The following is a 72089-nucleotide window of genomic DNA, read 5'->3' on the forward strand; positions in this document are numbered from 1 at the left end:
TAAGATGGCTTACAAATGAATCCACTCCGTGACACATCTGTCACGGCGTGAATTTACTTCGTGACAGATGTGTCACGGAGTGAATCACTCCGTGACACATCTCTCACGGGCAATGGTTATTTAACTTAAAATAGAAACTCAAAATTGTGTTACCTCAACTGTCTGTGCTTGTGGTCATGGTGGTTGTTGTGGTGGTGCTTGTGGTTGTGGGGCATCTTTTTTGGATTTCTTTTCTGGCCGTTTGTCCACCACCGCTAGCGTCGTAGAAGGGGTGGCAACGCTTGAAGAAGTGTCGCCGAGTTCGTGAAATTCAACCTATACGTGGGACAAGTTAACAAATGAGTGTGATCAATATTAAGTATGAATTAACCTACAAATTTCTTACCTCATTGAAGTTGATTCCTCTCATGGAGGCATCATGAACAAGTCTGATAGACTTCCACCGACGCATTATTGGCCGAGCTATGGTGGAGACTCTCTGACAAACCCCCATGTTCGTCAGGAAAGGAAGACACTCGTACGCCCCTACCTGAAGCGGCTCGATGAATCCGGGGAGATGGAGCTTCCATTTTTTTACCTTGCTCCAATGGCTCGCCACCTTTCTCCGCAAACTTTCGGACTTCGCCAAGAAGCTAGTTCCACACCACGTTGCTCCATGGATGGCGACCGAATGTGTCCGTGTCCTCCACCGCCTTAATGAGCTTTAAGCACGGTGTCATGTTCTTCACGTCCTCCGCCAGGAGGACATTCAAGACGAAGTAAATTTTCAGGTAATTTACCAGAACTTCTGTCGGCCAATCCATGCTCGACTCCAAGAATTGGTTAACCAAGTTACGACTCAAATACTTCCCCGGGAAGAATTTTTTGAAGAGGCTGTCATCAGAAACAACCCCTTCGAACTTGAATTCCTCGTAGCCATCGACGACTTTGAGGAATGTAATCTCCTGGAAGTCTCTCTTCGTAAACTCCCGAACTTGGCCTCTAATCTCAATTAGAAGCCCGTCAGTTGTTTCTCCCTCGAAGCTCCCGGTCCTCAACACCAGGCGGCTTATAATTGCCGATGACCGGACTATTTTGGGTTGCCCCACAAACTGCCCAAAACGTGATTGTGCGAAGCCAGCTTGAGTTTCGGCGCTGCGGCCGAGTAAGAGAGCGAGGAAATTTTCCAATCCCACGTGGAAGTTAAAGGAAAAACCTTGAACGTTGGCCTCCGGTATACATCGTCTCCACTTCTACACATATGATTCAATGACATTATTAGTGAAACCATTACATAAAGTCAATTACATCTACTATGTGGCCCAAACTGGTTGAGTTCGTGACCGATGTGTCACGAACTCGCTCACTCCGTGACAGATGTGTCACGAAGTCACCCACTTCGTGACAGAAGTGTCACAAAATGGGTCAGTCCGTGACACATATGTCACGAAGTCAGCGAGCTCGTGATACATCGGTCACGAATTCAACCAGTTCGTTACCAATATATCACGAAGCAGGATCCAAATGGGTTTGTGAAACTCACATTTCGGAAAAAGAAAGTGGTAGGACTCTTCGAGGTCGCCGCAACGCCCGAGGACTCGGCCTTGTTTTTAGTCTATATCAAACAAAAAACAAACCAAGGCATCACTTTAAATTACTCTAAATAAGCCACTTACTTTTTGTTCTATACCTTTTTTTATCTTTGGTGGAGCGACCATGAACGCGTCGTCATCATCGGAAGTCTTGGACGGCGAAATAATTTTCCTTTTCGAAGCTGTCCTAGGACTTCATCAAACACTTTTTGAGGCCTCCTCTACCAACATGTCTTTCAACTTCGTCATTAAAGATTAAGTGACGATAAAACCTAAAACAAATCAAGTCACCAAATTTCAACAACTTCAAGACCAAATTTCAACTCAACAATTTCAAACAAAACATACAGTGCAAAAAACCAACAAACACAAAAACCCTACCGAGATTCAATCAAACACACACAAACATGCAAACAAACATAAAAACCTACCGAAATTCAATCAAACACACAGAAACATGCAAGAGAACACAAAAGCCCTACCCAAATTCAATCAAACATACACAAAACAATCACATACCAAAATGGGTAATAGATCTTGGTCGCCGAAATAGGTAAAGCCTTGACATAATAGCATACTCAACAACAACAGAATGGCCAATTTAGCGATAGGACAAGTTCTTAACTCTAAGAATAAACGGAGTGTGTTGAATAAATTTCAATCCCTATCAATTAATCCTTTCATTATTTTTCTCTTGATCTAAAATTTGCAAGTTCTGAATTAAATAAAAGATAGATAGGCATGCTTACATAACAAAAGATAGATGGGTATGTTTATATGACAAAAGATAGATGGATATAACCAAGCTTGTTTGGGCCAAGTGGTAACACCACTCTCTTTTCTGGGGGAGGATGCGGATCGAATCCCAACGGGCACAATGCCCACATTTAGTAATTTCTTAGGTGTGTTTGTATGGTTTTAGAAATAGATATTTATATTTGTCCAGTCTCCCTATTTGTAAATATCTTATCTTGTATCGTTGGCTACTTATAAAGCCCTCCTATATATATATATATATATATAAATACCCAAATTGAGGCCGCTAGGTATATTAAACTAACAAATTCAAATCTAGCATTAATTTTAGGATAAATTACATGAATTCTCCCTCTCTTTTGGGTTCGGTAACAAACTGTCACCTCAATTAAAAAAATCACAAAAAATCGCATGAATTCTTGTTATATTAAAGTATTACTCCTTCCGACAAAAATATTCCATTAAAGTCATATTTTTAGCATGTGACTCAGACGTGACTATTATTTAAAAGACAAATTAGTCATATTGTTGAGATAATTAAATAGGGATATTGACACGAAAAATACTAAATGAGTGTGACTTAACAGATATAGCGCAAAACTAAAAAAATTGACATAAGTAGTACTACAAGACATGGATATTGCAGCTTTAAACTTTTTATTATTATTAACGATCTCGCCGTGATTCTTCTTCAACGCGGACTCGGCAACCTTGGCTCCCCGGGAAGTTCTCTCATCATTACCTCGTAGTCTCTCACAGCCTCGGCCCACGTCTTTCAAGCTAAACCCATCAAGTAATACATTCATAAATACCTTAAGCATATTCATTTGAGTCATTTTACTAATTTTCAGAGCACAAACTACATATTTTCGTAACATTTCGTTAATTTAAAACACTGCAAAATCAATCGTTTGATTAATACCATTTCTTCTCTAATAACAAACTAGTAGACCTAAATGTCGAATCTGCACCCACAATCTAACAACTCATTCTTACTCGCTCCAAAACAAAATCTTTGAGGATTGCTCTCTCTTTTTTTTACCTTCCTAGTGACATCTCGACCTGGGCTCGGACATAGAGCACGTAAGCCTCCATGGCCATGCCCACGAACTCCGCTTGCGTTTCCGCTTTTGATTCCGCCGGAGCTCGACGGTGGCGATGATGTGGTGGCGGCGGGGAAATTGGCGTTGGTGGAGCCAAAGATTCTGCAGGCATAGATCAGTGGAGGTCCGTCAGAGATGGATCTCCAGTGGCCGGTGCGGGGGGCGCTTTTTGAGCGAGAAAAAAGAGAAAGAGAAAGAGAAAGAGAGGGAGAGAAAGAGAGAGAAAGGGTTCTGTGACCGAGTGAAGAAGATGAAGAGGGAAAGAAATCATTGGCTTTCTTCGTGTGGGTTGAGTTCGCGTGGAGGTTGAGTTTGCGTGGGTTGAGCAATAGAGAAGATGAACAGGTGTGCGAGGGAAGTTTTGAGAAAACAGAGGAAATTGGTTTGGTTTTTTCGTTTAAATGAATTTTGAGGGTGTAATAGTCTTTACCCAAATAAATAAAAAAAAATTCTTTATAAAATAAAAAAAATAAAGATAAAAGCTTAAAAAATGTCATTATTCAACTTCTTGTTTTTCTCTCTCCGTGTTCAATTTTGTTTATACTCAAACATTTGTCATTCGTTTGCTTATTCTAAAGCAACGTCACCAAATCTATTGAATCTGAGAATGGGTGAAGAAGGAAGAAGAAAAACAATCGAGAGAGAATCTTGATCGCTATGAATCAACGGAGAAAAAGGGAAAAAATCTTTATTGATTTGACAGAACAACTACAATTCAAACTATATAAACAAAAGAGATGAGATAAGAAACGACAACGTATTTTCTTATACTCATACGACAAGAAATAAAAGAAACGACATATACAAAATAAAAAGACTAAAACACTTTAAACCAAGCGTGAAGACCAAGCAAGGACTCAAAGCTCCAAAACACCCCCTCAAGATGGACTATAAATGTTTAGCAAGTTCATCTTGGACATGAGGCTTGACAATGCTGGGGAAGCCAGCGACTTAGTGAAAATGTCAGCAATTTGGTGCTGAGTCCTGATGGGCAACAACTTAATGTCGCCTTGTTGTAAGTGATCCCAGACAAAGTGAAGATCAATCTCAATGTGCTTTGTCCGTTCGTGATATATCGGATTCGAGGCTATATGAATAGCAGCCTGATTGTCACAATAAATCACCGGAGATAACTGCGGCTGAACTTGAAACTCCTTCAACAGCTGCTGCATCCAAATGACTTCACTCATAACTGCTGCAAGGAACCTGTATTTCGGCTTCAGATGAACTTCTTGAGACCGTCTTTTGCTTCTTGGACTTCCAAGCAACAAGAGCATCACCTACAAAAACACAATAACCAGTCACTGAACGTCTAGTGTCCAAGCATGTTGCCCATTCTTCATCTGAGAAGGCTCAAAGTTGGATAGAGGAAGTAGATGGATAGAAAAGGCCAATGCCCGGGTTAGACTTGATGTAACGTAGAAGGTGATGGAAAGATTGTAAATGCTCTGTCTTAGGTCCCCACACATCACAATGAATGAGATCAAAACAAGAGTTTGAAATATTATTTGCAAAATTAAACGGCAAGCGATGTTGCTTGGCAAGAGGGCAAATACAACACGGATGATTATCATTATCAGTTGATTGAATATCTAACCGGCTTTTGAGACAAGCAAGTCTCCTAGAGGATAAGTGGCCGAGTCGTTGATGCCATATATCTGCTGAAACTTTATTTGTGAGGCTGACTGAGTTGATGATGTTGTTCTTGGTGAGGATGTACATGTCATTGACACATCTACCCCTGCCAATCGTCCTCAAATGATTGGAATCCTGGATCATAAAAGATTCATCATCAAAGACAACTATTACTTTGGATTCTTTAGTTAAGGCCTTGACAGAAATAAGATTGAACTTGAAACAAGGAACATATAAGGTGTTATACAGAATAAGGTCATTGCTTAATCTGATATCGCCTATGAAGTTGATAGGAATCACAGTACGATTAAGGAGAGTAACATTAGAATTATGTAGAGTCTTAAAGGTTGTGAAAATAGTCTTATCAGCACAGATGTGTCTAGTAGCTCCAGAATCCATAATCCAAGACTCAGAAACAAAATTAGAAGTAAGAGTAGAGTTGACCGAACCATATAAACCTGTTTGGAATGAAGTCATGTTGACTTCACCAGAAGTGCCAGGTTTGCATTAAGAAGAGGTTGAGAGTTGGTTTGACAGGTGAGTGATCAGCTGGTGAATCTGATCAGCAGAGAGGTTTGAGGAAGAACTTGACGTTGAATTCTCAATGGCGCCTCCATGGTTCGAGACTTCAACAGTATTTTCTTGAGTCTTGTTCTTGAATTTGTAGCCTGGTGGATAGCCATGTATTTTATAGCATTTATCCACCGTGTGACCGAGCATCTTGCAATGAGTGCAGAGAGGACGTTCCTTTCCCTTGAGCTTCTTCTGATCATCACAAACCGCCATCGCCAGTGAGTTTGATTGATCATTGGAAGGAATCACATCCAATCCAATCGATCTTTGAGTCTCTTCTTGACTCAGCATAGCATAGGCTTTTGTGATGGGAGGAATTGGTTCCATTAGTAAGATCAGACCTCTAGCGTGAGTGTAGGTTTCGTTTAAACCCATGAGGAACTGCATCACATACTCAGACTGAGCAAACTCGATCATCTTGGCCTTTCCTCCACAGGTACAGGGACAACTGCATTCAGGCTTGAAGTCACACAGCTCCTTGTGCACAGCCTTCAACTTAGTGAAGTAAATCCCAATCGATTGCTGATCCTGAGCCGAATTCACGAATTCGCGTCGGAGTTGAAAGATTCGTGGCCCGTTGGACAGCTGAAAACGCTCCTTGAGGTCATTCCAGACACTTCTTGCTGATCCTCCAAAAAGAATGCTCGAGGAGATTTCTTTACAGACGGAATTCATGATCCATCCTATGATCGTACTGTTTTTCTATTCCAAAGGCGAAGAAGATCTGGTTCTTATGGTGAAGGCTTGGCGATTGTGCCGTCAATGAAGCCGAGTTTGTTCTTGGCTTCGAGAATGATCAGCATCGATCTGCTCCAAGACATGTAGTTATTCGAGCCGGTGAGGACATGCGAGACAAGACTTCCACCAGAAGAGTCAGAGTGATGAATATAGTACGGCGAAAAAGGATCTTCCATGGTTGACCTAGATCTGGGAATTCCAGATCCATGATTCTCCGTCGAAGTGGTTGATTGCTTCGTCGTCATCGATGCAGAGAATCACAATGCCAAGAATCGAGAAGGAGAGGATAAGATCATAAAAGAAAATTCTCAGAGATCACGGAATCGCTCTGATACCATATTGAATATGAGAATGGGTGAAGAAGGAAGAAGAAAAACAATCGAGAGAGAATCTTGATCGCTGTGAATCAACGGAGAAAAAGGGAAAAATTCTTTATTGATTTGACAGAACAACCACAATTCAAACTATATAAACAAAAGAGATGAGATAAGAAACGACAACGTATTTTCTTATACTCATACGACAGGAAAGAAAAGAAATGACATATACAAAATAAAAAGACTAAAACACTTCAAACCAAGCGTGAAGACCAAGCAACGACTCAAAGCTCCAAACAAATCCAATACGCACCACAACCTCATAATATACAACACAAATTAATGTAAGAGCACCCGATCATTATACATAAAAGTAATCCTTTATGCTCGACAAGTAATCATTGGCCTAGTGAGTGATAAACTCCGAAGGATCTTCCCTCTCCACCACCGCCACATTCTTCTCCTTCTCCAACGAGACCGTACTACACGAGCTTGTTTGGGTGGAGTTGGGAAGCGAGCTTCTTGTACGCTGGTTTAATATCGTCGACGCTGCAATCTAGCTAGAGAATGAGAACCTCATAGTGGCACCACCTCTCGGAGCCCATCATTGTTGCTCAGAATCACAATTACAAGAAATTTGCTATCTTCTAACTTGATTCTTCGAGAGTCGTCGTCGATTTTACAGCTTCGACGGGTGAAGGCGACTTGCTTCATGAACCTCTGTCTCTCTCTGCTCAGCCTTAGGGCTTCGCCTTTCTTGCCCTTTGAGTTTGAGCAACCCAAACTCAGATTCCAGTGTTGTAGCTTCTTCTGCGACTTCAAGCCGCCTCTGAGACCTCTCTCTGTCGTAATTAGGCTTTCTCTTCTCCAGCCGAGTCGAATGTCATTGTCAAGCCCTCAAATGTCGTTTTCAACTAAAGTTGGCCATGTGGAATCCGGAAAATGGGATCCCCTGGTCCCGTCCCATATTTTGCGGGAAATGGGACTCCCGGAACCGTAAAAAATGGTACCGGGAAATCCCGGAACCACTTTCCACGGTACCGGGAATTCCCGGTACCACATTTCGCGGTTCCGGGATTCCCATATTTCCCATTTTTTTTTAAATCTTGAATGAGTGTTGCAACGGCTAATACACTGTCATCATTCATCATAAATAGGCTATTAATAACATTGACTACATACATTTGATACATTACAGCATTCATACTGCTGATTCATTTGATATGGTATATACGGTGTTGCCATAACATCAGACATTTGGAGTGGTAAGGCAAAAGAAGATTATATTAGCATTGTAGTTCATAATGTTGATAATGATTGGAAATTGCATAAAAGAATTATTGGGTTTCGTAGGATCGATGTCCGGCATACAGGTAAGAACATGGCATCGATCGTGTCTTCTGTTTTGAATGAATGGAAGTTGAGTCATAGGATATTATCTATAAGTGTCGATAATGCTTCATCTAACAATGTCATGGTTGATGAGTTAAAGAAGGTGGTAAGTGGATTTCAAGAAGATTTACTTCATCAACGATGTGTGACTCACATAATAAACTTGATTGTGAAATCGGGAATGGAAGTCGTTGACAAGGCAATCTCAAACATCAGGTCATGTATATCTTACCTTAACTCATCTAATAGACGTACAGATGATTTCAAACATGATTGCAGGAATTCACATCTTCCGGAACGAGATTTTCAGTTGGATATTGATGTTCGATGGAATTCAACTTATCTAATGCTTACGAATATTCTAAACAAAAATTATCGTGTAGTTTTTACGAGTTGGTGTCACAGCAATTTGGGAGATGACTGCTTATCAACTGAAGACTGGAAAGTGGCTGAGATTTTTTGCACTTTTCTGGAAGTCTTTTACACTAACACTGTCATTTTGTCTGCTGTTTATACTCCTACTCCAAACTTATGTCTAAATCTTCTTTTAGCAATGTCACAACATCTTCAATCTCACAGATTTGATCCTCTTTTGAGTAGGGCCGTGGCGGAAATGGAAACTAAATTTCAGAGATATTGGGATAAGATTCCCGTACTCTATGGATTTGGTTCTATTTTAGACCCTAGAGTTAAACTAAAAGGTTTTCATGAATTTCTTGTAGGATTGCATGAAAGTACAGATATAGACTATCATTTGAATTGCTACTACAGGATTGAGTCCAAGTTTATTGAGATTTACAAGGTGTACGAATTCAAATGGTGTGAGACGGGAGGGGATCGAAGTGCACCACGAGCGAGACCTTCACCGCATAAGACTCAATGGTCGTGGCTTAAGAAAAGGCTGAATACCGGCATTTCTTCACCAGAGACGCTAGCCCATTTACCAATTGAGGTAGCCGAGTATTGCGGAAACACTAATTCCGATCCTGAAGAAGACTTGGATGTCTTGAAGTGGTGGAAAAAACATCAACATACCTATCCAATCCTATCTCGAATGGCTCGTAATGTTTTCTCTATCCCAGTCTCAACAGTCTCGTCAGAGTCCGCATTTAGTTCTGCTGGCCGAATTCTCGACGATCGAAGAATGTCATTATCATCTAAAATGGTTGAGATCTTGACGTCTGCAAAAGATTGGGATCTCGGTGAACGTCGAATGCAAGAGATGACAAAGAATTCAAATTATTTAAATGCTTATTACGGAATTGATCCCGACGAGGAAGAATAAACATCATGACGTATTTTTTTTATTGATTTTTTTAATTAGCTGTTTGCTTTTTTGTTTTTCATTTGAATGTTTTTAATTATCTACACCATTCATTTTGCATTTTTAATTAATAAAAGTAATAAAAGTATTATCTACAGTCTGAATGTTTTTTTTTTCATTTGAGGGCCTAAACATGACTTATATTTTAAGTAACTTACATTGCAAGTAAGAAAATACAACTTAAAAAAATACGGTACTAAACGGTGCTAAACGGGGATCCCGGTTCCGTCCCATTTCCCAGATGGTTCCGGGACAAAAGTCCCGGTACCATATTTTAAAATATGGGTTTTTCCCATTTCCCACATGGTACCAATAAAACGGGAAATGGGGTCCCGCGGGATCCCGTATGGCCAGCTTGATTTTCAACAAGACATTCGAGCCGATTAAGACTTTTGTGGTTCGGTTTTTTTTTATTCTGGATTTTTTGGGTTTTATTTTTGTTCATTTTGGTTTTTGAGGAATCTGATTGTTTCGTTGTGTAACCCATTTAAAAAAAAAAAAAAAAAAAAAAAAAAAAAAAAAAACCCTCTTTTTTATCGGCGGGAATCTGAAGAGCCAAAAAAGGCCTTTTCTTTTCTGAGTAGAAAGAATGAAGTTTTCTTTGTAAGCAATAGCTAGGTTGGTCTTGTAAAATTATAAGTTTACGAAGTATGGATGAGGAAAAAGAAAAATACATTCAAGCAATGATGGTTTTGAGCAAGGTTTAAAATATCGTCGATATCTCGCGAAATATCAGCGATATATCGTTTTTAAGGAGGTTCGGTAAAAATTTGTATATATATCGTATCGTTTTATATGTATCGACGATATCCCGTGAAAATATCGTCGATATCTCGTTTTTTAGATATCGAGTTTAAAATTTAAAAATCTCGCGAAAATATCGTCAAAATCTCTGCTCGCTCTTGGTCTCCGGTTTCTTCGCGTGTTGAGCAGTGAGGTCGAGATCGTACACGTCGTAGTTCAGGAGGTTCGCCATGGCAGCGACCATGGTGGATTTCCTGGTCCCGGGCGGCCCGTACTTCCAAGCTTTCCCAGCCCTCTCGTAGAACTCCCTGTTCCCGGCGAAACCCAGAAGATCCTCCACGATATCGTCACGGACCGCCGACTCTAACGCCATGTTCTCGAGCCTCGTCGGGTGCTTGAACGCCACGTGGCTCCACCTCGAGCTCGCTGTCCCGTCGCCTTGCTGGATCTTCGGGAAGAAGAAAGAGGAGGCACCAGAAAAAAAAAAAATTCTTTGTTTTGCATTTTTTTTTTTTGCACAGAGGCGCATCTGGACTCTGGAGAGATAGAGAGAGCCACCATTAGGTTAAACGAGTTAGTTTACCCGCGCGTTGCTGCGAGTTTAATTAAAAAAAAGTAAATCATGTTCTAAAATATTTAATGTTGATAATGCTAGTAAACTTTATGAAAAATTTAATGTATAATATATATATATATATATATATATATATTGCACATATATTTTTACATATTTATATAAGCACGTCGATAATTTTCAAATTTGTATAATTAATTGTAATTTTCTTCATACTGCAAATGATACTATGATGATCATGGTACTGAGCAAAAGTAGTTGAATGGTTAAGAAAAATTTATAAGTTAAAAACATAAAAACAATGAATTATATATATGTATATATATTAAAGTGTATAATATAAAAGGCATTATACCACACTTCTTTATATTTCATGTGCCATATAAAGTCAGACATAATATTGATATATAGATGTATTCATAATCTCTTTCCTTTATATGCAATTTTATCTCATGAAATAGTTCTTTTAGTTCATTAGTTCTATCTATCTTAATATAAACAAAATTGAATATGCTTACAGAAACATTGATGGAGTATATGTATTTTTTTTTTTATATACATGTATTGTTAAAGCCTCTCCTACATTTTGTATTGTATGTTTGGCTAAACAATTTATATGTGATGGTATAATACATAATAACTCTTATTTACAAATAAATTATATATATTTATTTATTAATATAGAGGATTCATTTAATTTTAATATTCAAAACTTGAATTTGTAACTCATTTATACTACACTTTATCATTAGCTTTCTAGGGAGAAGAGATAAATCATAAACTAAAAGTTAGTGGATTTTTTGTAGTTTGAACACTTGGAGAAAATAATATCATATTAACTAAAAATTGATTCTCGTATAAAATAAAATTTAGCTTATAATTAATAATTATTTGCTAATTATTTTTTATTAATTATAATTCTATCCGTCTGAAATTGAATAATTTCATAGCAGGAAGAGTATATAGAGAAAAAGTTTGAACTACATGTATATTGCTAAACCTCTCCTCGATTTTATTTTTCTTATCACTTATGTAAAAATTATAAATAGGGCACTGTAGCGAAATAGTCAAAATGAAACTATGAAATTTGTTTTTAGCCTATGTTTCACAATTTTTAGGGAAATAGCCAACAGACTTATGTGGCAATAATTAATGTCTGATTTACCCTTATTTACTAACAAATTCGTCATTTTCTCTCTCATATTTTTTCCCTACACTTTTTTTTACATAAAAACTTCAAAAAACCATATCTATCTCATATGAACTCGAAATTGAGTGATTCCAAATCCTACGGATTCGTGACGCCGAGATCTTCAAAAATAGATCCATTGTGTTTGATAAAAAAATCATATTTAATACCATAGATGTAGAAAAATCATGTTACTACCTTAAATATGGAAATAACTGGAAATTTTTGAAATTATCAAAAAAATAAATGGAAACGTAACTATCATGCATTAAACATAAGTTTTCATCAAACACAATGGGTCTATTTTTGAAGATCTCGACGCCACGAATTTGTAGGATCTGAAATCACTCAATTTCGAGTTCGTATGAGAAAGATACGAATTTTTGAAGTTTTGATGCAAACAAAATTATTTGAAAAAAAATAGGAGAGAGAAAATGACGAATTTGTTAATAAATAAGGGCAAATCAGACCTTAATTATTGCCACATAAGCCATTTGGCTATATCACTAAAAATTGTCAAACATAGGCTAGATCCAAAATCACATGTTTAAAGTGGCCTAGTTACTTACAAATCTCTTATAAATAACTTTTTAATATATTTTATTTATATTAGCAACACTTAATGAATTGTATGATACACAGGGCCAACTCAAATTATTATGTGCCCTTAAATAAAAGTTAAAAAATTATGGTTTTGAAACATATATTAAAAAAAAGTATAATAGCTTATTTTTAAAGAATTTGAGGTATTGTTTCTAAAAATTGAGGCTTTTTTTCACAAAATATTTGGGGCATTAAGTCATTGTCAAGTGGTTTAAGCCCCCTGATGATATACTCATTTGATGAAATTAAAAATTAATAACTCGCTAGTATTTTTAATATATTAAATTTTACCCTAACGGTATAAAAAATAAAGTAAAACTCAAGTTATGAAAAATAGTTAATTACAATTTTAAGAAATATATAAATAAATACTAAATATATAAATAGTTAAATAATGTATAAAATATTAATTTCACTATTAATTTTGAGTGCTCTTGGAAACATTTGTGGTTGTGTTGAAGTTTTTTTTTTTTTTTTTTTTTTTTTTTTTTTTTTTTTGCAAACTTCGTCTCGTGTGTGCTCAAAAAATTTAATTATGATCATATAAAAATTAAAATTCTTACTTTGAATTTAATTTAATTTTTTTTTAACTTAAGATATTATTTAAATTAAGGTGACAAAATTTATATTTTTAATTAATTTATTGCACTTTAATTTTAATGTTTTCTTGTTTAAAATATTAGGATTATAATTGTAGTGCAATTATAAAGATTATCAAATTGAATTTATCAAGATAATCAAAATGAATTTTATAGTAATTAATATATATATATATATGTATATATATTTGTTTGTGTGGGACTTTTATATCATTTGTTTTCTTTTATGCTGGAAGACTTTTATATCATTTGATGTGCGGTTGTGCCTGCCTAGAGAGAGAGAGAGAGAGAGAGAGAGAGAGAGAGAGAGAGAGCCCAAATAAATACCGAATAAAGAAAACTCAAATACAATAGTGGGACCCATATTTAAAAAAAGCTGATCAGTAAAATGACATAAATACACAATTTTTTAATTACATAGTGAGGATAAAATAGTAGTTCAACTATCACTCTGTTTTATTAGGCACACACCGAATAACATTGTGCATGTTACGTTGAAGAGCAAAACTTATTCATTGGAGACTTATTACACGGTGTCACTTATTAATTGGAGAAAAGCAACACTTGTCACTTATTAATTGGCAAAATAAATACTGTAGAAACTACAGTATTATCACACTCCCAATTAGTTATATAGGATAATGAAAAGGAAAATAATAAGCCCAGCGTATAAAAAAAGCCCCAAAAAATCATGTTGCTTAGCCCTTTATTTATTTATTTATTATTAGATTTTGAGCCATATGTTACTGCGTACTAATATCAACAAGCACGAAAATAAGTTTCTTTAACTTTAACATAATAAAATAATAATGAAAATAAGAGGATAAATTTAAAGGGGTGAAAATTAATTAATTAAAAATATACATGTATTTTTTTTAAAGGGTGAGAATATAATTAATTAAAAAGATGTAGTACTTAATTTGTACTTTTATAATTTGGAATTGATGATATATATATATATATATATATATATATATATATATATATATATATATATATATATATTGGGTTTTTTAAAATTAATTTTTTATAGGATTTTCGTCGATATATCCGTCAGTAATCGATATATCACCGATATAATCGGTAGTCGGTATTGAAATTGTTATAGAATATTCGTTGATATATCCGACGATACTCGATATATCCGTAAAATCAAAACCTCGGTACGGATATCGGTATCGATATTTTAAACATTGGTTTTGAGTGCATAAACCCTTTGTTCAACAAAGGTGTACTTCTTATTTTTTTATTTTTTTAGGTTCGACAAAATATCAACTTGATACAGTAAAATTACCATTATAACCTCAATTAATGGCTCACATTGAATAAAATGTGCACATTTATGGGATGATAACTGCCAAATATTGACGGAAGGGGCAAAAGCCGATGAAAACCAAAGTTCATGAAATTCATTTTTTCGAACTGAGGGTGCAGTTTGTCACCAAGTCCAAAGTTGAGAGGGAATTCTTGTGATTTATCCTTAATTTTATTTTGCTCTACATATTGTTTACCTCAAAAGACATCTCCAACTCAAAATATTGAACTAAAAAGAAACATGAAACTCAGGTCAGGAAAAAAAAAATACAACAGCAAGAAGAAACTAGCCTTCGGGGGCACTGAAAAACAGAAAACTCAGAGACAGAACATGACATGGAAAACATCATGCATCTTCTTGAGCAATTTGGAAGGATTGGCGACAGAAAGCCGAGAAGAATGAGTCTCTTCGGCTTCTTGCTTTTCCTTGTCCTTCTTGTTCTTCCTCCTCAGCTGGAAAAACTGTTTCATGACCTCGGCACACTCGGTGGCCAACACGCCGCGCCGGATGTTCATATTCGGGTGGAACGGATGTGGCGATGGGGCTGGCTTCTCCGATTTGCTTCCTTCTCCATCGCCACCATCAGGAAATAGCCTGCCCACAGTTTTCAGTTAACATTCAAAATAATAATAATAATAATAAGTCATTTGAAGTCAATCATTTCTAGTCCTTTATAAGACCTACTTTAAGCATTAAAAAACTTGATAATTTGAGGAAAAATCAAATTCATGTAATAAACTAACAAACGTTCAGGGTAGATTATTTTGCATGAGTTGCGGTTTGGTCTCGAGCCTAACTCGGATAGGTGTAAATGTCCACTAACTACAAATTTTGTACTAATTTTAGTTCTTAAAAATACAGTTTTCTTAATTTACGAAATTTACTATCAATTTAAGACCTACTTTAAGCATTAAAAAACTTCGTAATTTGAGGGAACACCAGATTACTGCATAAACTTATCCAAGATTCATTTTTTTTTTTCAACTAAACTAATAAATTGTTTACCAATACAATCAGGTTTAGATAAGTTAAGGAGTCAAATTTCTCAAGAGGAATGAAACTGCGACAAAATTGATGTTAGGGACCATAATATTTGCTCAGGTAATAGTTGCAACAATTATTTGCGATTTTTTTTTTTATTCAGCAGGGACGTGAACTTATCTCCTCATTTTGTGTAGTGAATGTAGTTTGCGCCAATTAAGATTAAAAAAAATAATAAAAAAATAAATTACCTGATCCAACTTCCGTCGGCACCAAGAAGAGTATTGGGAGCCCCCCAAACTAGAGTGTTGACTCTTGCTTGAAGTATCGCTCCGGCACACATCGGACACGGCTCGAGTGTCACGTACAGTGTCGTGTCCTTCAAGATCAAAACCTTCATAGTCAAGAAAATAGCATATACCAAATAACCAATTAGTTGGTTTCAGATTTGCAAGAGAAAAATTTACAGCGAGCCTCCATGATCGAAGTTGGTTTGAAGCCTCTCTTATGCATATCATCTCGGCATGGGCAGTCGAGTCCCGTAACTCCTCCACTCTGATAATCATATCACATATCTCCACATAAAAATTCACAAAAATTAAATAAATAAATCGAATAATATAAGCGTAGGGCACACAAAACTCACAAGTTGTAACCACGAGCGATGATCGTCCCATTTTGCACGAGCACGGCGCCGACCGGGACTTCCCACATATCGGCGGCCTTGTTGGCTTCCAAAAGCGCTTCCCTCATGAACATTTCGTCGAGCCTTCTTTGCTCGGTTTCTACGGTGAACGCTTCTTCCCATTCATCGAACCTGTCTTTCGGTACTTGTTTGATCCGCTGAAGCTTCCTTCTCTTCAACTCTCCGCCACTACTTCCCTCCTCAACCACCTCCGATGCTTCGGGCTGGCTTTCAGGACCACGTTGCTCTATCTTCTTCCCCGAGCCGACATCCATTTTCACAGACCCAGAAACCTGAGGAACAATCATGGGGATTTCGACTCCCGTGGATGGTTGCAAGGGAGATTCCACGATTTCCATTCCCAAAGGAGAAGCTTGCGAACTCCTACCGACACTACTTTCGTTCCAGCCTAGATTTTCGGACCCGGAAGTGGAAATCCTCTGTGACGTGGACCCATTTCCTGCCTTGCTCCTTAGAGGCAAGGGGTCGGCGAACCCGTCCGATTCGGTACCGCGAGCAGGGGTTGAAAACTCCGTCACTTGAAGCTGATCAGATCGGGTCTCCGATCGCGATCCCTTGGAATTCTTGCCTCTGCTGAGCTCGGACTCATTGGTGGAGAACCACGCTTCACTAACGGCAGATTCATCCGAGGGATGGTTCTGTCTCCGCGAGCTCGCAGCGGAGACGGTGTCGGGTTCGGAGCGCGGTCCCCACTTCAGCGTGACAATATCTCCAATGATACTCCACATAGACTTGCCGCTTCTTTTTACAGCGGCCTTGTTCTCCGTGGCCGCAGGCTTTGGCTCTTTGGCCTCTGGGGTTTTCGCGACCAAAGGATCGGCAACGTCCCACATTTCAGCCGATGGCCCTTTGGTTCCCGAACCACCAGACGAGCAAGCTTTGTCACCTTCGGAAGCTAGTCTTGCTTCGGAAACTTCCCCGACTCTCTGGGTCCCTGAAAATGACGCTTCGAGCCTCGCTTTCTCAACGAACTCCTCGACGATTTGGGTAGAGGATTCTAGCGAGCGTTCGGCTGAACCGAGTGCGTCTTCGGGGCCGGCAAGGTATATAGGCTCGAAAGGAAGCTCGTGGCTTTCGGTCCTTTCGTACGTAGCTTCCTGCGAATCTAACGGTTGTCTTCTTGAATTTGTGTCCAAAAGATTTTGCCTTTCAAAGCCACTTTCCAACTCAGCACGCACCGAAATTCTTGATAGCGACTGAGATCGAGGAGGGGTTACCATCGTTTGAGAGCTTCTCCTTGACCCTTCTTCTACCTTATCCTTCTGAGCTCTCTCTGTGTAATCCAATCGCGAAGATTCTTGAGAGACGGACGCTTTTTCCAACTCCTTTCTGGGTCTGATTGGGCGGCGGATTTCATCAGATTGGCCGGTGCTTACTCTCGTGTTACCAGCCACCATCCCGACATACGTTTCTTCACTTTCCCGACGAAGTCTAGTCTCAGAAGTTACTCGAGAATCCATGATTCTCTCTGTTTCACTGGCTCGAACCACGTTCGTATCGTATGCAATGTGTGACCGTCTTTCAGATTCAACTCTCTGAGGCGGTCGTCGTCTCGTATGTGCATGTGGCTCCATGGGTCTCTCGTAAGAAACGGATATCAAGTTCGTGTTGTTCACCTGATTAGAGATACTAGTCTGAGACTGAGCGACCGAAGTTTTCTCAATGTTGGCATCGATGTCATAGATCTCCAATTTCCTAGTAGCTTGTTGACTTGTTTGGCTCCGTGACCGTTCTTCTCTCTCCTGCAGCGAACTCGAAACTTTTTCTCTGTACTCCACATCTGCGACTCCAATTTCACCTCGACTCTGCGAAACAGAAGTCCTTTGGGTGTCGTAATCTTGAGCCTCTGAAACAATCCGGACTTGTTGAGTGTTTCTCTTTATGTTCTGCTCCTCAGCTTTGTAGCTAATTTCTTTGCGCCGCTCATCTCCTTTTGCTTTCACCGCCTTTTCTTCCATACTTTCAATTCTGACTCGGGACTGTGAAGTACTTTTCGCATCATCCGGTTTGAAATCCCGAATTTCTTTATTCTCTTCAGACTTCCTTCTAGACACAGATGTTTCCCCGACTTCATGTGAAATCGACGATGCCTCTTTCGTGTCGATGAACCGCTCGCGGGAACCGGTCGAAACTCGTCCACGCCTTTGAGAAGATTCTAGAGCCTCCTCAGACAATCTCTCGTTTCTTATATTCTCCGATTTCGATGCTTCTCCGTGTTCATTCCTTTCGCTGTTTACTCTGGAACCCTCATACAGCTCGTGCTTATCGTGAACCTTGCTCTCTTCATCAAAATCTCCCGACGACGAGGATACCGAGTAATACGAAGAAGAGCTCTCTCTCCTCGCCCCGCAATTCTTCTCACCTCTCAAGAATTCTCCTCCGCTCTTAGACTCGATCCTCGACGACTCAAACCCACGTTTCCCATCGCTTTCAACCGATCTCCATCCACTTTCATTCTTCTTCTTCTTCACCTCCGAAACCCTCTCGTACGAATCCGAACTCTTCGAATCTCTCCCTCTCGCTTCGGCATTCTTGATCAAACCCCGGTTTCTTCTCTTAACCCCTCCTCCTCCGACTTCCTCGCTCAACAAGCTGAGCAGAGCTTCGCTATCGTTATCATCATCATCCTCATCTCCACTATCTCCCTCACCAACCACGCAACGACAACAACAAAGAACCCGACTTTCCCTCCGATTATTGCTATTACTACAAACAGCACTTTCACTAACACAGCTAGAGACCCCACAACAACAATCCCTTTTAACACCATGGCATTCATAGTTATTTCTATAAATATAGTTACAGAATCTGTAGGCTGACCAATGAAGCAGCGACGACTGTCTCGGTAAGTACAGATACGACCTGTTAATAATTGTGGTTACTTTTGGACTTGAAACCCCACAACAAGAACAACATTTCGAAAGCGACGAGCGATTTCGGTACCGGTCAAATCTATCGTTTAGGAAGTAGTACGAGGAGTTATTGTGGTCGTTGAAGTAAAATGATGAAAGAGACCCTTTTGCTCTCAGAGCGTAGACAGTTGAGCTGATATAAGCGTTGTCCATGATTTGTTAATGGAGAGAGAGGGAGAGTTTTTTTTTTTTTTTTTACCTTGCAATCTGAGGTGAGCTTGAAAAGTGCAATCTAGAGCAGAAGAAGTAGATCAGGGGATAAAACTGTCGAAATGAGAGTCTCTTCGCTTTTCGAATCAGAAAATATTATTTTGTTCTGTTCTGTTTTTTTTTTTTTTTTTTTTTTGGTATTATTATTATTTTTATTAATCGTTTTGAATAGAGATTCGGGTTTGTACCGTACGGACTTGGGCTGTTTTTGGCCCAGATTTTAATACAAAGATATGTACTGGGCTGGACCCAAGTACATAACGAGGTATACACAAAATGGAACATAATTGAGAATGCTCATTCCTGATTATCTCGTCTCTTACAAATATCTTTTTATTTTTTATGTTCAGATAATTTTACCCTTATTTGAAATTGAAACTATAAATAGTTAAATAAAATTGTAAACAGTAAAACAAATCATATAATTTTTAAAAACAAGGAAAATATCGTAAAAAGAAGTATTTATGAAATAGAAAATAATTAGGAATTACGTTGGAAAAAGGGTTTTTTTTCACATTTTGAAAATATCCTAAATACTTAGGTTAATTAGAAAAATACCTGTTAAATAATACTTTTTCCCTTGATTTATATTTTCTCTGAAAATGAAGATACGTATAATCTTCAATTTTGACAATAATAAAAGACATTAAAAAAAAACATGACTCTAAAGTAATGAAATTGGAGTTTTGTCCAAACTCGTCAAATATTGAAAAAAAAAAAAAAAAATTCGGATCATTGGACCAAAATATTCTTAAAATACAACAAAAGACCACATACAGTTGCAGCCAAACGCAAAAATAAAATAAAGTAAAAATAAATAAGTATGCGACCATGTGCGGCTGGACACTTTAATTTTCTTAGTTATTAAGGACATTATTAAGTAAATTACTCAATTTTATGATCAGTGAGCCAATAAAATTTAAAAACTTTCTCTAATAAAGCTATAAAATATCAATTTGTTTACACGTATTATCAGATTTCAAAATTAATTTACATAATAACTTTCCAGTTTTTATTTACAGAAAATTAGGAAAATAGTCAACTTAAATGTGTGACTTTGTTAAATAGATAACGTTTGGTAAATCTTAGATAAATAACTACTTTTAGACCTAAATTTTAGGTAAATAGTCAACGTTTGATATATGAATGTAGATATGTACTTAAGATTTACGTATAAAATTGACTATTTTAGGAGATAAATAACTACTTTTAGACCTAAATTTTAGGTAAATAGTCAACGTTTGATATATGAATGTAGATATGTACTTAAGATTTACGTATAAAATTGACTATTTACCTAAAATTTACCAAACGTTGACTATTTAGTAATGTTAAACGTTTAAATTGACTATTTTCTTAATGGACCTTTTATTTATAGTAACTTCATATTTAGTTTATTTTTTGAAGTGATCTACACTGAACTTGGATATTATTTTGTTTATCAAAATCATATACTCAGTGCTAAAGAACCTAATGCTACTGTAGACTCGGTTTTGAATATATATACGCGAGAACTGATGAACGGTACCTTGAGGGAAAATAACACATACATATATAATATGTGTTTTAGTGAAATGTCAAATTTAACTTTTGTTTTTTTAAAAATGGTAAGTTCATATCATCTTTTTAGTTAAAATGACGAAATTATACCCTAAAATATATAACAATATCACAAATTTCCATTTCATTAATATTAACTCTTACATAAGAAAAACATAATCAAATCCAAACCAGTACTCTAACTTCCAAATTCTCAATATATTTTGAAATAAAAATAGCCTTAAATTGAAGTTAAATAATAAAATTCATATCTCCTAAGAGGTGACTTCATTCCATGTTCGAATTGCAACCCTGAATCTTGTATTCTCTGTTAGAATATGTGATTTTGATGACTATCAACTGTCTATTTTTACATATTTGTCTCTTTTTGTGTTCATCACGATTAAGTGATTATTGTTTATTTTTTTTTTAGTTTTTAAATAAATTATATATATGGCGCGAATGATAAGGGCAGTGTAGCAAAATAGCAAAAATTAAACTATGAAATTTGTTTTTAGCCTACGTTTTACAACTTTTAGGGAACTAGTCAACAGGTTTATGTGGAAAATAATTAAGGTCTGATTTGTCCATATTTATTAACAAATTCGTTATTTTCTCTCTCCTACTTTTTTCATACACTTTTTTTTTTTTACATAAAAACTTCAAAAAACCATATCTATCTCATATGAACTCGAAATTGAGTGATTCCAAATCCTACGGATTCGTGACGCCGAGATCTTCAAAAATAGATCTATTGTGTGTGATGAAAAATCATGTTTAATACCATAGATATAGAAAAATTACGTTACTACCTTAATTATGGAAATAACTGAAATTTTTTTTAAATTATCAAAATAATAAATGGAAACGTAAATATGATGCATTAAATAATTTTTCATCCCAACATAATGGGTCTATTTTCGAAGATCTCGACGCCACATATTTGTAGGATCTGAAATCACTCAATTTCGAGTTCGTATGAGAAATATACGAATTTTCGAAGTTTTGATGAAAAAAAATATTGAAAAAAATAAGAGAGAGAAAGTGATGAATTTGTTAGTAAATAAGCGCAAATCGGAGCTTAATTATTGCAACATAAACCATTTGGCTATATCCCTAAAAATTGTCAAACATAGGCTAGATCCAAAATCACATGCTTAAAGTGGTCTAGTTAGTTACAAATCTCTAAAGATAATTGGTGTTTACATATAAGTATTATAGTCAACGTCAATGAAAAGTCAATAAAAATTTAATAAAAAGAATATTCGTGGCACTGTTATATATTTTTTGGTATAATTTCATCATTTTAGTTAAACAGATGGTATGAACTCGACATTTTTGAAAACCAAATATTAAACTTGACATTTTACTAAAATACAAGATATATTTGTGTAAAGAAAACTAAAAGATTTGTAGTAAGAGAAAGGGCAAATTTGATAAAAAAAAATATCAAGAAAAAAATATTCATATAAATTTAAGCTAAAAACATATTAATTGGTAGAAAGTAAAAGTGTGAATTTTAATTTTCTTCCTTACCAGCTCCAGCAGTATTTGAAATAATATCTCATATGCAGCTCTAGAGCATCTTTAATGGCACTTGCCTTAACAATTTTAGTGACTTGCTAGTAAATATCAAAAGTTCTTAGCTAGTTGCTTAACCATTGTTTTGCATATTGACTATTGATTTAGCTAAGCAAATTAGCTCTATAGAGCAAGTTGCTTAACTATTTAGCTCTAGCAAAACTAGTAGACCTACCTTTTTTCAACCAATGAAAATTGCATGTAAATTAAAAGAAAATATTGTAAATTATCAAGCAAGATGAGAGATATTAGCAAATCATTAAAGAAGAACGTTGCTTAAATGAGTTGTGACTTGAAAAATCTATGTGACAAATGAAGCTATGCATATTAGCTCAACCATTAAAGATATTGAAAAAGCTTCTCTAAGAATTAAATCAAGAACTCTTCTTAGTCATAAGAAGCACATATATGATCATCATAACCTCGGAACCTTGCCTGATATTGTTGAGTGGCTTAAAAGCAAGCTATCATCGACTAGAAGTGGCTAACCAAAAAAAGACATATATATTTTAGACATTAAAATAGTTCAAAAGGTAATCATGTAACAAACAATAATCATACGCTAGACGTGATAATATTGAAAATTCAAAATATGGGTGAAACCAAGGTTCTAAACGTCGACGAAAGTCGGCAAAAATCGGCGGCGTTGTCGTTGTCGGGAGCTCAGCAGCCGACGAAGACAATCATTTTCGTTTTGTCGTTAAAAGTCGTTCGAAATTCGAATAAACGGCACGTCGTTTTGCAAAACGATGACCGAGATCCGAAAAACGCGATGCAGTTGAAGAACGTGAGGTCGACAAGAGTCGTCGATTTCCGGCGAGCTTCAATTTAAAAAATAAAAACCAGATCTGAAAAAATGGAAGAAAAGAAAAGAAAAGAAAACGAGAGAGAGAGAGAGAGAGAGAGAGAGAGAGAGAGAGAGTAGGAATAATGAGTGAGAGAAACAGAGAGTGGATTATCAGAGAGAGGGAGAGAGACGGTGATGTTTGGTAATCAACTCAAAAAGTGTTTTTGAGTTAAAAAAATAGGAAACAAAAAGTGAAAATTGTGAAGTTGTTTTGTAAAAGAGTAAAGAAAACTAAAAACAAATAAAAAGTGTTTTTGGAAAAAAAAATTATTCTCTTCTCTCCTCCTTCTCCTCATCTTCTTTTTACATTTTTTCAAAAACAAAAATGAAAACTATACCAAACACTTTTTTTTCAGTTTTTTCAATTTCTCAAAAACAAAAATGAAAACTGTACCAAACAGCTTTTTGAAAACAACTGCAAAATAATTTTTCAGTACAACTATAAAAATTAGAAAATAGAAAACAAAAACTTTTTGAGTTAACTACCAAACAACCCAGTTTTCTGGCTTTATATTTTTGGAGCTCCGTGCAACAACTCTACTTTATTTTTTGACCACTTTCGACTTTTCGTTTGACCACTTTGATCATTCACTTGGTCTCTTCCTGACCGCTTTCTACTTTTCATTTGAAAATATATAAATAAGCATTTGAAATTATTACATTAAATCAAAGTTCGCCGTACCGTTACCGTTACCGTACCGGGACCCCAATTTTAGGGGGATACCGCTTGCCGAAGAGGAACCCGAGAGGGATTCAGGAAAAAAAAAGGAAACGGATACCGGTAGGAACCCGTTTACCGGAGAGGAACCCGACAAAAAATTTAGGAACCCGAGGGGGATTCAGACAAATATTTTACAATGATAAAAATAGTTTTCATAGTTCATACTTCAAAGAAAGGTTCATACCAAACATAAACATAAGTAGAGTATAAAGTTATTATAACACGTACGATAAAACACACTAATTATAAGTGGAGTGTCTCGGGGGTTGAAATCTGCGTCGCCTAGATCTGCGACGTGGAGTGTCTTGAGTGTCTCGTCACTCGTGAATGAAGAATCGGTCGACAGCTTTGGCCAACCTCTTGATCACGGAGTGCGATCTTCTTGGATCAGAGGACCCCGAAGATTCACCGAGACCTTCGTCTATTTCTTCGTCAGAGTCCCCTAGACTTTTGTGAAGGTCTGCTCGCATCGACTCACGCAAACTCTCACGCTCCTTCTTCTTTTGAGAGCGTACGTAGAGTAACTTCTGCATTTCCTCCTGTACTTCATGAGGAACCTGATCGCATGTCTTGACACTTTTTGTCTTCTCTATGTTCGCCAAGTGATTTTTCACACGAGTGATTCCTCCACCGCTAATGATGTACCCGCAAAATTTACATTTGCTTGCATTCGGTCGTCCTTCGACGGGCTCGCAATACTTGTATGCCGGATCGGACGCCATACTTCATAATCATAATCATTTCAATTCCACATATTCACAAATCACCATAACAATCATCAAATTAATTTCAATTCAATATAACCATCACAATAATTATCAAATTCATTTTAATCAACACTTCAAGTAATTCAACTTAATCATAACAATAATCATCAATTCATAATCTAATGAAGATTAATTCAACATTTCAAGACCATCATCATTACAATAATCAAATAATCTCGAAATTAATTAAAATTCTACAATATCATCACAATAATCATCAATTCATATCACCAAAATCAACATAACCATACCAATAATCATCGAATTAATTGTAATCAACATTTTAATTGAACTTCATCATGACAATAATCAACTAATCTCGAAATTAATTAAAATTCAACAATATCATCACAATAATAATCAATTCATAAGAAAAAATTGAAAAAAAACCTAAAAAATGAAAAGCTCGGATGATACATCTCGGGTTCCCCGGGATTTGGACAAAATCGGCGGCGACTGGGCGGGATCCGGCGGGACGCAGACCGAAAGTGAAGGGATTCGCGGGATTTGGACGGGATTTGGGCAAACGAAGACGAGAGGCAACGGGATCCGGTCGGGAGGATTTGCGAAAATTTCTTCCTCGGGAGAGTAGGGTTTCCCGGAATGAGGACCAACTCTTTTAAACAAAAAACGGGACCCGGTCCGGGGGATCCGGTCCGGTCCGACCGGGATTCTACCGGGTTTGGTTCACGGGACCGGTTTTTGCAACTCCCGTCCCGGTCCACTCCGGTTCAAGGGATCTAGGCCGAAACCCGACCGGAACCCCCGGGATGTCGAACCTTGCATTAAATATATCATTTCTCCAAATGCAAATACAATATAATTAAAAGAATTGATGATTGGTCTAATCGATCAGGATAGTAATAAAAAAAGTATATTATAGGTTACATACACTTTATAGATAGAATATATATACACAGTGATACAATATATATATATATATATATATATATATATATATATATAATTTTTTAAGAAATAAAAGTTATGTACAATGCATTCTTTTTTTATATATTTATAAAAATTGAAAAATATATGTATATATATTATATGTATATATTTTTTTAATATATTCTGCAACATTATTTCCGTTCGATTTTCCATCGGTTTGGTTTTCCATAAAAAACGGTATTTGAAAACAGCATATCAATTACCTTTTTTCACATTTTTTTCGTTCGAATTTCCGTCGACATGTCAATTTTCTGTAAATCAGGAGGCTCGAAACGGTGTCGAAAACGGCATTTTAAAACCGTGGGTGAAACATTCAACTAAAACTAATATATGATATTATCATCTTTAATTATATATTTTGTGCTCAATACAGAGAATAGTTAAAAAAAACAAAAAAAAAAACACACCATTATGACTAAAATAAAATCATTAACCACGACATAATTTTCATAATAAAGGTCAAAGTTTTGGTGATAGAGCATTAGGATTAACCACTAATAATGCATATTTGGTTACTTTTTTCACTACTAGTACCGTGTGTATATATAGGATAGAAGAATTTCTTTAGCATATAAATTAATGTTTTATTATCAGCAAGTTTTATTGGTGTTGAAATTCAGTTCGTCTTCTTAGCTTGACTCATCTACTACAGTTCGTCTTCGCTGTCAGTTAATCGAGGCTGGCACGCCCTCGGAACCTCCACTAATCTTAGAACCAGTATTGTATTTATTATTTGTCACAGTTCTTGTTGTCGCACGAAAATGAACAACTATTAAAAGCTTCGGGCGGTTCGACCCATGGCCGGACCAAGTGGCCACACCAGAGCCAAAGGTGTGAACTCGAAAGTCTCGAGTTGGGTTTCCTCCAATCGGAGGGTTTCTCAGAGGAGAGAAGTGATGAATAGGGGGAGTGACCGTGACTTTTGTGTAGGCTGCCTACATACCATTGTGTATAGGGATCAGGTCAGAACGTAGTTCAAGGCGTATGTAACGCTGAATGAGGCGCGGAGCCTGGAGGATGTGCTCGACAAAGGAGACGAAGCACGGAGGAGTCCTCGACGGCATCTCAGAACTCTAGGATCGAGTGACACAAGAGAGAATGTGTGTTTTTCTCTCTTTTGGAGACGTTGGAGACTCTCAGTCGAGAGTTCCTTATCATGGCGGACACGTAGGATGCGTAGGCGATTTTCTGTTGAAAATCGTGGACGCGTCTAATGTGCTAGACACGTAGGATATTTTCAGCCGAAAACCCTGGAAGCGCGCTTGGGCTCTAGATTTAGCGCTCGATCAGAGGAAGCGACGCTCGAGAGTTCCCGAGAGCGTTCCATAGTCTCAATGAGAAGCAGAGAGAAGAGTGCGTATTCAAGAGAATGAATGGGATGGTTTCCCCTCAATGAGAGGGGGTATTTATAGTAGATGGAGAGGCCTAGGAGGCTTGTACTTCGTCCATGTGGGACTGGAGAGCGCGCTCCCCTCGAGGAGGAGTGCGCTCCGCCAAAAAGGGGAGCGTAGTGCGCGAGCGCGCGAGCGCGTCTTGGCACATCGCATAGAATGCCCCGCGCAGCGCGCGGCCTGCCTGGCACAGCACACCATGCGCGATGCGCGCACGCACCTCGCTTCCAGGACCATACGCGTGTACTCTCCTTAAGGGGCCGGCGCGCGGCGCGTGCCTGACTGACGCGGCGCACGGCTTGCTGCGTGCGCGCGTTTTCCTCGAGGGGCGAGCGGTGCGCGGCCTATCGTGTCCGCCGTTTTCAGCCTTAGTGGTCGTCGTTTATGCAGCCCGTTGGGGCTTTGGAACTTGAGATTTCATGGGAGTTGCGTGAAACATATAAGTCTCCACTCGATGTATTAAGGTCGACACTAGGACTCTTCAATCGACTCGTGGACACGTAATTCCACTCGAGGAGTTATCTCAACTTGAGGAGGAAGACGGCTTGACTCGAGGAGTGAGGCTCAACTCGAGGAGGATGACTCGACTCGAGGAGCAAGACTCGACTCGAGGAGAGTGACTCAACTCGAGGAGCTGAATGTTTGGCACGAGGACTTGTCAGTCAACTCGTGACGGAAGGCTTGCCGCTCTTCATGACCTCCGGCCTGACCATCGGCCCTTTGAACGGCGTGTCTTCTCGGTGTCTGGGGTTTTCCGAAAATGACCGACAACATTAGCCCCTCAAATTCGTCGCTCGAGAGGCTCCAGACGGTGAACTTTTAGTTGTTTCAGCCGAGTGTTTGAGGAAAATTTATTTCCCAGAGCTTCGCACGTGCCCTCTCTGGCGCTTTTCTGTCTCTCTCGACACGAGTGTGTGATCAACATGTGGAGGAAGATCCAAGCGGATATGAGGTGCAACTCGACGTGGGTGAGGTGGATGCGATCCCATCCGTTGCTCTAGCCTCAGAGCAAGGGAACATGCGCGCGCAAGCAAGGCGGACGCGTGTACGGAGGCGGACCTATGTGTCGTGCCTTGTTGATCTTTGGGCGGAGTCCCCACCCAAGTCTGTCTTTGATGGCGTCTTGTTGATGATATCTTTAAGTCAGAGTCTGCAGGACTCGACGATGACTAGCGGGGCGATGATTATCTAATTGTGACCTATTAGGGGAAGATCATGGCATCTGTCTCGGCCAACGTGGAAGGCGACTGCACTTTTGCTTTTCGCAAAGGCGTGCTCATTGCGATGTCTCAGAGACGGAGATTGATGCTACGACTGATTTTTCCAGAAGATGAAGTGGTATCTGGTAGAAGGCTCTGCCGCTCCGAAGGGCTTCGACTGCTCAGGGATTGACGCTCGAAGTTTGATCACGCATCGAGCATAAGTCGGTCTCATGGAGGCATCCGCCATTCCGACTTTGGTGGCGCTTCTCCGTCTAGACGCATTTGGAAGATCAGCCCTTATTCCCCATACGTAAGTACGGGTCTCAGTTGAGGCCTTTGGAGCAGTGTCGCTCCGATTCTGGCCAATCTTTCGGCCGATATGGGGGCAGATAGTCTCGGAAAGCTGGGGGGCGGTTTCGCCCAACCAAGCTAATGGCATCGATTGGGTGGTTCCTGTCCTTCCCTTCCGGTCACGAGGACGTTCAGCAAGCGGATGAGTTCCTTCACGCCGCCCCGTCTCTCTTGAGTGCCGGTCTTCCTGGTACTTTCTCCTTTGGTCTTGTAGCGTGAGTCTTCTTTAGTCAGCATCTTGACATTTGTTATCTTCGCAGCTTCCTCGGCTAGGGCGAGGGTTCGTGCACATTTGGCGAGGTCTTCTCGAGACTCAAAATCCTTGGCAGAGACTCGTTCTCGGATCGCGGTGTGGGACAGTAAAGAGAAGTCCGATACCGAATGTTTGGTAGAGAACAGTCCCCGCACTTCTTTGAAGCGACCCTCTTCCTTGGCACTACTGGATGCGACTTCAGACTCGAAGTGCGTAAGCTCGATGATAGAGGTGGAGGCTGTAGAGGTCAGAGGAGAGTGTTCTAGGGGGATCGAGCAGTCTCTGTTGAAGACGTAGAAGGGCATCGTAACGAGTAGCGATGTGGACTTCTTCTGTCATAGCTTTTCTGACGCCCAGAGGGTAAGTTTCCCTCTGTTTGTGTTTTCACTTTGTTTTGCGAACATCTTGCTTTGCTCTTCAAATCGCTTCAGGTGCTTGCTCGTGCAACCCGAGGCGAGAAGAATCTAATTCTTCGCATGAGACTCCTCCAGCAGGAGCTTGCTCAAGCGAAGTCTCAGCTAACTCAGGCTGAGTGAGGTTCTCGCTCAAAGGCGGAGTTCGCGAGTCTTTAAAAGTAGCTTCAATTAGCTCGCGTAGAATTGGGAGTGTCCCAAGGCAAGTGTGATCGTGCTCAGTCGGCTGTGGCGAAGATGGCTGGAGAATCGATGACGGAACATCAAGCTAATAATGCCGATGACGGAACATCAAGAATTGGGAGTGTCCCAAGGCAAGTGTGATCGAGTCTTTAAAAGTAGCTTCAATCAGTGTTTTTTGTTCCTCAATTACACTGCAATCTATAGTCAGTGTACAAGCTTAATAAGGATTCTCGATGTCGAGCTATTTTTTATGAACGTTTATATGTGATTCAGGGACAAGATTTGGGAACAGATTGATAATGCCGAGTTGAGTGCTAGACTCTACATCCCCAATCCCAATCCATCCAATGTGACCCACCAATGTCAAATGGTCCAATCTCCACATCCACACAAAGAGATCATGCTCAACCATCTTAAATAAGAACATCCAAGTTTCATGTATCTCAAAAGATTGTTTACTTCTCTATTTTTTTCAATAAAAATGCCAATTTCATTAAGTGTGATATGTGTGAGCTCGCTAAACATACTCATAGCTCGTATTATCCTAATCTATATAAACCATCTCGTCCGCTTGTTACAATACACAATGATATCTGAGGACCCTCTAAAATTCCAAACAACACTGGAGCTCGATTATTTGTGCTCTTTATTGATGATCATACGATACTAAGTTGGGTATACATGATGAAACACAAGTCATAAATAGCCGAAATACAAATCCTTCCACAAAACCATCCAAACTCAATTCGACACCCTCATTCAGATCGTCCATACTGAATGCCGGAGATTATTTAACCTCGGAGCTCGATTCCTTCTTCAAAGCACAAGGCATCATTCCAGCTCATTTGTTCATACTCCTTAACAAAATGAGGTAGCGGAGCAAAAAAACTGACATCTTCTCGAAGTTGCGCGAGCTAGCATGTTCTCCTCAAATGTCTCATCCCACTTCTAGGGAGAAGTAGTTCTGACAGCCACTTATCTCATAACCGAATGCCATCTGGGATCCTTAGCTTCAAAATTCCAGCTCATGTCCTCCTTGACAAATACCCTTAAACATGAGTCATTTTAACATTACAACCAAAAGTGTTTAGATGTTCTGTATTTTCCCACACACACAATCAAGGAAAACTCGAGCCCAAATAAATGAAGTGCATCTTCCTTGGCTACTCAGCAACTCATAAGAGATATAAATGTTATGAACCCACATCTAGAAAATTCATAGTATTCATGGATGTTATCTTCAACGAGCTGAGCCCTTATTTCACAAATCTTGGTCGTCGGGGGAGAACAATAATTATGACTCGCCGAATTGGCTGATCAACAATCCAGACTTCAGCTTGGCTCCGAGCTCACCCCAAACATTTCCGAGCCTTCCAAACACTGCTCTCACGTCCAACCCTCCAAGCTCGGAACTCTCAGACTTTAACTCGAAAGTTCCTTGTGGCCCAAACCTCACTTAAAGTCCGACACAAGCTCACATCCATGAAGTCTCTCCCATCATGGAGATCGAAAACAATGAACAACATAACATCGCGTCCCCCTCAAACTTACCTATCGCCTTAAGAAAACCTACTCGATCATGCGGTCCATACAAGATTGAAGATTATGTTGGAATAGATCTAGGATTAAGAAAAGATTTATCGCTTCTAGCAAGTGGCGGAATATAAAAAATTTCTTTAAAACACGTAAAACGTTTTTACAACCTAGACAAAGCACATGAACATATAATTTAAAATTTTAAAACTACATTTAGTTTTTACTCGGTACTAACCTCGAATGGAGCTTGAACGTTGAGAAGCCTTAGGAAGGTTGAAACATTTGTCTCCCCATGCAACTCGCCTCTCGCACTAGTCTTCTTGAACCCGTGAGCAACCACGAAAGTTTCTACCACTAGAGTCTTAAGAGAATGGTTGGATTTAGTGTGTGGGCACTTTTAAATACGATGACTCAAGAACAAGTCTTTGAGCCAAAGAGCTAAAACAAATGCTAGGTTTAATGAAGACCTTGGTGCCAAAACAAAAGAACAAGAAGGGTTAGAGAGAGAGAGAGAGACAGAGAGAGAGAGATGGGTGGCAAACAAGTCTAGAGAGAAAAGCTCTCAATTTCTAAAATTGTGTGTTGTGAGTTGTGAATGAGGTGGGGTATTATAAGAGGAGGATTACCTTCAAAATGTAGTTTCCTCTTCTCTATTGAATATCACATATTCATGACCAAATATTTGGTTTCCACTTTTCCTTTTTGCACGTCCAAGGCATGCCTTTCATTCCACATGGATTTGTTTCCTCTTTTGCTTGCTCCCTCTTTGGCCGCCCATATCATTTCCTTCTAGAGGAAATTTGCTTCCTCTTTTTCTTTTGCCAAGTATCTTCATATATCAATGCACAAAATAAACTCCCTTTCTCCTCTTTGTTTGGACGGTTTGGGCTTCTAGAAGGTGCTTCCACTAGGACAAAAAACGTCATCCGGTGCGACGATTGTCGCACCAAATACCTCATATGTCGCACCTAATAGTTTATTAGGTGCGACAATGTCGCACCTAAAAGTCCGTCGCTAAAGGCATTAGGTGCGACATGTCGCACCTAATAACCATACCTTTAGGTGCGACACTTTCAGGTGCGACATTGTCGCACCGAATATGTTATTTTAATTAAAAAAAAATTACAAAATCAGAAATAGAGAGGCGGGGATGCTGATCTAGGCGGCGGGGCGGGGGGCTGGTCCAGGCGGCGGGGCGGGACTGGTCCAGGCGGCGGCGAGGCAGGCTGGGAGAGAGAGACAGAATGAGAGACGGCCGGTGAGACAGAGAGAGAGAGAGAAATAGAGGGGGACGTACCAGGGAGGGCCGACAGCGGCAGAGCGGATAGGGACGTCGGCGGGGGCTGGCTGAGAGAGAGAGAGAGAGAGAGAGAGAGAGAGAGAGAGAGACAGAGTGAGACGGTGAGAGAGAGAGAGAGTGAGAGACAGCCGGTTAGACAGAGAGAGAGAGAGATGGGGACGTACCAGAATGGGCCGGCAGCGGCAGAGCAGGGAGGGATGGCGGCGGGGGCTGGCTGAGAGAGAGAGACATAGTGAGACGGTGAGAGAGAGAGAGAGTGAGAGACGGCCGGTGAGATAGAGAGAGAGAGAGAGAGGGGGACTTACCAGGGAGGGCCGGCAGCGGCGGAGCGGGGAAGGACGGCGGCGGGGGCTGGCTGAGAGAGAGAGACAGAGTGAGACGGTGAGAGAGAGATAGAGTGAGTGAATGTGTGAAAAAAAGAGAAAGGTCGGGTTTAAAACCCTAAACCTATTGGGTGCGACATTGTCGCACCCAATATGAAATCCCAGATCCAAAAAAAAATCGGCGAGATTCGCTAACAACGTTAAATTTAAAACCTATTGGGTGCGACATTTGTCGCACCTAAATGTATTAGGTGCGACAACTTCATATTAGGTGCGACATTGTCGCACCGAATAACACTAAACATTAGCGAAATTTTAGTCATCCGGATGAGTATCCGGTGCGACATGATATGGGTTTAGGTGCGACTATTAGGTGCGACATGTCGCACCTAATACCCTTCCGCACCCAATATGTTAATTTGTAGTAGTGTTCTAGATGTTTCTTCATTTGTTCATCACACCATAAGAAAAACCCATTAAGAATTTTCAAATAAAATTCCATGAAATGAAATTCAATCCTCAAGGCCCAATTCTCTCAATGTGGCCGAGTGACATGAATTCATTTCATCGTATGACAATGTCAAAAAACGTATTTATTGATACTCATACCATCCTATGTTCAAAAGGACAAAATTACCCTTTAGACAATTTTTGTAAAACTTGTCTAGTTCTTGTTTTGACTTAGCTTCTAGTTTAACTAATATTACTCTAATGACTTGTGGTAGTGACCTCATGAATCCAAATGAACAAAGCTTGAGCTAGCATACTTGGACTCAAAAGTTCACAAACCTTTTCCATGTTCTAGCTTAATGTCAACTGACTCCACTAAAGAGTTGACACTGAAAATCTCTCAGTTCAAATGAATATATTTTCTACTCAAGAATTCTACTTAATTGTAATGAGTGAATCCATTGAATATTATCTATTTTTACCCTTCATGAATATCATCAACTAGATGGAATTTACAAAATTACCATTTTACCATTCTAGCTGTTATTTCCTCAACTCCTTTGCCGTTTGTGAATAAGTTAGAAGCAATGTATTGACGAGGAGCTAACAAGTCATATTGATTCATCCAAAAGAGTCATGACTCAATTTGGACACTGGCCAGTTCATTTATTCACATTCCAAGGAAAAAAAAACATGAGATGATATACATTGCATTTCAGCAATCATGTACATGAATTCCATATCTACGAGATCTTCACAAAGTTACTCATGACATCTTCATAACTTAGTACTTCACCAATATGTCTTGTCTATATCACATAGTGAATCTAGAACTCTGACTTTCTCAAATGAGAGTACGTAAGCTATGAAATTACATGTCTCATTTCAGGATTAAGGTAAGCACGATGCAATTCATACATAGTGACTTCGAGACATAAGAGGTTAAATAATTTGTTCTTATTCTGTCTCTAGAAGTGCACTGGTCAATTCAGTACCTTCATAAGATACCTAAGAAGAACTATAGAGTCTCCAACTCTCAATGTCCTATAATCAGACATCATATATTCTCCTGACAATCATACTGAGATCAATATCCCTTTGACCCTTAGATTGGGAATATACTGTTTTAAGCAAACCATGAAGAGTTTGTCCATGCAAATCTATATTTGACTCTTCATTTGTTGTTAGGTTTGTTTAAGGACTAAAGACTATAGTTAATCATAAAGCTTCAAACAGATAAGGAAGAATGAATGATGTTTCAACTTTTGTTAATTATTCAGCAGTTACAAGCAAGAGTCTTCGTGAGATTACATCAAGTGTACATAAATAGAGACTACTACTCTTCTTGTAGGCACCATTGACAACAGATTATGTGTACTACAGAAATCTCTCAGCGAGCTATCAAGCCTATGTGAAAAATATAGACCAGGAAGAAGTGCCAAGCTCCATCAAAGAAGCTCTCCAGATTCTAGCTTGGCGAGTTGCAACTCATGCTGAAATTTAAACCCTCGAACAAAATGTCACTTGCAAAATCAACAAGCTGCCACCTCAAAAATGAACTATCAGATGCAGATGACTGTTCACCATCAAACATAATCCGGATGGCACCGTGGAGAGGTTCAAAGCTCAACTCGTCGCCAAGGGTACACTCAGGCTTATGGCATTGATTATCAAGAATCGTTTGCACCGGTGGCAAAATTCAAAACCATAAGAGTTCTTCTCTCTCTTGCGGCCAACTTAGATTGGCCACTCCTCCATTTCAATGTGAAGAATGCTTTCCTAAATGGTGAAGTGGAAGAATAATTGTGCATGCAAATTCCATCGGGCTTCGAAAACAATGAAGCTGCCAAAAAATTATTAAAACTCAAAAAGTGAATATATGGACTGAAGCAATCTCCTCGAGCTTGGTTCGAGAAGTTCACTCACATGCTCAAATGATGCAACTACTTGCAAAGCCTAGCAGATCATACGCTCTTCTCTAAGATCTCAGCCAGAGGTCAACATTTTATTATGAGGGTATATCTTGATGACATAGTCATAACTGGAGACGATCTCGAAGAAATAGCAATATTGAAGCAAATCATATCATCCGAGTTTGTCATCAAGGATCTTGGAACCTCGCAATATTTTCTGATAATGGAGGTATCTGGCTCTGAGAAGAGTATCTTTGTATCTCAGCGGAAATACACTCTCGATTTTCTCAAAGAAACTAGCATGCTCGACTACAAACCAACTAATACTCCCATGGATCCGAACATCAAACTTGCAGCTCGTACCACTAAAGTCGCCATCGACAAAAAAAGATTCCTGCAACTCGTGAGAAAATTCATCTACCTCACTCACACCCGACTTGACATCGGATTCTCAGTGAGTATGGTCAACAGACTTATAAGCAACCCATCAAATGTTCACATAGAAGCGTCATGAGAAGTCTCCAATATCTCAAATCTGGTCCAGGAACAGGTCTGCGGCTCAGAAAAAGAAGTAGCCAAGGAATTGAAGTCTTCACAGATGCAGACAAGACATGGTCTGTATCTGATCAAAATCTACATCGGGCATGGTTATCTATGTGTGAGGTAATCTCGTCACCTGACGAAGCAAGAAGCAAACTGCGGTTGCTCGAAGAAGTGCCGAAGCCTAACTCAGGTCATTAGCCAACAGAGTGTGTGAAGGCTTGTGGTTGAAAATGATAATGGACGACCTTAAAATCAAGCTTGAGGGTCTTATTAAGTTCATATGTGACAACACCCTAAGTATTGCAAAGAACCCAATTCATCATGACTGGATTAAGCATATCAGGATTGATCGCCACTTCATCAGTGAAAAGATAGAGTCAAAGGTTATTGAAATGGAGTATGTTCTGACTTGTCATCAAGCGACAGACATCTTCACAAAGTCTTTTCATCGCGCTAGTTTCTCCGCGTTGTGTAACAAGCTTGATCTTCTCAATATTTACCGTCAACCTTGAGGTGGAGTGTTGAAATTCAGCCCGTCTTCCCAGCTCGACTCATCTACTACAACTCGTCTTCCCTGCCAGTTAATCTAGGTTGGCACGTCCTCGGAATCTCCACCAATCTTGGGACTAGTATTGTATTTATTACTTGTCACGGTTCCTATGTAGTGAAATCTTCATATTTCCTACGTTATTTATTACTCATTTGTATATAGTCTAATTTATGTATATAGCAATAATATAAATATGTAAATCTCAATTCATCAAATAACAAATAGAAATATATTATCTGAATATCGGAATACTCTCTCTTTTCCGATTCTCTCTCAAATTCTCTTTTACGATTTTCTCTCTCGAATTCCATTGACATATACATACATGTGACATGTCCACTCCCAACTTGGAATCAAATAAAATGATCTTCCTTGGATTAAAAAAAAAAATTGATGTTCGTTCTATTTAAAAAAAAAAAAAACTGATCTTCCAGAATAAAAATAAATAGAAATGGACCGTAGCACGCGTTATTTGATGTTGCTGTGAGGTCCATGTCGTGGAGAAGTCAATTTTGACAACTTAATTATTCGCAAGTTTGCCTTGACTTTCTTGTACTTTGTATCAACTTTTTCTTAAATTTACGTGATGGGCATAATTGTAGGTACAAGTTAGCTTAGATCCCTCTTCTCTTCTCCATTGGAATTAATTAAGCCGTTCAGTTAAGGCAAATCTGCGCAAACAACGCAACGAAATAACGTTCACTACCTGAGTCATCGACAAAATAAATCATAGAAACCCACGTGTCAATAAGAGAGTGAATAAATTTTGTCTTATTGTCATCTACGTAAGTAATTTATTAAAACCCGTGAAGTATAAGTTTAAAATTTGATGAAAAATCAACTTTTGAATAAATTGAGATTATAAAATTGATGGATATATAAACGTTGATTAAAAAGTAATATAAATTGAATTTTTTTATTATTATTATTTATCAGAGATAATCGATATACTAATAACCTACTTTTTCATCAATTTAAGTGACAAATTAATATAAGAAAATCAACTTTCCGATGAAGAGAAAATCAAGACCAACGATCATCTCCCATGTTTTCTATCGTCATTTCTAAGGTTCGTAGAGGCCATGGCGTATCAAGTCAATCTCTTTCATAGTTTAAGTGTCAAGGAATTCACACCTCTTTCTTTTTGTTGACTTTGGTAAAACTCTTTAGAGATCGTGACATATCGGCTCCACCTTTTCATAGTTCTGGTCCTCTCGATTCCAGCAAAGAAATGGCAAAATAAACAATTTGTTTAATGCGCGTGACATTTCGGGTTACCTAGTCATATAGTTAAAGTATTATACTATGCGTTTTGCTGCGGATCTTTGATGTATATTAATGTTAATGGACTATTTATATTATCTATATTATATTTATATAATTTAAACTATTATAGTCAACAAAAAAAAAACAACAAAATTAAAAAAAAAAAAAACTTGAGTTGTATTTTAGGTTATTTCGTTTCCCTTACAGAACGAGGCTAGTTTGTGAAAATGGAGAAGATTGGTATGAAATAATGAAAAGTTTAAATATATATGGGTCTTTAAATAGTTTGCGTCTACATGATAGGAAATGATGATGAGTTATTCATTGGAGAAATCTAGAAGTATTTTTTTTTTTAAATTAAATTGAGATGCATCAAGTATTTTTGTGGCAGGCTGAGTTAATTTTATCTTTTCAATGATATTTTGGTCTTGTCACTTCAAAATAAACTGTAGACTTGAGTTAGTAGTCTACCTTATTGTTAAGGAAGAACTCTCTACTCATAAAACAATGTTCATTGTTTTTTTTTTTAGATTTTTTTTTAAATAATGGACCCTATATGCAATTAGTATTCATCCATACCGATTTTTTTTTCTCAAAAAGATAAAATATCTCCAAATTTTTTTAAATACATTTATTTCAAATCTAAATATTTTTAGACATATCTCTATATTTTTCTTTCAATAACTTATCTTCTTTTATATATACACACACACAAATACACACACACACGAGCCGATTGCCCACGCGATGCCGTAGGTCAGTTTATGAGATAGCCCCTTCAAAAAACTATTTACAATTTTTTATTTCATTTTAATCCCCTTAATCTAAATTGCAGTGCCCCTTCAAAAAATTATTTACACATTTTTTAGTTTTGATTTTTGTTTCTTTTTTTACCATAAAATTTATAAATCCTAGAAAAAGAAATAGATTTTTTTTTTTTTTGCTGGAATAGGAAATAAATAAGATGAAATAGGCCTAAGAGGCTTTATAGCAGTTTAAGAAAAATTACATGAGAGATGAATTTGACTAGTGCGATATAATGGACCGTGATTTGCTCGTGAAAACAAAGGCGTGAGATAAATATTGTTTGAAACGATCAAGAGACATGAATATGTGTCACCTAACCCAACCAACTACAATTTGATAGAACCCACGTCTTTTGTATGTGGCTGCCAACTCCTTTTAATGCATCGCCAACATCTTACATAAATTCTTCTTTGAGCCAACAAAATTAGTTGAAAATTTCCAAAGTGTGGCAGGGCTTAGTCCAATGATCCTATAGTTTGGTTTTCTGATTTTTAGGAGCCTATAACGTTGAATTTATTTGAGTAGTAGTTTGCTATATGTTAGAAATTCGTAATATTCTCAATAAGATCTTAAAGTCACGAGAACATCACATCACTTATAGTTGTAACTTGTAATAATGTTGGAACTTGTGGCAGTAAAATTAAACCCAATTCTATTTTTAATTGGTATTGTACATTATTATAGTTTTTCTGAAATACTCTTTTACTTCATTTATTTTATTTTGCCCAACATTTTCTTTTATTTCTCTCTCTTCTCGTCTCACTCTCACAACACCCTAACTAAAACTTCAAAAAATCACGACGGCCAAAGTAATCTCCGGATCTCTCTCACGACAACCCAAGTAAAACCACAAAAATCACCTCCTCCAACTGTCTCAATCACTGTGTCACCACTTTGAAGATCATATTGTTTATTGTTTGGATCCCCGTGTCGTCAATGGTGCCAACAAGAAGAGTAGTAGCTTTTACTTATATACATTTGATGTAATAAAGTCTCACGAATACTCTTGCTTGTAACTGCTGAATCATTAATAAAAGTTGAAACATTCATTCTTTCTTCATTGTCTGTTTGAAGCTTTATGATAATCTATAGTCTTTAGTCCTCAAACAAACCTAACAACATATGAAGAAACAAATGTAGATTTGCATGAACAAACTCTTCGTGGTTTGCTTAAAACAATATATTCGCAATCTAAGGACACAAGAACTATTGATCTCAGTGCGATTATTAGAAGAATCTATGATGTCTTGTTATGGGACATAGAGAGTTGGAGACTCTATAGTTCTTCTAGGTATCTTCTAAAGGTACTGAATTGTCTAGTGCACTTCTAGAGACAGAATAAGAACAAACCATTTAACCTCTTATGTCTCGAACTCACTACGTACGAATTGCATCATGCTTACCTCAATTCTGAAATTAGACATGTCATTTCATAGCTTACGTATTCTCATTTGAGAAAGTCAGAGTTCGGATTCACTATGTGATTCTGAACAGGACCTATTGGTGAAGTACTAAGTTATGAAGATGTCATGAGAAATTTTGTTAAGATCTCATAGATATGGAATTCATGTACAAGATTGCTGAAATGCAATGTATATCCCCTCATGCTTTGTTCCCTGGAATGTGAATAAATGAACTGTCCATTGTCCAAATTGAGTCATGACTTCTTTTGGATGAATCAATGTGACTTGTTAGCTCCTCGTCAATACATTGTTTCTAACTTATTCACAAGCGACAAATGAGTTGAGGAAATAACAGCTAGAAGGGTATAATAGTAATTTTATATATGTTATCGGTCGTTTTCGGAAAACCCCATTTGCCGAGAAGACACGCCGCTCAAAGGGCTGATGGTCAGGCGGAGGTCCTGAAGAGTGGCAAGCCTTCCATCACGAGTCGCTAGCAAGCCCTCATGTAGAAACTTTCAGCCTCCTCGAGTCGAGTCACTCTCCTCGAGTTGAGCCTCGCCCCTCGAGTCGAGTCATTGTGTCCATGAGTCGATTAACAAATCCTTGTGTTGACCTCGATGCCTCAAGTATGGACTTTACGTTCCACGCAACTCACAAAAATCTCAAGTCTCGAACGCCCAACGGGCCGGATAAACGAAGACCACTAAGGCCCACAAGAGTCCCACAAGACGGGGCGCGCACACGTAGCATGCCGTGCGCCGCGCCAGCCATGGACGCGAAGCGCTAGTCAAGCGCGCGCCGCGCCACCAAGCACACCGCGCGCGCATGGCGTGCCGTGCCAGTCTGAGGCGCGCCGCGCCACCGCTCACGGCCCGCGCGCCGCACTCCACTTCTTGGCGGGGCGCGCTCCACCTCGAGGGGAGCGTGCTCTCTAGTCCCACATGGACGAAATAAAAGCCTCCTAGGCCTCTCCAACTACTATAAATACCCCCTCTCATTGAGGGAAAAGCCATCCCATTCATTCTCAACAAACTTGAGACTTCACTCTGCTTCTCTGGATGCCATCCTTGGTCTGAAGTGGATTCTCCTCGATTTCTCATTCTCAGAGATTCTGAAGCGCTCCCGAGGACTCCCAAGCGCCGCCTCTCTTGGTCGAACGACTAATCCCGAGCCCATGAGTGCTCTGGCAGTTTTCGAATGAAAATCGCCTACGTGTCTAGCACACTAGACGCGTCCACTATTTTTGACAAGAAATCGCCTACGCGTCCTGCATTTCCGACTGGAAATCGCCTACGCGTCCGAAATCTCCACCACAACAAGGAACTCTTGACTTAGAGTCTCCCGCGTCTCCAAAAGAGTGAAAACACACATTCTATCTCGGGTCACTAGAATCCAGAGTTCTGAGACGTCGCCGAGGACTCCTCCGCGCTCCGTCTCCTCTGTCGAGCACACCCTCCAAGCTCCGCGCCTCGCACTGCGTTACATACGCCCTGAACTACGTTCTGACCTGATCCCACACATGGGTATGTAGGCAGCCGACACAAAAGGCACAGTCACTCCCCCTCCTCACCCCTTCTCTCCTCTGAGAGGCGGGTTGATCGGAGAAAGCCTAGCTTGAGACTTTCGAGTTCACACTTTTGGCCCGGGTGCGATCACTTGGTCCGGCCTTGGATCGACCGCCCGAGGTATATAATCGTTGTTCATTTTCGTGTGACAACATTTTGGCGCTAGAAGGAGGGGACTTCCCGACCTGTTCAGCCCGAAATCCCTTCTATCTATCTTCTTTTTTTCTTATGAAAACTCGACTTTCTCAGACTTGAGAAAAGATGAGTAGTCAGCCACCCGTATGTTCTGAGGGCGTTAACAACCCCGATGACTTCACTGGGACCAAAAAATATTTCTTGCGCTCCTAAGTGCATGGTGACGAAGAGTCGCTCCATGAAGAGAGCTCGACCCGTTCACCATCTCCATCTCCAGATAGCAGGGACGACCGCATCATGGAGTTGGAGGAGAATATCCGCCAACTAAAGGCGAAGAACGCGAGGTACCACAGCCGACTGGCTGCGAAGCAACCCGCGCATAACGCGGTGATCCCCGATGGAGATCCCGAGAACCTCAATGAGGAAAGTCGCGACCGCGACCCAAATTATGAGGGTGCTGATGATTCGAAGGATATCGAGACTTCTCTCACAAAGGACGGGGAACTTCCCGCTGTGAATGAAGCCGGTCCTTCGGATCCTTCACTTGCGGCCTCCCAAGCAGGGAGCTCCCGATGTTCGGCCCATGACCGACTTGGTCAAAGGGAGAATGTTGCGGAAAGTCAGGGCACGCGAAGAGAGCGCCGTCTTAGACGTAGCCTGCGCCTCCGTGCAGCAAGCCCGGATCTTAGGGATCATCTTACTGCCCAACGCAACAAGCGCGGCGATGACCTAAGAGAGCGACTAAGCTCTCGGCCAAACATCCCCATAGCAGCCCCAACTAACGGGAACCGCCGCACGGGTCAATGGTCAAATGAAAGGCGACAGGTGACTCTTCCGGAACAGGGAGTTACTCCGACTACCGGTCTCGATGTGATCACAATGATCCACAATCTTCCAAATGAAGTATGAGATCTACGAGAACATGGAGTAGGTGGAAGTGCCTATGTGGTTGTTGAGATGAATTCCTCGCCTTTCACGGCTCAGATATTGGCCGAGGTATGTACGGGAAATTTCAAACTCCCGAACCTCGCTCCCTATGATGGAAAAGCGGATCCCGCTTACCATATCCAACATTATGAAACCTGGATGACGATGCAGGGTGTCACTCCCGGTGCCATGTGCCAAGCTTTTAGTCTTACCCTCGCCGGACCCGGCTTTGAGTGGTTTAAGAACTTAAGGCCGGGAAGCATCCCATCCTTCAAAGACCTGAAGGACATGTTCCTAGCACGCTTCGCTACATCTATGGTCCAAAAGAAGACCAAGATGTACCTGTGGGCAATCAGGCAAGAGAATGGCGAGTCTCTTAGACGATACCTCGCCCGATTCACTGAAGAATCGAATAAGGTCATCCGCTTTGACGACAAAGACGCAATCACTGCCATCATTGAAGGCTTGCGCACAAGTGACTTCCTCAAGTCCATCGTCGGCCGTGTCCCTTCTACCATGGCCGAGTTAATGACTCGAGCCAAGACCTTCATGGGAGTTGAAGATTACCTCGATAGCCGCAAGGGCAATAATCAAAGCTCTCACCATCGAGACGAACCTGGCAACGAGCAAGGCAACTCCCGTAAAAGGAAAAACAGAGGGGGTCAAACTTCTAATAGCCAACCTCCGATACCGCAGAAACCGCGATTCGCGGAAGAATTCAAAGGCTACTCATCGTTCACACCGTTGAACACGACGCCAGATCAAATCCTGGCTTTGGCGCGTGACAAGTTCATCGCCCCGGCTCCAATGAAATAAGACCCCGCGACTCGCGACCGGTCTAGATATTGCGAGTTCCATCAGGAATACGGTCACCTGACCTCCGAGTGCCACAATCTCAAAAGGCGAATCGAGGCTTTGATCCAACGGGGTGAGCTAAAAGAGTTCGTGTTGCGTATGATTAGCGTTGCGGGCCCCACCTTAAGCAAACCACTCTCTAGCAAAGGAGGAGGAGCAACTGCTACTGGCGACCGAGCCACAGCAACTGCTGTCACCAATCCACAGCTCCACGTTGTAACCACCATACTGGGTGGTCCGCAAGGTGGAGATTCAGCCCGACAACGTAAAAAATTCCTAAGGGCCGTGGCTCAAGAAGACGTTGCTATGCACGTCAACCTTACGTATGAAGAACCTCCGTCCGTGCCTCACGAGACGATGTACTTCACCAATAAAGAGTCCAAGCGAGTTGTGCATCCGCACAATGACGCGATAGTGCTCAAAGCCCATGTGGCTAATAACTTGGTGAAAAGGGTTCTCATCGACAACGGCAGTGCTGCCGACATAATTTTCAAGACCACCCTAGAGTGCATGAAGCTCAAGGGGCTACGCCCAGCTCCGATCCAAACACCCCTATTTGGGTTCACTAGGGAGAGGGTCATGACCGAAGGCATCATCGATCTACCGATCACCTTCGGAACTCCCGGAGGCATTGAAGTCGTTCACATGGTCCCATTCCTAGTGGTTGATCAAGAGTCGCCCTACAATATAATCGTTGGGCGACCCCACGCGGAACCGACTAAGGGCTATTACTTCTACATACCACCTACTGGTGAAGTTCCCTACCGAGGAGGGAATCGGTATCATGGCTGGAGATCAATCCCAAGCCAGAACATGCTAAGTCCAAGGAATCGATGGAAAACCCGTTAGAAAAACGGTTAACACGATCTCCCAACTTAGAGACAGCGTCGAGTCAACCAAAGTCCTCCGCAAAATCCACGAAGACATCTGCATGACACCCAAGTGCAAGGTCTCGGCATCCTCATCCCAAACGGGGAAGGACCCTGCAGAGTCCGCCAAGTCATACATGACGGGACCTACTACATCGAATACACGGACGAGACCCTGATCTATCACCCGTGGAATACGGAACACTTGAGGAAGTACTATCAATAGCCACTACTTCCCCCATTTTATTGCTTTTCTTTCAAACATTCAATAAGGCCTACGAGCTAATGTTTTAGGATTTCAAATTTTTGCAATATCAATAAAGTTCGAGGTTTTTCTTTCAAAATCCACTTTATCAAAGTTTTTCGATCATCAAGATAACGCTTGTAAACCCAAAACCTGGGGGCTAGTGACATAGGCAACAGTCAGTACGCGCAAAATCCTCAAGAAAGTACGCTCCACAAAAAGAAAGAACGCTCCACCAAAACAAAACACCAGAACATAAACGGGAACGGGCGTTCACCTAAGACGCCTCCGCGGCGCGCCGTAAGACATCCATGAGATAAAGGCTTAAGACGCCTCCGCGGCGCGCCATAAGACATCCATGAGATGCAGGCAAAAGACGCCTCCGCGGCGCACCGTAAGTCATCCATGAGATGCAGGCTTAAGACGCCTCTGTGACGCGGCATAAGACATCCATGAGATGCAGGCTTAAGACGCCTCCGCGGCGCGCCATAAGACATCCATGAGATGCAGGCTTAAGACGCCTCCGCGGTGCGCCATAAGACATCCATGAGATGCAGGCTTAAGACGCCTTTGCGGTGCACCGTAAGACATCCATGAGATGCAGGCTTAAGACGCCTCTGTGACGCGGCATAAGACATCCATGAGATGCAGGCTTAAGACGCCTCCGCGGCACGCCGTAAGACATCCATGAGATGCAGGCTTAAGACGCTTCCGCGGCGCACCATAAGACATCCAAGAGATGCAGACTTAAGACGCCTCCACGGCACGCCATAAGACATCTATGAGATGTAGGAAAAAGAAGCCTCCGTGGCGCGCCGTAAGACATCCATGAGATGCAGGCTTAAGACGCCTCCGCGGCGCGCCATAAGACATCCATGAGATGCAGGCTTTAGACGCCTCCGCGGCGCGTCGTAAGACATCCATGAGATGCAGGCTTAAGACGCCTCCGCGGTGCGCCATAAGACATCCATGAGATACAGGCTTAAGACGCCTCCGCGGCGCGCCATAAGACATCCAAGAGATGCAGGCTTAAGACGCCTCCGCGGCGCGCCATAAGACATCCATGAGATGTAGGAAAAAGACGCCTCCGCGGCGCGCCATAAGACATCCAAGAGATGTAGACTAAAGACGCCTCCGCGGCGCGCCATAAGACATCCAAGAGATGCAGGCTTAAGACGCCTCCGCGGCGCGCCATAGGTCATCCAAGAGTTGCAGGCTAAAGTCGTCCCTCGCGACGCGCCTAAGACGCCTACATGGCGCACCGAAGCCACCTACATGGCGCACCCAAGACGTCTACATGGCGCACGTAAGACGCCTACATGGCGCACCAAAGCTGTCCCTCGCGACGCACCAAAGACGCCTCCGCGACGCGCCGTAAGACATCCATGAGATGCACGCAAAAGACGCCTCCGCGGCGCGCCATAAGACATCCAAGAGATGCAGGCTTAAGACACCTCCGCGGCGCGCCATAGGTCATCCAAGAGATGCAGGCTAAAGTCGTCCCTCTTGATGCGCCTAAGACGCCTATATGGCGCACCGAAGCTGCCTACATGGTGCACCCAAGACGCCTACATGGCGCACCTAAGACGCCTACATGACGCACCAAAGCTGTCCCTCGCGACGCACCAAAGATGCCTCCGCGGCGCGCCGTAAGACATCCATGAGATGCATGCAAAAGACGCGTCTGCGGCGCGCCATAAGACATCCAAGAGATGCAGGCTTAAGACGCCTCCGCTGCGCGCAATAGGTCATCCAAGAGATGCAGGCTAAAGTCGTCCCTCGTGACGCGCCTAAGACGCCTACATGGCGCACCCAAGACGCCTACATGGCGCACCAAAGCCGTCCCTTGCGATGCACCAAAGACGCCTATATGACGCACGTAAGACGCCTACATGGCGCAACCAAGTCGTCCCTCGTGACGCACCTAAGCCATCTCGAATGATGCACCCAAGTCGTCCCTCGCGATGCACCTGAGTTGTCCCTCATGACGTACGTAAGACGCCTATGTGGCGTAACCAAGTCGTCCCTCGCGACGCACCTAAGACGCCTACATGGCGCACTTAAGATGCCTACATGGCACACCTAAGAAACCTACATGGCACATCTAGGCCATCCCTCGCGACGTGCCTAAGCCGCCTAAACGACATACAGAGTCGTTTCTCACGACGTGCTCTGAGTCGCCACAAGGCGTTGCGTATGATGACTAATCGTAACGCACTCGAAGCCGCCACAAGGCACACCTGAATCGCCATACTAGGCGCAATTCATACCATCTTCGCCATCGCTAACTAAGCACGATCACACTCGCCTTGGGAGACTCCCCATTCCATGCGAGCTAATTGAAGATGCTCGCGAAGACTCGCAAACTCCGCCTCTGAGCGAGAACCTCGCTCGGCCTGAGATAGCTGAGACTTCGCTCGAGCAAGCCCCTCCTGGAAGAGTCCCAGGCAACGAATAAGGTCGTGTACAATCTTCTCGAGCCGAGCCTTGGCCCTCAAGTCAAGTCACTCTCCTCGAGTCGAGCCCTGCTCCTCGAGTCAAGTCATTCTCCTCGAGCCGAGCCTTGCTCCTCAAGTCAAGTCATTCTCCTCGAGCCGAGCCTTGCTCCTCGGGTCGAGCCTTGCTCCTCGAGTCGAGTCACTCTCCACGAGTCGAGCCTTGCTCCTCGAGTCGAGTCATTCTCCTCGAGTTGAGCCTTGCTCCTCGAGTCGAGTCATTCTCCTCGAGTTGAGCCTTGCTCCTCGAGTCGAGTCAATCTCCTCGAGTCAAGCCTTGCTCCTCGAGTCGAGTCATTCTCCTCGAGTCGAGTCCCACTCCTCGAGTCGAGTCACTCTCCTTGAGTTGAGTCACTCTCCTCGGGTTGAGTCTTGCTCCTCGAGTCGAGTTATTCTCCTCGAGTCGAGTCCTGCTCCTTGAGCAAGCACCTGAAATGATTTGAAGAGCAGGTTGGCCAAAGCAAGACTATTGCAAAACAAGACGAAAAAAACAAACAAACAAACAGAGGGAAACTTACCCTCTACGCGTCAAAAACGCCATGACAGAAGAAGTGTAAATCGCTACTCATTACGATGTCCCTTCATGCCTTCAGCGGAGACTATCTGCCCTAGGATTGACAGAAAAGTTAGCCTGAATCGGAGTAACACTGCTCCAAAGGCCTCAACAGAGACCCGCACACTCGTCTGGGGAATAAGGGCCGATCTTCCGAACGTAGACGGAGAAGTGTCACCAAAGCTGGAATGGCGGATGCCCCGTGAGACCGACTTATGCTTTATGCATGATCGAACTTTGAGCATTGATCCCCAAGCAGTTGAAGCCCTCCGGTGCGGCAGAGCCTTCCACCAGGTACCACTCCGCCTTCTCGAAGCATCGGCCCGCAGCATCAACCTCCATCTCCGAGACCTCGGAATGAGCACGCCTTTGCAAAATGCAAAAGTGCAGTCGCCTTCCAAGCTGGCCGAGATGGAAGCCATGATCTTTCCCTAATAGGTCACGATTACACAATCGTCACCCTGCTAGTCACCGTCGAGTCCCATGGACTCCGGGTTGATGATATCATCAAACAAAACGCCATGGAAGAAAGACTTAGGCAGGACTTCGCCAAAAGATCAACAAGCCGCAACACGCCGGTCCGTCTCTGTACACGCACATGCAATACTTGTGCATGCATGTCCCCGTCGCTCCGGGGCTAGAGCGATGGATGCAATCGCGTCCACCTCGCCCACGTTGAGCTACGCCTCGTATCCGCTTGGATCCTCCTCCACGTGTTGATCATACGATCGTGTTGAGAGAGACAGAAAAGCGAGAGAGCTACTTGCAATTGTGAAAACATACTTTGTAACCACAAAGGTTTCGCGACGGCGAAGCTTTGGGAAATAAATTTTCCTCAAACACCCGGCTGAAACAACTAAAGTTCACCGCCCGAAGCCTCCCGAGCGATGAACTTGGGGGGGCTAATGTTGTCGGTCATTTTCGGAAAACCCGGAATGCCGAGAAGACACGTCGCTCAAAGGGCCGATGGTCAGGCCGGAGGTCCTGAAGAGTGGCAAGCCTTCCATCATGAGTCGTTAGCAAGCCCCCATGTAGAAACTTTCAGCCTCCTCGAGTTGAGTCACTCTCCTCGAGTCGAGCCTCGCTCCTCGAGTCGAGTCTCGCCCCTCGAGTCGAGTCATTGTGTCCATGAGTCGATTAACAAATCCTCGTGTTGACCTCGATGCCTCGAGTATGGACTTTACGTTCCACGCAACTCACGAAATCTCAAGTCTCGAACGCCCAACGGGCCGGATAAACGAAGACCACTAAGGTCCATAAGAGTCCCACAAGACGGGGCGCGCACACGTAGCATGCCATGCGCCGCGCCAGCCATGGGCGCGAAGCGCTAGTCAGGCGCGCGCCGCGGCACCAAGCACACCGCGCGCGCATGGCGCATGGCATGCCGCGCCAGTCGGAGGCGCGTCACGCCACCAATCACACCGCGCGCGCATGGCGCATGGCGTGCCGCGCCAGTCGGAGGCGCGCCGCGCCATCAAGCACACCGTGCGCGCATGGCGTGCCGCGCCAGTGTGAGGCGCGCCGCACTCCACTACTTGGCGGGGCGCGCTCGAGCGCGCTCTTCAGTCCCACATGGACGAAATAAAAGCCTCCTAGGCCCCTCTAACTACTATAAATACCCCCTTTCATTGAGAGGAAAACCATCCCATTCATTCTCAAGAAACTTGAGACTTCTCTCTGCTTCTTTGGATGCCATCCTTGGCCTGAAGTGGATTCTCCTCGATTTCTCGTTCTCAGAGATTCCGAAGCGCTCCCGGGGACTCCTGAGCGCCGCCTCTCTCGATCGAACGACTAATCCCGAGCCTATGATTGCTCTGGAAGTTTTCGACTGAAAATCGCCTACGCGTCTAGCACACTAGACGCGTCCAGCATTTCTGACAAGAAATCGCCTACGCGTCCTGCATTTTCGACTGAAAATCGCCTACGCGTCCGAAATCTCAACCACAACAAGGAACTCTTCACTTAGAGTCTCCCGCGTCTCCAAAATAGAGAAAACACACATTCTCCGAGGACTCCTCTGCGCTCTGTCTCCTTTGTCGAGCACACCCTCCAGGCTCACGCCTCGCACTGCGTTACATACGCCCTGAACTACGTTCTGACCTGATCCCACACACGGGTACGTAGGCAACCGACACAAAAGGCACGGTCACTCCTCCTCCTCACCCCTTCTCTCCTCTGAGAGGCGGGTTGATCGAAGAAAGCCTAGCTCGAGACTTTCGAGTTGACACTTTTGGCCCGGGTGCGATCACTTGGTCCGGCCTTGGATCGAACCGCCCGAGGTATATAATCATTGTTCATTTTCGTGCGACAACAGTATATCCTATCTAGCTGATGATATTCATGAAGGGTAAACATAGATAATATTCAGTGGATCCACTCATCACAGTTAAGTTGAATTCTTGAGTAGAAAACAAATTCATTTGAACCGAGAGATTTTCAGTGTCAACTCTTTAGTGGAGTCAGTTGTTGTCGCACAAAAATGAACAACTATTTAAAACCTCGGGCGGTTCGATCCAAGGCCGGACCAAGTGATCGCACCCGGGCCAAGAGTGTGAACTCGATAGTCTCGAGCTAGGGTTTTCTCCGATCAACCCGCCTCTCGGGAGAGGTAGGGGGTGAGGAGGAGGAGGAGTGACCGTGCCTTGGTTGTCGGCTGCCTACGTACCCGTGTGTGGGATCAGGTCAGAACGTAGTTCAAGCGTGTAGGACGCTGTATGAGGCGCGGAGCCTTGGTGGAGAAGCGTACTCGACGAAGGAGACGGGGCGCGAGGAGTCCTCGGCTGCGTCTCAGAACTTCGGAGATCGCGTACGCGTCTAGCGTCTTAGACGCGCGAGGGGAACTCTAGTCGAGAACCCTAGGGGCGTGCTTGAGCACCGGAGAACGTTCGGTCAGAGGGAGCGACGTCCGGGAAGTCCCCGTGAGTGCTTTGGAACCTCTGAGAACGAGGGAGAGAGAAGAGAGACTGCTTCAGGCCAAATATGGCATCCAGAGAAGCAGTTGTGAGTAAGAAATCGAGCGTGTCGATAGAAGATGAAAGGATTTATTGGATGGCTTTCCCCTCAATGGGAGGGGGTTTATATAGGTGTTTGGGGGCCTTAGGAGGCTTCTTTTTCGTCCATGTGGGACTAGGAACGCGCATGTCATCAAGTGGAGGCGCACGGCGCGTGCGGCGCACAAAGAGCGACGCACAACGCGCGGCGCGCGGCGCAGGGGGCGCGGCGCGTGGGTCATTTGGCGCGGCGCGCGGGTCATTGGACGCGGCGCAGGATGCGCGGCGCATGGAGCGCGCGGCGCGGGCGCGTCTTGGCGCGGCGCGCGGTCTTCCTGGCGCGGCGCGCGGCCTGTCTGGCGCGGCGCGCGGGCTGCTGTGCTTGGTTGGCCGGCGCGGCTGCGCGCGTGGCGCATGGCCCGTCTCGTCGGGCTCTTGCGTGCCTTTGAATATCATTCTTGCCACATGAAATATGAAGGTTTCCACTTGGTGAGAGTGACTCGATTCGAGGAGCGACTCGAGGCTTGGCTCGAGGAGTGAAGCTCGACTCGAGGAGACCGACTCGAGGCTCGACTCGAGGAACAACTCAAGGCTCGACTCGAGGAACGACTCGGGGTTCGACTCGAGGGGCATGAGGATTTGGCACGAGGACTTGTCAGTCGACTCGTGAGAGAAGGCTCGCCGCTCTTCAGGAGCTCCGGCCTGACCGTCGGCCCTTTGAACGGCGTGTCTTCCTGGCGTCTCGGGTTTTCCGAAAACGACCGACAACATCAGTTGACATTAAGCTAAACTTGGAAAAGGTTTGTGAACTTTTGAGTCCAAGAATGTTAGTTCAAGATTTGTTAATTTTGATCCATGAGGTCACTGTCACAAGTCATTTTGAGTAGGATTAGTTAAACTAGAAGCTAAGTCAAAACAAGAATAGGACAAGTTTTATGAAAATTGTCTAAAGGGTATTTTTGTCTTTTTGGACATAGGATGAAATGAATTTCAATAAATAAGTGTTTTTGACATTGTCATATGATGACAATGAATTGATCCACATGGCCAAGTCTAAGTATTTGGGCCTTGAGAATTAATTTCATTTCATAGAATTTTACTTGAAAATTCTTAATGGTTTTTTTTTATGTTGTCATGAACAAATGAAGAAAAATCTAGAAGCCCCTTCTAGAAGGTGTTGTTGTCAATGGTGCCCACAAGAAGAGTTGTAATCTTTATATTCTACATTTGATGTAATAAAGTCTCATGAAGACTCTTGCTTGTAATTGCTTATTCATTAATAAAAAGTTGAAACGTTCATTCAATCTTCCTTGTCTGAAGCTTTATGATAAAACATTAGTCTTTAGTCCATAAACAAACTAAACAACTTACGAAGAGACAAATGTAGATTTGGATGAACAAACTCTTCGTAGTTTGCTTAAAACGATATATTCGCAATCTAAGGGTCAAATGACTATTGACCTCAGTATGATTGTTAGAAGAATCTATGATGTCTGGTTATGAGGCATTGAGAGTTGGAGACTTTATAGTTCTTCTAGGTATCTTCCGAAGGTACTGAATTGACCAGTGCACTTCTAGAGATAAGATAAGAACAAACCATTTAACCTCTTATGTCTCGAAGTCACTATGTATGAATTGCATCGTGCTTACCTTAATCCTGAAATGAGACATGTCATTTCACACCTTAGTATTCTCATTTGAGAAAGTCAGAGTTCGGACTCACTATGTGATTCCGAACAGGGCCTATTGGTGAAGTACTAAGTTGTGAGAATGTCATGAGTAACTTTGTGAAGTTCTCATAGATATGGAATTCATGTACAAGATTGCTGAAATGCAATGTATATCACCTCATGCTTTGTTCCTTGGAGTGTGAATAAATGAACTGGCCAGTGTCCAAATTGAGTCTTGACTCTTTTGGATGAAACAATGTGACTTGTTAGCTCCTCGGCAATACATTGTTTCTAACTTATTCACAAGCGACAAAGGAGTTGAGGAAATAACAGCTAGAAGGGTAAAATGATAATTTTGTAAATCCCGACTAGCTGATGATATTCATGAAGGGTAAACACAGATAACATTCAGTGGATCCGCTCATCATAATTAGGTTGAATTCTTGAGTAGAAAATAAATTCATTTGAACCGAGAGATTTTCAGTGTCAACTCTTTAGTGGAGTCAGTTGGCATTAAGCTAAACTTGGAAAATGTTTGTGAACTTTTGAGTCCAAGTGTTTAGCTCAAGCTTTGTTCATTTGGGTCCATGAGGTCACTGTCACGAATCACATCGATTAGAAATAGTTAAACTGGAAGCTAAGTCAAAATAATAACGAAAATTGTCGAAAGGGTAATTTTTACTTTTTGGACATGGCATGAAATGAATGTCAATAAATTTTTTTGACAATGTCATATGATGACATATTATATCACATGGCCATAACATGTTTATTGGGCCTTGTGAATTAATTTCATTTCATAAGAATTTTATTGAAATTCTTAATGGGCCTTTCTTATGTTGTCATGAACAAATGAAGAAGCTTCTAGAAGCTCCTTCTAGATGAGAAATGGGCGCCTAAATACCCAAGAGAAAGAGAGTTCCTTTTGTGCATTAATGTATGAAGATACTTGCCAAAAGAAAAAGAGGAAACAAATTTCCCATGCTTGAATAGGGAATTTCGGCCAAGGCAACCACGAGAGAAACAAAAGAGGAAACTAATCCCTTAGGGATTTGCATGAGGTGGGCGCCTATCTTGGATAGGAATGGGCAATAAAAGATTGCTCATAAAGGCTTGGAAAATAAGAGGAAACTACTTCTTTCCAAGGCCAACCCTTCTCCTATAAATAGGACCCTCATTCCTCTCATTCTATTCATTCCACATAAGTTAGAGATTGAGAGTCTCTCTCTCTAGAACTTGTGGCCGCCCCTCTCCTCTCTCTCTCTAGTCAATTTTGTTTTATTGTTTTGGCACCTAGGTCCTCATTTGACCTAGAGTTTAGCTCTGCGACTTCAAGACTCGTTCTTAAGTCGTAGTGTTTGAAAGTGCCCACTCACTGATTCCTTTATTTCGAGTGATTTAGTGATAGAAACTTTCGTGGTTGCTCGAGGTGCCGAGGAAAGAAAGAGAGACGTGCTGCGAGGGGAGACGAGCGTTGCAAACTTTCCAAAAGCTTCTCAAAGTTCAAGCTTCAAGAAAGGTTAGTAAACTTCTTAGCTCATAATAGTTTTTATTTATATGTACTTGCTCTTTGTCTAGGTTAGTAAAAACTGTTTTACTTGTAAAAGAAAATTTTAAAATTCTGCCGCTTTGCGAAGCGTTAAACTTTTTCTTAAACCCTAGATCAATTCCAACAATGGTATCAGAGCTATGATCAAAGATATGCATGTACATGTATTTAAAAATATGAGCTTGAAAATCGTTTTCGAAAGTTTACTAATTTTGTGACAAGTTAGAATTGTTATCTTAGATTTTTTTTAATTTAATGCTCATGACTTTAAATTAAAAATCATGTTGATTTTCTATGAGTTTGGGATGTTATTAAAACACATTAGAATCAGTTCTAAAAGTTTTTAATTTTTTATATTGAAAAACGTGTTTTAAAGGTTTGAGAAATTTCGAGTAAATTTTTGTGACTAGTTTTCTTGTCTTACTAGTTTCTTATTTTTACTTGAATTGTTTTATGCTTGTTGTTGTTTCTTTTATGCCTTGTTATTACCTTGCTAATAAAACACAAATAAAAGCTTTAACAACCTTCATAAAACGTTCCGTTACACTCGATTCTTTTTCGCACCTAAAAAGGACCAAGCTTTAATTATTTCTTTTTCTTCGAGCTGGAGTAAACCCGCTTTAATTTAATGATTCTTGAATCAAATTAAAGCTCTGTCTGTCCTCTGTCCAATGCCACCGGTTTCAGGTCAAAAGGACATCGCCGCCGCCAGTTATGGCGATTTTACTCCGAGGTGCGCGGCTGTTCCGAAACTCCAGTTTTTTAGAGTTCCGGATTTTCAGCCCCACTACCATGAGTTATTGAACTCTAATGAGAAAATTTTCTTGAGCAAATTTTTTTTTTATAAGATTATAAACATGATGTATAAGATTAAAAAGTTTTGATTTTTGGAAGATTAATTGAAATTGAGTTTTTACAAAAACTAGTTTGAATTTTGAAAAACCGTTTTCACTTTCAAACTTGAAAATATTTTGTCATCCAAATCAAATAAGTTTTCAAAATGTTTTCAAAACTATATCTATATCACATATGTTCAAAATCCATATGCTCTTGAAAAATTTGAGTGGGAGGTCTCCTTGTAGACAAGCCGAAAAATAAAAAGATGTGTAATCTCAAACTTTCAAGTGTTCGAGTGAGTTGAAGTTCACACTTCCCTCACGCACTTTCCCGAAATAGAAAATAGGAAAAGATCGAGTATGTACCTTGTGCCTTTATGCACTAACACTGCTCTGAACATGTCGATCTAGGATTATCTTCTAGTTGTCCACTCTATCGCTCTCTAACTAGGAAATCCGTTTCCGAACTTATAAGAGTCGATGAACCAACTCCAAAAACTAAGTGGGAGGGTTATACTTGTTGTTTGTAACCCGCGATCCCCAACACTAATGAAAGAAGCAATTAATGTGGGACTAAGAGCCGCTCTTGCGACCCTCACTTAAATGGGAGTACTCCAAGGCGTTCTTGCTTCGATCATTGCTCAATGAGCTACGTCCGAGAGTGAGACGATGATGACAAGGCCTCCCCTTGGGGGATTGTTTTTCAAAGTTAATCTTTTGGACTAAGTGGTTGGTTACACACTTAGACTCAATCCCTAGTAATCCTCCCTCGAGGCCCTGCGAAAGGATGTGAGTGATCAAACCAATTTACAAGGTGGCTAGTCAAAAATGGTGTATTGACATCTTGGCTAAGCATTAATGATGTGTCATTTACTTATAAATGGAAATTTTTTGCGGCATTCTCTTGAGGGAGTAAATTATCGTTTGGTTTATAACACCTTTGGATTTTATAAAGTCTTAAATAAAACTTAAATCCTAAACCAAAGACTAATCATAAACTTGTTTCAACTATAAGCAACATGTCTCTCAACACTCTTTCTCTTTCTTTCATCCTTTCCTCGAACAAACTTGAAAACGAAAACTACATAGACTCGAAACTTAACCTCGACACCATCCTTGCCATTAACAAGCACAAATGGGTACTCACTACCTCGTGTCCTCCTCTGACGAATGATGATTCGACTCAAGAGGACACTGACGCCTTAGCGGCCTGGCTTCGATCCGATGAGATTGTGAGGTGCTATATCTTGGCATCTATGAACAATATGCTGAAAGAGCAACATCCTAACATCGAGACTGCCGCCGAAATGCTCTACAATCTCCTTGAGATGTTTGGAGGGCAAGGGCGTCAAACAAGGCAACAAGCAGTCCGACAGTTTATGAACTGTCACATGAAGGCTAGGACTCCTGTTGGAGACTTTATGATACTGATCATTAGTTTTCTAAATAAAATGGAAATCCTGGGATCTGAGATTGATGAGAAGAGTATCATAGATATGATCTTAGAATCTCTCCCCGCATCTCTTGATTCCTCCAAGATGAACTACTCCATAAACAAGCTAGAGTACACTGTTACCAAGCTTATGAAAGAACTTCACACTGCTGTAGGTCTCACTAAGAGAAAGAGGAATCAAGGAGAGGCACATGCTACTGAGCACAAAGCCTCCGCCTCTAGAACTGAGAAGGGACCTTACAAGGCCGATAAAAGGAACTGTCCCGCCTATCTCAAAGCAAAGGAACATAGTATTGTACTAGTTACCGAAGCATGCTTAGTAGCTGATAATGTATCAACGTGGATTCTTGACTCCGCTGCTACTAACCATATTTGTTGTTCCATGAATGGTTTCAAGAAAACCAAAAGCTTAGAGGAAGGCGAGTTCTGTTTCAAATGGGGTGATGGGAGCCTGGTGTCTGCAAAGGTTGTGGGATCTGTGACGCTGTCTTTTGAAGACCGCACTTTAAACTTGAATAATGTTTATTTTGTTCCTACCTTTGGGAAGAACTTAATATCCGTTGCTCGTCTTCGTGAGCAAGATTATTGTTTAAAGTTCATTAAGAATGGAATTCGTATTTCGTTTCCTGATAATTCTTTTGTCACTGATGCATGTATGAAGAATTCTCTTTTCTACATCTATCCCACTCAACCTTCTCTTTTAGACACCGAAATAGATAATGATCTAATTAGGGAGCCAAAGAGGATCAAACTTTCTGAATCCTCTGATCTAACAAAATCAACATTCCTATGGCACTTGAGACTTGGTCATATCAGTCTAGATAGGATTAAGAGACTTGTGAGGGACGGTCCACTTCAAGACTCTGCAATAGGTTCACTACCTACTTGTGAATCCTGCATAGAAGGAAAAATGACTAAGCGACCTTTCTCCGATAAAGGTCGAAGAGCCACTGAGTTGCTGGAACTAGTACATTCTGTTGTATGTGGTCCGCTCAACCAACAGGCACGTGGAGGATACGAATACTTCGTTACCTTCACCGATGATTACTCACGATATGGGTTTGTCTATTTGCTCAAACAGAAATCCGAGACCTTTAACGTATTTAAGGTCTTTAGGGCTTTAGTGGAAAAGCAAACTGGCAAAGTGATCAAAACCCTTCGATCTGATCGAGGTGGTGAGTATATGTCTGGAGAGTTCGATGACTTTCTTAAAGAAGAAGGTATCGCTTCTGAGCTTACCGCACCTGGCACACCTCAACAAAACGGAGTGTTAGAGAGAAGAAACCGAACTCTTATGGAGATGGTTAGATCAATGATGAGTTACTCATCACTTCCTCTTTCCTTTTGGGGATATGCCCTCGAAACAGCCGCTTACATTATGAACCAAGTTCCATCCAAAACGGTTCCTGGTACTCCTTATGAACGATGGACAGGCCGTAAAGTAAATCTTGGCCGCATCAAAATTTGGGGTTGCCCCGGACACGTGCTGCGGCAAAAGACTAGCAAGTTGGCTAGTAGGTCAGAATTGTGTATGTTCGTTGGATATTCAAAGGAAACCAAAGGTTTCACATTCTATAGTCCCGAGAACGATAAGACTTTCGTTAGCACGAATGCTCGTTTCCTTGAGGACGACTTTATGATGGATGCAAAACCTAGAAGCAAAATTGTGCTAAAAGAAAAGTTGGGTGAGGAAGCTTCTACCTCATCTGTAAGAACTGTTCTTACCCCAACTGAAACACAACCTAACTCTTCAGAATCTCGTCAGGTATTACTTCGACGCAGTAGGAGGGCTACTCAAAAGCCTTACAGGTACGTGTCCTATGGAGACTCTCTCGTAGCCGTCTCTGACATGGATGATACTGTTTCCTATAGCAAGCGATGGCTTGTTCTGAATCAAACCTTTGGCTTGATGCCATGAAAGTTGAAATGCACTCGATGTATGTCAACAAAGTCTGGAAACTTGTAGACCTTCCTGAAGGGATTAAACCCGTAGGGTGTAAGTGGATACACAAGAAGAAAATGGGTCCGGATGGAAACGTCGAGACGTTCAAGGCACGACTTGTGGCTAAGGGTTATACCCAAAAAGAAGGGATTGACTATGAAGAAACCTTCTCGCCAGTCATGATGCTTAAATCCATCCACATACTTCTATCCATAGTTGCAGCTCTCGATTATGAGATTTTGCAAATGGATGTCAAGACTACCTTCTTGAATGGCAATCTTGACGAGCGCATTTGTATGGCTCAACCAGACGGTTTCGTGGAAGAAGGTCAAGAGACCAAGGTTTATGAGTTTCTTGAGTCCATTTATGGATTAAAGCAAGCATCTAGGTCATGGAATATTAGATTCGAGGAAACTGTAAAGAGCTTCGGCTTTGAGCAGTCAATAGATGAACTGTGTGTTTACAAGTTAATGCACGAAGCGTTAAACTTTTTCTTAACCCTAGATCAATTCCAACAATTTGCTGCTCCTTGACTGGTTTCAGGAAAAGCAAAAGCTTAGAGGAAGTCGACTTCTGCTTCAAGTGGGTGATGAGAGCTTAGTGTATGCAAAGGCTGTGGGATCCATGATGCTTTCTTTTGAAGACCGCACTTTAAACTTGAATAATGTTTATTTCGTTCCTTCCTTTGGAAAGAACTTAATATCTGTTGCTCGTCTTCTTGAGCAAGATTATTGTTTAAAGTTCATTAAGAATGGAATTCGTATTTCGTTTCCTGAAAATTCTTTTGTCACTGATGCATGTATGAAGAATGCTCTTTTCTACATCTATCCCACTCAACATTCTCTTTTAGACACCGAACTATTTAATGATCTAGTTGAGGAGCCAAAGAGGATCAAACTTTCTGATTCCTCCGATCTAATAAAATCAACATATCTCTGGCACTTAAGACTTGGACATATCAGTCTAGACAGGATTAAGAGACTTGTGAGGGACGGTCCACTCCAAGCCTCTGCAATAGGTTCACTACCTACTTGTGAATCTTGTATAAAAGGAAAAATGACTAAGCGGCCTTTCTCAGCTAAGGGTCGAAGAGTCACTCAGTTACTGGAACTTGTACATTTTGATGTATGTGGTCCGCTCAGTATACAGGCATGGGGAGGATACGAATACTTCGTTACCTTCACCGATGATTACTCAAGATACAGTTTTGTTTATTTGCTCAAACACAAATCCGAGACTTTAACGTATTTAAGGTCTTTCAGGCTTTAGTGGAAAAGCAAACTGGAAAACAGATCAAAACCCTTCGATCCGATCAAGGTGGTGGGTATATGTCTGGATAGTTTGATGACTTTCTTAAAGAAGAAGGTATCGCTTCTCACCTTACAGCTCCTAGCACACCTCAACAAAACGGAGTGTCAAAGAGAAAAAACCGAACTCTAGTGAAGATGGTTAGATCAATGATGAGTTACTCATCACTCCCTCTATCCTTTTGGAGATATGCCCTCGAAACAACAGCCTACATTCTGAACCAAGTTCCATCTAAAACGGTTCCTAGTACTCCTTATGAACAATGGACTAGCCGTAAAGTAAATCTAGGTCACATCCGAATTTGGGGTTGCCCTGCCCATGTGCTAAGGCAAAAGACTAGCAAGTTGGCTAGTAGGTTAGAATTATGCCTGTTCGTTGGATATCAAAAGGAAACCTTTCACATTCTATAGTCCCGAGGACGACAAGAATTTTGTTAGCATGACGCTCGTTTCCTTGAGGAGGACTTTATGAAGGATGTATAACCTAGAAGCAAAATTGTGCTTGAAGAAAATTTGGGTGAGGAAGCTTCTACCTCATCTGTAAGAACTGTTCTTACCCAATCTGAAACACAATATAACTCATCAGAATCTCGTCAAGTAGTACTTCGATGTAGTGGGAGGGCTACTCAAAAGCCTGACAGGTACATGTCTTACGGAGATTCTCTCGTAGCCGTCTCCGACATGGATGACCCTGCTTCCTACAGCCATGAAATGGCTGGTTCTGAATTAAACCTTTGGCTTGACGCCATGAAAGTTGAAATGCACTCGATGTATGTCAACAAAGTCTGGAAACTTGTAGACTTTGCCAAAGGGATTAAACCTGTAGGGTGTAAGTGGATATAGAAGAAGAAAATGGGTCCGGATGGGAACGTCGAGACGTTCAAAGCATGACTAGTGGCTAAGGATTATACCCAAAAAGAAGGGATTGACTATGAAGAAACCTTTTCATAGTCCAAGGTTTCATGGAAGAAGGTCAAGAGACCATGGTTTATGAGTTGCTTAAGTCCATTTATGGATTAAAGCAAGCATCTAGGTCATGGAATATTAGATTCGAGGAAACTGTAAAGAGCTTCGGTTTTGAGCAGTCAATAGATGAGCCGTGTGTTAACAAGTTAATATACGAAGGCAAAGTTGTGTTTCTGGTACTGTATGTCGATGATATATTACTCATAGGTAATGATGTGGGTAAGTTATTTGAGGTTAAGGTCTAGCTAGCAAAAAAATTCGATATGAAGGATCTAGGAGAAGCCGCGTACATTCTGGAGATCCAAATCTTTCGAGATCGGAAGAACCGGACTCTGTCGCTCTCTTAAGCATCTTATATTGATAAGGTGATGGATCGCTTCTCGATGCAAGACTCCAAGAAGGGCCAAACACCCTTTAGGCATGGAGTCTCACTCTCTAAGGACCAGTCTCCCAAGACTGCACAAGAGATTGAGGACATGAGAAAAATTTCTTACGCCTCAGCCGTAGGAAGTCTCATGTATGCTATGCTTTGCACTAGGCCAAATATCTGCTTCGTAGTTGGCGTACTTAGCCGTTTTCAATCCAACCCTGGACGCGAGCATTGGATTGCTGTTAAGCATGTACTTAAATATCTTCGGAGAATTAGGAACTAGATGCTTACATATTAAGGTACAGACCTGACTATGCTGGGATATACCGATTCCGATTTTCAAGAGGATAAGGATTCCAGGAAATCCACTTCGGGATATGTGTTCATCCTTAATGGTGGAGCAGTTGTGTGGAGGAGTATTAAACAGTCTTGCATCGCTGACTCGACAATGGCAGCATAATATGTGGCTGCTTTTGAAGAATCCAAGGAGGTTGTATGGCTTAGAAAATTCCTTAAGTATATGGAAGTCGTTCCAAACGTAGATGAGCCCATGACCCTTTATTGTGATAACAGTAGGGTTGTCGCTAACTCAAGGGAGCCTTGAAGCCATAAGCTGTCTAAACATATTGAGAGGAAATATCATTTTATTCGAGAGATCGTGCAGCGTGGAGATGTGGTGGTTAAGAAGATCTCAACAGTGGACAACCTGGAAGATCCAATCACCAAGGCCCTAGCAAACAAGGTCTTCGACCAACATCGGGAGGGATTAGGCATGAAGGACTACTCACATCTTCTTTGAGTCAAGTGAGAGTTTGTTGTCAATGGTGCCCACAAGAAGAGTAGTAGTCTTTACTTATGTACATTTTGATGTAATAAAGTCTCACGAAGACTCTTGCTTGTAACTGCTGAATCATTAGTATAAGTTGAAATGTTCATTCATTCTTCCTTATCTGTTTGAAGATTTATGATAATCTATAGTCTTTAGTCGTCAAACAAACCTAACAACATATAAAGAGACAAATGTAGACTTACATGAACAAACTCTTCATGGTTTGCTTAAAACAATATATTCGCAATCTAAGGATCAAAGGACTATTGATCTCAGTGCGATTGTTAGAAGAATCTATGATGTCTTGTTATGGGACATAGAGAGTTGGAGACTCTATAGTTCTTCTAGGTATCTTCTAAAGGTACTGAATTGTCCAGTGCACTTCTAGAGACAGAATAAGAACAAACCATTTAACCTCTTATGTCTCGAACTCACTACGTGTGAATTGCATCATGCTTACCTCAATTTTGAAATGAGACATGTCATTTCATAGCTTACGTATTCTCATTTGAGAAAGTCAGAGTTCGGATTCACTATGTGATTCTGAACAGGACCTATTGGTGAAGTACTAAGTTATGAAGATGTCATAAGGAATTTTGTGAAGATCTCATAGATAAGGAATTCATGTACAAGATTGTTGAAATGCAATGTATATCACCTCATGCTTTGTTCCTTGGAATATGAATAAATGAACTGGCCAGTGTCCAAATTGAGTCATGACTCTTTAGGATGAATCAATGTGACTTGTTAGCTCCTCGTCACTACATTGTTTCTAACTTATTCACAAGCGACAAAGGAGTTGAGGAAATAACAGCTAGAAGGGTAAAATGGTAATTTTGTAAGTCCCATCTAGCTGATGATATTCATGAAGGGTAAACATAGATAATATTCAGTGGATCCACTCATCACAATTAAGTTGAATTCTTGAGTAGAAAACAAATTCATTTGAACCGAGAGATTTTCAGTGTCAACTCTTTAGTTGAGTCAATTGACATTAAGCTAAACTTGGAAAAGGTTTGTGAACTTTTGAGTCCAAGAATGTTAGTTCAAGCTTTGTTCATTTGGATCCATGAGGTCACTGTCATAAGTCATTTCGAGTAGGATTAGTTAAACTAGAAGCTAAGTCAAAACAAGAAGTAGAGAAGGACCGACTTCATTCACAGCGGGGAGTCCCCCATCCTTTGTGAGAGAAGTCTCGATGTCATCCGAATTGCCAGTACCCTCATAATCAGGGTCGCGGTTGTGACTTTCCTCATTGAGGCCCTCGAGATCCCCAACAGGGATCACCGCGTTATGCGTAGGTTGTTTCGCAGCCCGTCGGCTGTGGTACCTCGCGTTCTTCACCTTTAGTTGGCAGATATTCTCCTCCAACTCCATGATGCGGTCGTCCCTGCTATTGATAGAGATGGTGAGCGGGTCGAGCTCTCTTCATGGAGCGACTCTTCATCACCATACGCTCGGGAGCGCAAGAAATATTTTTTGGTCCCAGTAGCGTTACCAGGGTTGTTAACGCCCTCAGAACGTATGAGTGGCTGACTACTCATCTTTTCTAGTGTCCGAGAAAGTCGAGTCTTCAAGAGAAAAGAAAAAGATGGACATAAGAGATTTCGGGCTAAACAAGTCCGGAAGTCCCCTCCTTCTAGCGCCAAAATGTTGTCGCACGAAAATGAACAACGATTTAAAGCTTCGAGCGGTTCGACCCAAGGCCAGACCAAGTGGCCGCACCCAAGTCAAAGGTGTGAACTTGAAAGTCTCGAGCTGGGTCTTCTCCAATAGGAGGGCTTCTCAGAGGAGAGAATGGACGTAGTTCAAGGTCTATGTAATGCAGGAAAAAACGTAGTTCACGGTGTATGTAATGCAGTGTGAGGCGCGGAGCCTAGAAGGCGTTCTCGACGAAGGAGACAGAGCATAGAGGAGTCCTCGGCGGTGTCTCAGAACTTCATGGGACGCGTAGGATGCGTAGGCTATTTTCTATCGAAAATTGCAGAAGCGTCTATAGTGCTAGACGCGTAGGGTATTTTCAGTGAAAAACCCTAGGAGCATGCCTGGGCACTAGTCTCGGCGTTCGATCAGAGAGAGCGACGTCCGGGAGTCCTCGAGAGTGCTTCAGAATCCTTGAGAACAAGAGAAACTTGAAGAGAGCGCTCCAGGCCAAAGATGGCATCAAGAGAAGCAGAGAGGAGAGCGAGTATTCAAGAGACTCAATGGGAATGAATTGGATTCTTCCCCCTCAATGAGAGAGGGTATTTATAGTAGTTGGAGGGCCTTAAGGGGCTTGTTTCTCATCCATGTGGGACTGGGGGCGCGCGCCCCGCCAAGAGGAGGAGCGCAGTGTGTGCACGACGCGCGTTCTGCGAGGCACGGCACACAACGCGCGGCGTGCGGCATGCGGCCTCCCTATGGCGTGCTGCGCATGGCCTGCCTGGTGCGGCATGCAACGCACTATGCGCGCGCGGCCCGCCACGCGCGCGCTCTCTCCTTGAGGGGCACGCGGCACACGGCGCGCACATGGCTGGCCTTTTGTGGGCATTAATGGTATTCATTTTATTCGACCCGTTGGGCCTTTGGGACTTGAGATTTCATGAGTTGCGTGAAACATAAAATTCTATACTCGAGGGGGGTGACTCTACTCGAGGAGCGAGGCTAGACTTGAGGAGAATGACTTGACTCGAGGAGCTGAAAGTTTCGGCACGAGGACTTGCCAGTGACTCGTGACAGAAGACTTGCCGCTCTTCAGGATCTCCGGCCCTTTGAGCGGCGTGTCTTATCGGAGTTCCGGGCTTTCCAAAAATGACCGACAAAAGAAAATATTTTGAAAACTTATTTGATTTGGATGACAAAATATTTTCAAGTTTGAAAGTGAAAACGGTTTTTCAAAATTCAAACTAGTTTTGTAGAAATTCAATTTCAATTAAATATTCAAAAATCAAAACTTTTCAATCTTACACATTATGCTTATAACATTTTGAAAAACATTTTTTCTCAAGAAAGTTTTTCCATTTGAGTTCTAGAACTATTGGAATGGGAGTCGGGATTCGGAAATCAAAAATTAAATTTTCAAGAAATCCTGGAATCACGGGCAGCGTACACCTCGGAGTAAAAATGCCGTAAACGGCGACTCCGATGTCCAATTGACCTAATTCTAATTTTTTTGGAAAGTAGACTCATAGACCTTTAATTTGGTTCAGTAACCATTCTAATCCAAATTCCGAGCTGAAAGATACGTCCCTTTTACATTAGGTATTTTTTAAGCTCAAGAAAAACTGGACAGAATTTCGGTCGGGACTTAAGAGTAAAAGATTTAAGTGTAACGGAACGTTTAATTTAGTTGTTAAGTCTTTGAGATGTGTCTTATTAACATATTAATAGCATAGCGCACGAGGTAATAACAACAAAAATAAAACGAGCGAGTAAATAAGCAAAGCAAGCAAGACAATATTACTTGTCATAAATTAAAAAAATCAACATGTTTTTAATATGTTTTAATATCATCCCAAGGTTGTAGAAAATCAACATGCTTTTAGTTTTAAGACACGAGCAATAAATTAAAAAAAATCTAAAATAACAATTCTAGCAAAACCATAACTCGAGTAAATTCAAGAAAACGATTTTCAAACTCATATTTCAAATTATATGCACATGATTATACTTTGACCATAGCTCTGATACCATTTGTTGGAATAGATCTAGGGCTAAGAAAAGTTTTATCGCTTCTAACAAGCGGCGGAATATAAAAAATTTCTTTAAAACACGTAAAAGTTTTTTTACAACCTAGACAAAGTGCATGAACATATAATTTAAAATTTTAAAACTACATTTACTTTTTACTCGGTACCAACCTTGAATGGAGCTTGAACGTTGAGAAGCCTTAGGAAAGTTGAAACATTCGTCTCCCCACGCAGCTGGCCTCTCGCACCAGTCTTCTTGAACATGTGAGCAACCACAAAATTTTCTACCACTAGAGTCTTTGAGTGTGGTTAGGATTTAGTGTGTGGGCACTTTTAAACACGATAACTCAAGAACAAGTCTTTGAGCCAAAGAGCTAAAATAAATTAATGGTCTAATGAGGACCTAGGTGCCAAAACAAAGAACAAGAAGGGATTCTAGAGAGAGAGAGAGGGGCAGCCAACAAAGTAGAGAGAGAGGCTCTTAGTCTCAAAATTGTGTGTTGTGCATTGTGAATGAGGTGGGGTATTTATATTAGGAGGATTACCTTCAAAAGGTAGTTTCCTCTTTTCCATTGAATATCAAATATTCATGAGCAAATCTTATCTCCTCTTCCTTACCCCTCTTGCACGTCCAACATGCCTTCTAGAAGGCTTTGGATTTGTTTCCTCGTTTTAATTGCCTCTCTCTTGCATTGTGTGCCGCCCATCTAGTTTCCTTCTAGAGGAAATTTGTTTCCTCTTTTTCTTTTGACAAGTATCTTCATACATGAATGGACAAAATAAATCTCTCTTCTCTTGCTAAGGGTGGACGGTTTTCAGCTTCTAGAAGGAGCTTCTAGATGTTTCTTCATTTGTTCATGACAACATAAGAAAAGCCCATTAAGAATTTTCAAGTAAAATTCTATGAAATGAAATTCAATCCTCAAGCCCAATTATTTCATTATGGTCGAGTGACTTGATTCATTTTTCATTAGATGACAATATCAAAAAAAACTTATTTATTGATATTCATACCATCCTTGTTTTGACTAAGCTTCTAGTTTAACTAATATTACTCTAATGACTTATGGTAGTGATCTCATGGATCCAAGTGAATAAAGCTTGAGCTAGCATACTTGGACTCAAAAGTTCACAAACCTTTTCCAAGTTCTACCTTAATGTCAACTTACTCCACTAAGAGTTGACACTGAAATATCTCTATTCAAATGAATATATTTTATTACTCAAGAATTCTATGTAATTGTAATGAATGGATTCATTGAATATTATCTATGTTTACCCTTCATGAATATCATCAACTAGATGGGGATTTACAAAATTACCATTTTACCCTTCTAGTTGTTATTTCCTCAACTCCTTTGTCACTTGTGAATAAGTTAGAAACAATGTATTGACGGGGAGCTAACAAGTCACATTGATTCATCCAAAAGAGTCATGACTCAATTTTGACACTGGCCAGTTTATTTATTCACAGTCCAAGGAACAAAGCATGAGGTGATATACATTGTATTTCAACAATTTTGTTCATGAATTTCATATTGATGAGATCTTCACAAAGTTGTTCATGACATCTTCATAACTTAGTACTTCACCAATAGGTCTTGTTTATATCACATAATGAATCTAGAACTCTGACTTACTCAAATGAGAATACGTAAGCTATGAAATGACGTGTCTCATTTTAGGATTGAGGTAAGCATGATGCAATTCATACATAGTGACTCTGAGACAGAAGATGTTAAATGGTTTGTTCTTACAATGTCTCTAGAAGTGCACTGGTCAATTCAGTACGTTCAAAAGATAAATAGGAAGAACTATAGAGTCTCCAACTCTCAATGCCTCATAACCAGACATCATAGATTCCCCTAACAATCATACTGAGATCAACAGCCGTTTGACCCTTAGATGGTGAATGTATTGTTTTAAGAAAACCATGAAGAGTTTGTTGATGCAAATCTATATTTGACTCTTTATTTGTTGTTAGGTTTGTTTAAGGGCTAAAGACTATAGTTTATCATAAAGCTTCAAACAGATAAGGAAGAATTAATGAACGTTTCAACTTTTATCAATTATTCAGCAGTTACAAGCAAGAGTCTTCGTGAGACTTTATTACATCAAATGTACAAGTAATGACTACAACTCTTCCCGTGGGCACCATTGACAACAACTTTGCCTCTCAGCACATACTTAGATGCGAGGGCTTTTAGTTTTTCGGCCCTTGCGGTCTTCGAGGAGTATCTCTCATCACAAGAAGTCCGTAATCGGGGTCATCCAAGTCGGATGAGCAGTATTCTCAATCATTCCAACCTCGTCCTATGAGACAGATGACCACGAGAGAGACTCGACCGGGATAGTTCCTAACCTTTCTTCGGTGATGCCCGAACCGAGGCGAGCAAGACCATTAGCCTCGGTGTTCTCTACCCTTGGGATCGTGATTTTCTCAAACCACGAGAAGGCGTTTGTTTTTGCCAAGTAGGCAATCATGTTAGGCTCTTTGGCGATTTAATCGCCCTTGACCTGATTTACGATTAACTACGAGTCACAGTGTATTCGTAAATTTTGTACGTTGAGCTTTTGAGCGAGCTCTAGTGCCACAATAAGGGCTTCGTACTTGGCCTCGTTGTTGGAGGCTTGGAATCCATTGTGGAGGGCATAGCGCAACTTTTCCCAATCGGGATTGGTCAAAATCACACCGGCGCCGGCCCCTAGAGTGTTGGATGCTCCGTCTACGTGTAATTCCCAGATGGGAACTATAGGGTCAACCTTTCTCTTTCGAGCTGGCAAGTCGTCGGTCTAGTAATCTTCCGCTCTTCCCATGTCAGGAGTACAGGAGAATTTTGCCACGAAATCAGCTAGGGCCTGAGCCTTTATTGCCAGTCTCGGGTGGAATTCAATTCCATACTCGCTCATATCTTAGGACCAGATCACCATGCGAGTCGATGTTAACTTTTGAAGAGATTTACCCATGGGGTATCCTATTCAGACCGCAATAGGGTGAGCTTGAAAAAAGGGGCGTAGCTTTTTGGCGGCTACAAGGAGAGCAAGAGAAAGTTTCTCTATCTCTGTATAGCGCGTTTCGGCGTCGAGTAAGGCTTTGCTCACGTAGAAGATAGGCCATTGAACCTTATCCTCTTCGCGGACTAAAACATCGCTTACTGTCCGTTCGGAGATGGCGAGGTAGACGTAGAGCATCTCACCTTCCTTTGGCTTGGAAAGAAACAGAGGTGTTCCAAAGTAAGTCTTCATATCTTGGAAGGCTTTTTCGCACTCGTCTGTCCAGACAAAGCCATCCGTCTTCTTTATAACTTTGAAGAACAATTGACACTTGTCGGTTGCCTTAGCCACAAAATGTGCGAGGCGGCAATCTGACCGGTTAGTCTCTGGACCTCTTTAACTCGTCGAGGAGATCTCATATCAAGGAGTGTCTTGTTTTTCTCAGGGTTCACTTCGATTCCTCATCGGCTGACAATGTAGCCTAGGAACTACCCGGACTCAACCCCAAACACGCATTTGTTGGGATTGAGCTTCATTTTGTAACGACGGAGGATTAAGAACATCTCCCTTAGGTTGTCTACGTGATTAGTAGTTAGTAGGCTTTTAACGAGCATATCGTCCACGTATACTTGTCGATTTGATCGGCGAAGATCCAGTTTACCAATCATCGGTAAGTAGCCCCCGCATTCTTAAGGCCAAAAGGCATGACCTTGTAGTAGTGGAGACCTCGATCAGTGACGAAAGTTGTCTTTATTTGATCGGGCTTGTGCATTCGCATCTGGTTGTAGCCAGAGTAGGTGTCCATAAAACATAGTAGCTCATGTCTGACTATGGCGTCGACCAGTTGTTCGATGCACCGAAGTGGAAAGCAATCTTTTGAGCAGGCTTTGTTAAGATCTTTGTAGTCTATACTGATGCGCCACTTCCCATTAGGCTTTTTAACCATGAACACGTTGGCCACCCACTTGGGGTATTTGGCTTCTCGTAGGAAGCTATCGTAGAGAAGTTTTTCAACCTCTTCGTTTATAGCTAGGTATCGTTCAGGATTGAACACGCGTCTAGCTTGTACTTTTTCGACGATATTCTTGTCCTCGGTCAACAGGTGCACTATCACATCGGGGTCTATTCCAGGCATGTCTACATGAATCCATGCAAAGACATCCTTAAACTCCCGAAGGAAGGATGCGAGTTGAGTTTTGATGGCGAGAGGGAGTTGTGCACCGATCTTCACAACTTGGTCAGGTTTAATTCGTCGAGAACGATGAAAGTGAGATCATCGGGGGTGTCAACCTTCCGCCTCTCGATCACATCATGGGGATCTAATTCCCTAAACTGCCGTGCGTCTTTTTTATCACACGGGTAGTCATCTTCCAGCTGGTAGATCGTGTTAGCCCTTTTTTCAGCGGGCTTGCCGTCCACTCCTTCGACGTAGCATATCCTCGCTTGGGTTTGATCTCCAGCCATGACGCCAATTCCCTCTTCGGTAGGGAATTTCACCAGTAGGTGATATGTGGATGTGATGGCCCTTGGTCATTTCAAAGTGGGTTGCCCAATGATAACATTATAGGGCCACTCCTGGTCAACCTCAAGAAATGGAACCATGTGAACGAACTCAATACCTCTGGCAGTTCTAAAGGTGGCCGGTAAATCGATGATTCCTTCAGTCAAGACCTTTTCTCCCTTGAACCCAAACAAAGGTGTTTGGGTCGGGATGGGGTGGAGCCCCCCCGAGCTTCATGCGCTCTAGGGTAGTCTTAATGATTATATCGGCTACGCTGCCGTTATCGATAAGGACCCTTTTCACCAATTTGTGAGCTACTTGGGCTTTGAGGACTATTGCGTCATTGTGTGGATGCACAACTCGCTTAGCCTCTTCGTTGGTGAATTGGATTGTCTCGTATGGTACGGGCGAAGGTTCCTCATAGGTGAGGTTGACTTGTCCGGCAATGCCTTCTTGAGAGGCAGCCCTCAGGAGCGTTTTCCTTTGTCGGGTTGAATCCCCGTCTTGCGGACCACCCAGTATGGTGGCCACGATGTGGAGTTGCGCGTCGGTCGTAGCCGCGAATGTAGTACGGTCATCGTTAATGTTGGTTCCTCCATCCTTTCCAGGCTGTTGCCCGTTAGTGGTGGGGACCACATCAGTTATCATTCGGAGAACGAACTCTTTGAGCTCGCCTCTTTGAATCAATTCTTCAACCTGCCTCTTAAGCATGAAGCATTGGGTGGTCAAGTGACCATAATCTTGGTGGAACTCACAATAGCGGGACCGATCGCGAGATGCGGGGTCATCTCTCATTGGAGCTGGAGTGGTGAATCTGTCATGCGCCACAACATAGATTCGATCTACCGGGGCATTTAATGGCGTAAACTGTGAATAGTCTTTGAAATTGTTCGCAAGACGCAGTTTCTGAGACGTAGGGGGTTGGCTATCAGAAGCTTGACCTCCCTTGTTCACTTTCTTTCTGGGGTTGCCCTGCTCGGTGCCAGACTCATCTCGACGGTGGGAGTTTTGGTTATTGCTCCTACGGCCGTCAAGGTAATCTTCAACTCCCATGAAAGTCTTCGCTCGGTTCATTAACTCGGCCATTGTAGATGAGACTCTGCCTACGACAGACTTTAGGAAGTCTCCAGTGCGCAAGCCCTCAATGATGGCTGTAATTGCGTCACTGTCATTGAAGCGGTCTACCTTTTTCGTTTCTGCGGTGAATCGAGTGAGATATTGTCTCAGGGACTCATTATTCTCTTGCCCGATTGACCATAAGTACATCTTGGTTTTCGTTTGAACCACCGTTGTAGAAAATTGTGCTAGGAACATGTCCTTCAGGTCTTTAAACGATTGGATGCTTCCTGGTCCTCTTAAACCACTCAAAACCAAGTCCGGTGAGGGTAAGGCTAAAAGCTTGGTGGCATAGGGCCCCAGGTGCAACACCCTCCATCGTCATCCAAGTTTCATAGTGTTGGAGTTGGTAAGTGGGGTCGGTTTTCCCACTGTAGAGAGGTAGGTTCGGGTGTTTGAAGTTTCTCATGCATACCTCAGCCAGAATTTGGGCGGTGAATGGCGAGGAATGTTCTTCTAAGGACCCAGTATGTATCACCGGCCACGCCGCCTTCATGTAGGTCATGTACTTCGTTGCGAAGATTGTTAATCATAGTGTCGGCATCAAGGCCAGTGTTCGGAGTCACTCCCTGTTTGGGAGGAGGCACCTGACGCCTTTCATTCGACCTTTGTACCATGCGGGGATTCCCATTGATTGGGGCCACAGGATTATTGCCCTGGCGGGCACTCAACCTCTCTCGTAGGTCTTCGCCACAACTGTTTCGTTAGATGGTAATCTGATCCCTCAGGTCTCAGTTAGCGGCACGGGGGCGCGAGTTTTGAGTAACACGCCTCACTCTCCGAGTTCCCTGACCTTCCTCGACATTTCCTCTTTGGCCAAGTCAGCCACGGTCTGAAAGTCGGGATGTCTCCTCTTGTGAGGAAACGGGTGTCACATTTTTCTTAGGCGGTGGATTCAAAGTACCGGTTACAATCTCTATGGGGAGTTCCCCGTCTTCAGTGAGAGAAGTCTCGATATCTGCCGAAATTTCCAAACCTTCGTAGTCAGGATCATAGTCAGGCCATTCATCTACGAGGTTTTCGGGTTCCCCTTGAGGAACGTCTTGCATAAGTCCCTTACTCGCCAGTTGGCGGTGGTACCTTGCATTGGCCGCCCTTAGTTGGCGAACGTTCTCCTCCATCTCAAGGATGCAGTTATCCCGACTATCCTGAGGTGGAGATCGTGAGGGAGTGTGACTCTCGTCATGGAGAGATTCCTCATCACTATGCGCTCGGGAGGAGCGCAAGAAGTATTTCTTCACCCCAGTTGCGTTCTCGGGGTTATTCATGCCCTCAAAATGAATGGGTGGTTGGTCACTCATGTCTTTCTCAAGTCGAGAAAGAGGAGACTATGATTGTAGAAGGGATTTCGGACTGTGTAAGTCGGAAAGTCCCCTCCTTCTAGAGCCAAAATGTTGTCGCATGAAAATGAATAATGATTTAAGACTTCGGATGGTTCGATCAAAGGCCGAACCAAGTGATCACGCCTGATCCAAAGTGTGAACTCGAAGACCGAGTTGCACCCTCTAAAACCGGAGTTGTGTTTTGGAAGGTGTGAACGTGCCAAATCTTGGCTGCCTACGTACCCATGGAAGGGGCGGGTGCGGAGCGCGCGCTAGCCGATGATTCAGTATGGCGTGGGGCTCACACGCAGGCAGGAGGCTCGGCAAGGCGCGGGGCGCACGCGTGGGCAGGAGCCCTGGCCAGGCGCGGGGCGCATGCTTGAGCAGGCGGCCCGGCA

At 41.7% G+C, this 72089-nt stretch overlaps 2 protein-coding genes across 2 annotated transcripts; both read right to left on the reverse strand.

Annotated features, from left to right (window-relative positions):
• Positions 1-5572: 5572 nt before the first annotated feature.
• Positions 5573-6313, reverse strand: LOC149402571 (uncharacterized). Its single transcript, XM_089608441.1, has one exon. It carries the CDS (start codon positions 6311-6313, stop codon positions 5573-5575), a length of 741 nt encoding a protein of 246 aa, XP_089464567.1.
• Positions 6314-14482: 8169 nt separating this feature from the next.
• On the reverse strand, positions 14483-19358 carry TADA (tRNA arginine adenosine deaminase). Its single transcript, XM_089609055.1, has 4 exons — positions 16061-19358; positions 15882-15969; positions 15666-15793; positions 14483-15027 (listed from the first exon to the last, which is right to left on the reverse strand). The coding sequence occupies exons 1-4, from the start codon at positions 19183-19185 to the stop codon at positions 14751-14753; spliced, it is 3618 nt and encodes a 1205-aa protein (XP_089465181.1). The 5' UTR covers positions 19186-19358; the 3' UTR covers positions 14483-14750.
• Positions 19359-72089: the final 52731 nt, after the last annotated feature.

This window comes from Urtica dioica, chromosome 3 (genome assembly GCF_054948205.1).
Source record: "Urtica dioica subsp. dioica isolate 48M chromosome 3, U.dioica_male_clone48M_v1_H2, whole genome shotgun sequence".
NCBI lineage: Eukaryota > Viridiplantae > Streptophyta > Magnoliopsida > Rosales > Urticaceae > Urtica > Urtica dioica.

Bases quoted from the DNA above. Each gene is read 5' to 3' on its own strand.
- LOC149402571 (XM_089608441.1), bottom strand. From the start codon at position 6,313: ATGAATTCCGTCTGTAAAGAAATCTCCTCGAGCATTCTTTTTGGAGGA.
- TADA (XM_089609055.1), bottom strand. From the start codon at position 19,185: ATGGACAACGCTTATATCAGCTCAACTGTCTACGCTCTGAGAGCAAAA. The intron at 15,970-16,060 runs GTGAGTTTTGTG...TATGATTATCAG, and splicing joins ATCGCTCGTGGTTACAACTT to AGTGGAGGAGTTACGGGACT. The intron at 15,028-15,665 runs GTAATTTATTTT...AACTGTGGGCAG, and splicing joins GCCGACGGAAGTTGGATCAG to GCTATTTCCTGATGGTGGCG.